The sequence below is a fragment of the Magnolia sinica genome, chromosome 9 (genome assembly GCF_029962835.1).
Source record: "Magnolia sinica isolate HGM2019 chromosome 9, MsV1, whole genome shotgun sequence".
NCBI classification, from domain to species: domain Eukaryota; kingdom Viridiplantae; phylum Streptophyta; class Magnoliopsida; order Magnoliales; family Magnoliaceae; genus Magnolia; species Magnolia sinica.
The window spans coordinates 88,649,148-88,721,236 of NC_080581.1; the positions used below are offsets into that span (position 1 = coordinate 88,649,148).

Genomic DNA, 72,089 nt, shown 5'->3' on the forward strand with positions numbered 1-72,089 from the left:
ATCTTCACATAGTTTTAGATGGTATGGCCCACTTGAGTTTTGTGTACAGATGATTTTTGACATATCTCATAACCTAAAGGGGACACATCAAATCCACGGTGTTGATGTTCGACACACATCATGATGGGGCCCACAAAACTTACTAACATCAATTCTTAGATTCTCACGAGGTCAGTAAGTTGGGTCACAATTTTGACCAGAATATTTGGCCCATTTTATATATCTGGTCCATTCACTCTATTTTACTAGTCAATACCCCGAATTTGACTAGTTACTCGCCTCAATCAGACTACATATGAGAAAAGATATTGGGTATACCAAGATTGATCAACAATTTCAGTGAAATTTGATTTAAACATCTGAAGTTATTTACTCTTCAATTTAAACTGATTAAATTGTCCAAAAACAGTTAAATGTTGCTCATAATATCAAAAATATATGAATGAATAGAAAACACAAACATCAGCTTGATCCAAAACTTCTATGGCCTCCAAGAAATTTGAAATGGTAGAGGTTCAATCACACTATTTCCTGTGGTGTGGTCCACGTGAGCTTTGCATATGCTTCCTTTTTGTTCTTTAGACCTCAAATTATCTGTTAACATGGATGAATGGAGTGGATAAAATAAATAAATAACAGTGGACCCCACAGAGTTTACTCTGGTAAGGGTAACAAGTAACTCACCTAAATGTTGTAGAGAAGGGTTTCCTTAAAACATTCATAATCATATATTGGGCATACCTAAATGTGATTCACATATCCAACCCACTCATTGTGTGTCCCGCTTGGATGAGGGGTCAGACCAAGTTTCAACCGCATCCAAAACTCATGTGGGCCCCACCAAGTGCTTTTATATTTTTAGGATGTCTTCACATAGTTTTAGATGGTTGGCCCACTTGAGTTTCACATACAGATGATTTTTGAGATATCTCATAACCTAAACGGGACACATCAAATCCACAGTGTTGATGTTCGATACACTTCATGATGGGGCCCACAAAACTAACTAACATCAATTCTTAGGTTCTCACGAGGTCAGTAAGTTGGATCACAATTTTGACCAGAATATTTGACCCATTTTACATGTCTGGTCCATTTACTCTATTTTACTGATCAATACTCTCAATTTGACTAGTTACTCGCCTCAATCAGGCTACATATGAGAAAGATATTGAGCATACAAGATTGATCAACAATTTCAGTGAAATTTGATCTGAACATCTGAAATTATTTACTCTTCAATTTGAACTGATTAAATTGTCCAAAAACAATTAAAGTTTCAATTAGTGAATGTGCCTAATAATTTAGTAATTTTATTTTTCACAAATAAATTTAACATTTTTTTTTTCAAAATGTATACTTTTTTTACTCTTTTAAATAAATATCATTTTTATTATAAATAAATTTAACATTTTTTTTTACAAAATTTAGTTCTCTTTTTTAAAAAATATATATTTTTTACAATTTGTCAATTTTTTCACAATCTTGTTTAATTTTTTAAATTTTTTTTTCAAAATATCATTTTTTAATCTCACTTTTGTTATATAACTTTTTAATTTTTCTTGTCAAAAAACAAAATCTAGTTTTCTTTTTTAAAAAATATATTTTTTTACAATTTGTCAATTTTTTTCACAATTTTGTTTAATTTTTTAAATTTTCTTTTTCAAAATATCATTTTTTAAATCTCACTTTTGTTATAGAACTTTTTAATTTTTCTTGTCAAAAAACAAAATCTAGTTTTCTTTTTTAAAAAATATATATTTTTACAATTTGTCAATTTTTTCACAATTTTGTTTAATTTTTAAAATTTTCTTTTTCAAAAAATCATTTTTTATCGAATTTTTTTTTCAAAATTATCAACATTATTCAAAGTTCTAATTTTTTTTTTTTCAAAATCTAGATTTTTATAAAATTACAGGGTTTTTTTACCAAATTTAAATTTTTCATAAACATTGTTAATTCTTTTTCTAAGCTTTTCAACTATTTTTTTTCATAATTCTTAAATTTTTAGTGTCTCCGTGGCAGGGATATAAGACGGTTTAGGGCCGTCTCTAATAGAGACAGCCTTCAATGGTCTCCAATAGAGACGGTCATTAACGGTCTATAATAGAGACGGTCATAAACCGTCTCTAATAGAGAGTCATTAGCATTCTTTTATAAAGACGGTCTTTAACAGAGCTATGAGACGGCTAAGGACCGTCTCTAATAAAGACGGTCTTTGACAGTCTCAGATTATAAGTACAGGACGGCCAATGACCGTCTCTAATTCAGATGGCTAATGACCGTCTCAGATGATCGCATATAAGACGGTCAAATACCGTCTCTAATACGGACGGCCAATGACCGTGTCAAATGACCGCATATAAGACAGTCAATGACCGTCCTAAATGATTTGTGGATGTTTAAATTTTTAAGACAATATTTAGGACGGTCAGTAGCCGTCTAAAATTTTAGAGACGGTTTGTGGCCGTCCCTAAAGCGTCTTTAAACCAAGTAATTTTAGAGACGGTCCAAAACCGTCTCGAAATCCATCTTTTTTTTCTATTTTTCACGTAGGGATGCACACTGTTTTATTCCAATTGGGATTACCAAATGCGTGTAGAGCATTTGTGAGAAGAATTTCAATGGGTTCCAAACTTCTCAACCCTCTAAGCTAGCATACATACAACATAAGCTTCCATTCTCATCCTAGTACTTCTCTAAGGATATAAGGTGCCGAAGATTACGGAATCAAGCCTATAGCAATGGCGTCCCAATCAGGTTCAATCAAGCGTACGACGATGACATCCCAATGAAGTAGGTGATGTATTCAGTTTATTCATCTCCATACTCGGTGCATATTACGGTTCCTTGCAATTCCACATTAAGTTTTACATTTCAATCCTTGGAGGATCATGTTATGATTTCAATTTAGCCTTATTTTAGAAACATTTTAGTATTGCAATGTTCCTCTGTTTTATTTCGGGAAACATGTTATGATCACGTTCTTACCGTCTGTAAATGGTAGAAATGGCATTTATCATTGACCCTGCTCAGTTGCGTTAGAGTCCATTTCAAAGGCACTGGAATATGTGTGTACAGAGAGACGATTGGATGATCCAATTGATCTTTGATTTTGGGTCTTATTTTCTACGATGGGATGATTACAATTACTTAACAGAAGTGATTTTTTAGAATAATGAGAATCCACGAAATGGCCTAAAAAATAGATGGGTCAAATTGTTAATTGGACCTATTTCATTTAGAGTATCTCAACCGTCCATATTAAGAAACACTGATCAAATAGTTCATATTTGTCAGATCAGTCTGATGTTTGCAAGATGTCACGTGAATTATGCCTCGAGTGCATTTCACTTGAGCCTTGAATCTGTTTCATTTTTGGTAGACCTACCAAGGCCTGTGGTCCATTTCCGTGGCTAGATCAGGTGGGCCACCTGGATAACACACCTACATCATGGTAGGATTCCACAGTGAGCCCAACCTATCTAAGTTGAGTGGCAAACAAACATTATGGTGGGCCCACAAATGGTTTCAACAGCGGACGTCAATCCCACACTGTTTCTTGAAATGCTGTCCATCTGAGATTAGGATTTGGCCCATCCACTGGGCTGGCAAAATGGATGGATGAGTAGTATCATGCACACGTTGTGTGGGCCCCACTGATCCATGGATACACACCTATAATAAGCTGGAAAAATGGATGAACCGCAAGGTTATACACCATATGTAGGATGGGGGACCCTGTTGGACAGTAGGTCACACCTAAGAAGGTTTGAACGGTGATCAACCCCGTCCAGGGTGGTGGGGGCTCACGTCAGTTTTGGATCAGGCGGTGAATAGGTGAGCCCCTCATGTAGGAAAGTATGTATATGAAACAAATACCACTTTTTCATGATTTTGATGTTGCTTATAAGGTGTTTGATGAAATACTTATAAACAACTACTGATGTTTTACATATAATAAGAAATTGAAAGTACGGTTCATGTGTTTGTGAAAATATCACATAAGCTCAATCTTAGGTCGAACTCAATCAACTCAAATTGCCCCGAGCTGCTGGCTGAACCAATCCAAACTAGCCAGTCAGGCTCGAGAACCAAGTTGAGCTGAGTTCAAGCTGGGGTTAGCTAGTGGCCGAGCCAAGTCGAGCTATGCCAAGCTCGACTCAGTTCGACTCGTGTACACCTCTATATGCGACCTTGATCAACAAATCATATTACTCCATTACCTCTTCAAGGATTCCATCAGCGTTGAAACCTTCATGGAAGGCTACAACATGAGATAGATCTTTCAAAGAACGAGCCGTTTTTTAGATAAGGCCATTAGTTGGGGACCTTGTGAACTGGTTGGATAAAAAATAAACATTATAGTCAGCCCTAACAAGACAAACATGCCTGCCACTGTACTCATTGCTTTACGCGGTGCAGTCAATTTAAGTTTTGGATTTGCCTCATTTTTTAACCCATGGCTTAAAATGATTTCAACAGTACACCATGCAATATGTAATATTTGTGTTTTATCCATGCTGTTCATCCATTTTAACAGCTCATTGTAAAAAATGAGCCCAAAAATAAGTTATATCTAAATCTCAAGTGGGAGTGATGAGCATTCCATCACTACTGTTTTCGAGGTACGGTCCACATGAGATTTGAATATCTTTTTTTGTTTTTTGCTCATGACCTTAAAAGTACCTGAAGCAGTGAATGGATAAAATACATGCACCACGTGGGGCCACAATGGGACGAATCATGCACTCTGCGTCGACTACCCCTAGCCAGGAACGGGGATCCGTCACCAGCTGGGAACGGACAGGAGCTTTGAGTGGCCACCATGGTGTATGGATCTTATCCACGCCGTCCATCCATTTTTTCGTATCATTTTAGCATATAATCACAGAAAATAGGGAGATCAAACGCTCAAGTGGACCACACCACAGGAAGCAGCAGTGATAATGATTCTCACCATTGAAACTTTTCTAAGGCCCACCGTGATGTTTATTTTCCATCCAACCTATTCATAAAGCTACATAGACCTAGATTAAGAGAAAACACAAATATCATCTCCATTCAAAACTTCTGTGACCCCCAGGAAGTTTTCAATAGTAAGAGTTTAATCCCCATCGTGTAATTCACTTGAGCCTTGGGTCTGCCTTATTTTTAGGCCTAAAACCTAAAATAATACAAAAAAAATGAATAGACGGTGTGGATAAGATCCATACATCAAGGTGGCTGCCCAAAGCTCCTGCCCGTTCATATCTGGAGACGCACGGGGTTGGACGCAATCTCCGTTCCCCACGCGCTCCAATAATTCGCATGATTCCAAATCTCATCCATTCATGGAATCCAATGCATGTCCATTTCGCATTATTTGGTCCGAAATTATTAAAGTTGCTCTGGCAATTATTAGAATGGTTTGAAGTGTAAACTTTATACCGCTTACTCACGCTGCACTGTAAACACGTTGGAAGAAATAAATGAATCTAAACCATTGAAACAATTACTCATGTTTACTTATTTTCTTAATACCATTTTGATTGATGTCTTTGGTGGGCCACTCAACATGTTTTAAGAACGTGTAGATAATATTTTATAAGTCATTATTTTTGCTTTGTACGGCGTGTCTAGTTTATGTTAAGGGTGAGTTTTGAGGATCCAAGGATAAATGAAAAGTCCCACTTCATGGATGGTTTTGATACACCGGATACATTGCTTTGACCCCCACATGGCAAAGGAGGCATGGGAGTGGTAAAAGAGCCGATTGCTGGGGACTTACAGAGATGACGATCACAAATCTACTCCCTCCCTCGGTTTTGCAAGAGAATAATAGGACAGGAATGTAAAACTCAAGCAGATCCAAGACTCATGTGGGTCCCACCACGTGAAACAGCAGGGATTGAACGTCCACCATTGGAAACTGTGGGGCCACCGAAGTTTTGTATAAGGATGATATTTGTGACCTGTAGTTTTGCGTCAAGGACTGCCTAATTTTTATATTCATATCCTATTGTCTTCTTACAAAACTGATGGACGGACTGGATTTGTTATGGGTATTTTTCACGTGTACCTAAAGATGGACGGTGCGGTTGAGCGCTCTGTGAGGCCCACATTTGATGTATATGTTTTATCCACGCCATCCATTCATTTTGATAGATTAGTTTAGGCCATAAACTCAAAAAATATGTAAATTAAAGGCTCCAGTGAACCACACCACAGAAAGTAACGGGGATCGAAAGCCTAGCATTGAAAACTTTGAATGAGCTACCAAAGGTTTGAAATCAAGCTAATATTCATGTTTTCTGTAGGAGTTCAATCCCACTACTTCCTATAGCGTAGTCTACTTAATATTTAATTAATTTACTTTCTTTTTAGGTTGTCCTAAAATGATTTATCTTTTTTAAAATCCTAAAATGATTTATCTTTTTTTTTTTCTGCTTCCTTTTTAATTTTAAGATTATTTTAAGACATGACCCTAAAACAAGATAGATTCAAAGCTCAAGTTGACAATAACATTGGAAATGGTAGAAATTGGACACCTACTGTTGAAAACTTACCAAAGCCATAAAAGGCTAAGCTGATATTTGTGTTTTTCATTGATTCTAGTCTACATTGCCTTATAAAAGTTAGATGGCAAATGAACGTGAAGTTAGTCATGAGACTTCAATAATGGCCGTTGAATCCCCACTACTTACCGTACAGTGTCCTCTTCAGGTTCGGAGCCACCTTGTTTTTGGACTCATATTAGAATAGTGGACATCATAGATACAGCACATACATCAGGGTTGCTTGTTGTGCAGTACCCAATTCTAGAAGTGAGAGAGAAAATATAGTGTGTTTTTTTCACCGGCGTACCGCAAATAGGTATGTATTTTTAGGGGTTGTTTGGCATCGGAGGGGATGTGAGGGGGTTTCAAATCCCTTGGTTGTTTGGCAGCATAAAGTAACCAGGATTTTAAATCCAGGGGGTTTCAAATCTTTTTTTAAGGGGGTTTGCAATCCACGGTGAGAGCTTGGATTACACTTATAGTCATTCAGTAGTTGCAGGTGTAACATGTGTGTTCCTATATGATCATTATATTAGGCACATGGCCAACTAATGATCATCAGCACTTGCCAAACATTGTCCATGTAAATCAGCATCATCCAAACATTGTCCATGTTAATCAACGATTAAAAATTATTGGTTAGTCACTCAAACATGATCTTGTGCTTGCAGCCCATTCGAGACTTGGAATTTCATGATTTTCAGGCAAAACATATATTTCAACGGGCTTATCACAACCATTGTATCAAAAATTACATATCTCACTAATTAGATATATTAAAGTTGATTTAGTAATTAAATTTAAACCCCTATAAATATACCATGTACAGGTACTTTTGGATTAAAGTTGATTCACACTCCAGGGTGCCAAACACACTGGAAGGATTGCAAATCCAGGGGGTTTAAAATCCTGAGGATTCCGAATCTAGGGGTTCCAAATCTACGCTCCCAAACAGGCACTTATGTTTTAGCTGAACTCAGCTGATGTCATCGGCGATCACGTGGACCAATGAGAAGCGTCGGCACCAGAATCCCACCTGCCTTCTGTTGTATTTTAAATTATTTTAAAATAATTTAGTGTTTCAAAATATCCGTTGGGACGGACCATGACTGTGGCCATAGGTGCGCATGTGCCCTACGGATGTATCTTTCCACTGAAAGATTATATCCTTTCAATTTTTGTTTTGAAAAGTTGTGTCTTTTGAAGCTTAAGGGTCGCACCACTTGGGTTTAAACCTAATAGTCACAATCCTTTGTGAAAGGGTGTCTTTACAAAGTTTATAAATAGACTTTCTCTCATCTATTTTAAAAAAGAAAAAAAAAAGAAAAAGTTTGTTTTAATTTAAAAGTACGGTTTAAGTGTTTTCTAATTCGGGTTAAGACTATAAAGTGGTTCGAGCTCGTGTACAGTGCACCGCTGGGATCGGGTTATAGTCGCTGTATCCTGGAGGTCAATTGCTCTGGAAACTTCTTGCACTTGGGACGCTGTCCAAGGGGAGCAAATTCGATTTCAAGCTGAGTAACTCACGTCACGCCTCGACTTCTATAAATCGATAAGTTTTTTCTTTTTCTCAATTTAAATTTATTTTATTTAAATAGTTTTTCAAACTCCATATCCCAGCACCTTCAACATAGGCGGTCGGGCACTCAACCACACAACATATGCCGTCAATTCGAGTTTTCTATTTTTATATCTTTTCATTTGAAGGAGAGAGAGATAGAGAGAGAATGGCTGAGATTGCAGTTCAGTTCGTAAAGACTGAATGATTTTCTAACTCAAGAAGTAGAATTGCTACTCGGAGTAGATGGATGGATCAGATCGCTTCGAGACAAACTTGAATGGATACATGCCTTACTCAAAGACCTCCATGGTAATCGCAGGGAGAATGACAGAGTAAAGGTTTGGGTAGCTCAAATAAGAGAAGCAGCTTATGATGCTGAGGACATCATCGACTCCTTCATCTTCAACATTGAAAAACAACGAAGAGAAACAAGTGCTGGATTCAAGAGATCCATACGAAGTTTTGCTTCTTGCATCAAAAACATACCAACCATCCACAATGTTGGAAAGAAGATCAGCGACATAGAAAAAGGCTCAATGAGATCTCATCTAACAGATCAGATCCCATCCATCCATTTTTCCATATCATTTTAAATTTTAATCCCAAAAATATATAAGATCCAAACCTAAAATGGACCACACAGTGGGGTCTCCGCCTGTACCGAGCTACGAACAGACAGGATAGTAACTAATCCGCGCCAATCTCATGGATTACGTGGAACTTCTCTGGCCCACAATAATTTATGTTTTTTATTCACACAGAAAATTAATTTTTACAGTTCACTCCAGAGCATGAGCCCAAAATGAGGAATATCTAAAACCTAAGTGAACCACACCAAAGAAATTAGTGGGGATTGAGCCACTAGGGCTGAAAACTTCATGCGGTCCACTGTTAGACTTATTTGCCATCTAACCTTTTAGAAAGGTCACGCAGACCTGAGAAAGGGAAAACATAAGTATAAGCTTAATCAGAGCTTTCTATGGCTCTCAGAAAATTTCAACATTAGCCGTTCAATTCCCACTATTTCTGTAGTGTGGCCCATTTGAGCCTTGGCTATACCTCGGTTTCTATATCTCATTCCTTAAAATGGTATGGAAAAATGTATGGACGGTGTGGATGTGATACATAGGTCATAACAAGACTGATGAAAGTTTCCCGTGTCAACACTTGTCTTCTTCTCTTACCTGGTATGTGTAGGGCTGTACACGAGCAGAGTTAGCTCCATGACTCACTCAATTCGACTCGGTTCGAAATTGAGTTCGAGCTGAGTCGAGCTCGTTTTTTGAGCTTGAAAAAATTTTGAACCAAGTTCAAGTTTTTTTTTTTTGGGTTAGCTTGTTAGTACACACCCATGTCGGTACACACACTCCATGTTAGCCACCCCCTCTAGGGATCGATACCAAGACCTCAAGTGTTGAAACGAGGTATCTCCACTCAGTTTGCCAGTCGAGCTATGGATTTGGGTGTAATCGAGTTCGAGCTTGCTTGAGCTCGACTCAACTCGGATCGAACCCAACTCGAACCGAACTCGGATTGATTCAATTCGGTGACTTGATTACTTGATATTGTTGTTGCTCACCAAGTGTTTGATGAAATGACTCAACGAAGTGTGGCTGGTGGCAAGGAAGGTACGTATATGAAACAAATACCATTTTTTTCTTGATTTTTATGTTGTTTACAAGGTGTTTGATGAAATACCTATAAATCCATTGCTGCGGTTTTACATACAACAAGATTTTGAAAATGCAGTACATTTGTTTGTGAAAATACTGCGCAGACGAACTCGACTCTATCTTGGCTCGAACTCAACTCAAACTGGCCGGAGCTGCTGACCGAACCGAGCTAAGCTGGTGAGTCAGGCTCGAGAACCGAGCCAAGCCGAGTCCGAGCTGCAGTCAGCAAGTGGCCGAGCTGTGCCAAGCTCAACTCGTGAACACCTCTAGGTAGCATTTACCATGGTGCCCACCTTGACGAGTGTATTCTGTATCCACCCTGTTCATCCGTTTTTCAAATTTATTTTAAGACATTATATAAAAAATAAGCAGATCCAGTTATCAGGTGGACCATCCCATAAGAAATAGTGATTATTAACCATTAATAGACGAAAAATGTTTTGTATCAAGCCACATTGGTTTTCCCTCTTCATCCAGGCTTATGTGAGCGTGTTGACAGATTGGATGGAAACTAAAACTTCCATAAATATTAAGGTGAGCCCTCGAAAGTTTTTAATGGTAGGGTGTTCAATCGCCACTATTTCCTGAAATATGGTCCACCTGATAATTGGTTCTTAAATTTTTGTATCATGCTCTTAAATACTCTGAAAAAAATGGATGAACGGATTGGATACAGACTACACAAATTAAGGTGGCGGTAAGTGCTGCTGCACTTTCTTGGGTGAGGCCCGGTCTCACCTAAACCGATTCTAAGCTCAAGAGGCTAAGCAACGGAATTTTCTGAGTGTGAAATTTACGTGCCCCAAGATGACGTATTTCTTAAATCTATACCGTACATTCATTTTTTAAGATTATTTTAGGATATCAACCCAAAAATAATACAGATTCAAAGAAAAAGTGGACCACGCCACTGAAGACAGTATGAATTGATGCTACTGTGGAAAACTTTTTGGAATCACACAACTCTCGAACTGATATTTGTATTTTAACTTCATCTAGGCACGTGTGACAGGTGATATGAAAAATAAGCCTCACCCCTGACCTTAGAAAAGTTTTAATGTAGTTTATTCAATCCCCACTACTGTGAGGCGTGATCTACCTGAGCTTTGGACGTATCTAATTTTTAGTATCGTGCTCTAAAATTGTAGAATTATCGGGAAAAATTGAAAGACTGTAGATCTAACACAAAAATCATGGTGGGACCGGAAAAAGGTTACACACGTTCAAAGTTGAAAGTTGTGTAGTTAGCAATCTATTTGAGAGATAGAAATCCGGCTCACCTTGTTGGCTGAGTCCCGGAAATAGCGTACGTGGTCGAATGAGAAGCGACGACACTGGAATTGCCTCTGCCTTCATCCCTGACGATCAGCACTCATTATTTATTAGCAAGAGAAGGCAAGCTACTTTTCCCTCCAGTGCCTGTGTAAATTAAATTAAAAAACCTTGTCATTTTAGATAATCATCCATCTACCGTTACACGAACAAGTTTGACGATTTGGATCATGCATCCAAGTGAGACCCATCTAGGCATGCATGCAATGCTAAATCAAAATCAATACTTTGGCTGCACTCCAAAATGAATTACTCAAATTCATGTGGTTAGTCGCCTTTTTTAAACAAATCAACAATCTACTAGCAAGTAGATGGTTTTTTCAAATCTAGGTCAGTCAACGAATGTCTATCTATAATGCGACTTGTGGACCGCAATCTCTTTACCATGATCATGCCACTTGCGCAGAACGTCAGCAACATGAAAACAGTAGGCCCACCATCAAAGATTATCTGGCCACAAGATCAAGGCCAGATCCATTAACAGATGGGCCATCATTTGAATCTTTACACAATCAATGGTCATGTCGCAAGAGGATGTTAGGTGGGGCCCACCGTGATGCTGGACCATCCATCTGCTTTTCTTGGTCATTTTGAGACATGAGACCAAAAATCAGGTTGAAACCTTCCTAAGATAGATATCTTGATTTTTGTATGCCATCCAATCCGTTTATAAGGTCATTAATTTCCACTGGATGAAGTGAAAACACTAAAAACTTAGCCTGATATGAAACTTTGTGGCTATAGGAATGTTTTAAATGGTGATCACTGAATCGCCGTTGTTTCCTCTTGTGCAGACCACTTGAGTTTTTGGATCCACCTCCATTGTGGTGTGTGTGGGTTAAAAATAAAATAAAAATAAAAATAAAATATTCAATGTTTTAAATTCAACACCACATGGATGAAATAATCGAGTGCCAGCAAAATAATTGAGAGCCTTTGCTTTTGGTTTTTTTAGAATATATCTTACTTCTTCCTTTCAAAGAAGTTGATGAAAGGCTTGCTTTAAACATAGAGACTTCTGAAGGAGAGAGAGAGAGAGAGAGAGAGAGAGAGAGAGAGAGAGAATGGCTGAGATTGCTGTTCAGTTCGTCATACAAAAATTGCTCGATTTTCTAACAAAGGAAGCGTAATTCCTTGAACGAGTACATGACCGGGTCACATCTCTTGAAGAAAAATAAAATACGTGACTTACTCAAGGACATCCATGGGAAGCACAGAAACAATAGTGTGGTTAAGCGTTGGGTGGGCCAAGTAAGAGAAGTAGCCTATGATGCTGAGGACATCATCGACTCCTACATCTTTAACATTGCACAACAGCGAGGAGAGACAAGTGCTGGATTCATGAGAATCCTAAGAAGTGTTTCTCGTTGCATCACAGACATCCCAGCCATCCACCAGGTTGGAAAAAAGATCAGTGACATAGAAAGAAGGCTCAATGAGATCTTGTCCAACAGACCAGAGCTCGGCATCGACAATATATCAGCATCCGGAGAAGCTTCATCATCTTCAGATCAAACCTACACATGGAGGGAGAAGAGGGCTCCCATCGCCGAGGAAGCCGATGTGATTGGTGTCGAAGATGAGACAAAGACACTGGTGGGGTGGCTGATTGAAGGAGATGCGCAGCGTGCTGTCATTTCGATCACACGTATGGGACGAATAGTAAGACTACTCTCACTAAGAAAGTTTACAACAACGTAGATATAAAGAAGAATTTCCATTTTCATGCCTGGGTGTCTGTGTCTCAAGAACATTGACCATGAGAGATTTTCCTGAGCATTCTAAAATCTCTGGGAAGAAATGAAAGGGAGACGGCGGCTGTGGAAGACCTGTGTAAGCAGCTCTATGATCACTTGGAAGGGAAGAAATATCTGGTGGTAATTGATGATATATGGACTAGAGACGCTTGGAACGGTTTCGTCTCTGCATTTCCAGATAGGCAAAAGGGCAGCAGGGTGGTGCTCACTACTCGCAATGAAGAAATAGCCAAGTATGCAGATGCACAGAGCACGCCCCATAAGATGCATTTTCTTGCCTTCAAAACCTGGAGTTGGGGGGAAAGATTGTTGCGAAATGTCGAGGTTTACCTCTAGCTATTGCCGTAATAGGGGGCGTGCTATCAAGGAAAGATAAATCAGTGAATGAGTGGTACAAAGTGCTTACAAGTCTCGAATGACATCTACATGAAAGTGAAGATGCCATTTCGGGCATATTGGCCCTGAGCCACCGTCACTTGCCCTATTACTTGAAGCCCTGCTTTCTTTATTTTGGAACTTTTCCTGAAGACTCTGAAATTAAAGCGGATGACTTGATTAAGTTGTGGATAGCAGAAGGGTTCGTGCAGCAAAGAGGAGAAGAAGAACTAGAGTATGTTGCAGAAGACTACCTTGATGAGCTCGTATGTAGAAGCATGATTCAGGTGGCAAGAAGGAAGAGCAATGGAACAGTTGAAAATTGCCGTATTCATTATCTTCTACGTGACCTCTCAATATCAGGAGGCAAGGAGGAGAGATTTCTGGATGTGCATGGGAACATAGCGCCTACATAACCCATTAAGGCATGCCGACTTGCAATTACTTGTGATTGCTTCAGCAAGTCCATCTCTCTTAACTCCTTTGCTCTTCGTTGTACTTCGGTGGAATCAGAGAAATGCTGGAGAAACCGCTGTTGAATATCCTAGTAGTCGGTTTCAAATTGCTTAGGGTGATGGATCTCCAAAATGTAGAACTCTCCAGTCTCCCAGATGAAATTGGGTCTATAATCCACTTGAGGTACCTACGTCTCATTGTACTTCAAATGCTACCATCCACTATAACCCGCTTGTCCAATCTACAAACATTTTATCTACACTGTCCGGAGTTCAACATGCAGCTGGATGATATTTGTAAGATGGAAAAGATACGACACCTACTGCTACCATGGGGATGTTCAATCAGCAAACACACGCCACTCCATCGCTTAAGCAATCTCCAGACTCTAAAGGTAGTAAAGGCAGACAGCTGGATAGAAGCTGGGTTAGAGAAACTGACCAATTTGAGAGATTTGGAAATGCATGATCTGAAAATGGCATCATCCCATTCCATTTGTAAATTGGTTCGCCTCAGATCATTATCACTAATTACAAGATATGGATGTTCGATTCCAGCTTTTGAATCCTTCTCAAATCATCAGCATCTATATAAGATGAAATTGTCGGGACGCTTAGAGAAATTTCTCGACCTGCATGAATTCCCACTTAACCTCACCGAGCTACACTTGATTGGGTCCAAAATACAGCAAGATCCAATGGGAACGCTGGAGAAGCTGCCGAACCTACGGATTCTCGCATTACGCCAACGTCACTGGACAAGGAAAGAAGAATCTTATATGGGAAAGGAAATGGTTTGTTCCGCCGGAGGGTTTCTGCAGCTCCAAAGATTGAGTATTGAGGAAGGTGAATTAGTGGAGTGGAGAGTGGAGGAAGGAGCGATGCCGAATCTTAGATGCTTAGAGATTAATTCTTGCTATGAATTGAAGATGCTTCCTGATGGATTGCAACACGTAACCACCCTCAAAGAATTGAAGCTGAGGATGATGGCAAAAGAACTGGAAGAAAGGGTGAGAGAGAATGAGGGAGAGGCCTGGTATAAGATCCGACATATACCCTCTATTATCTACCCTGCCGGGTTTTGATGTGGCTGATAGAGATTGGCTCGTTGCTTGCGTGACAGAGGGCCCACAGAAGTCGAATTCTTGCTCCGTTACAGAACCGTCTGCCCAAACAGATCGGCCCTGCAGCACATTTGTTCGTTGGTGGAAGATGTTTGTTATCATGGTTTTAATTGAGTGGTTACTTTATTGATTTCTTGCTATCGATTTTGTGAAATGTTAGATGGTAGTATATGTAATCTTTTGTTTCATCTTCATGGGTAATCTCAGTGCTACTAGATTGTCGTTCTGTGGCTTGAACTGGCATCGATAGATGCCACAACCACACTCTCCGTTGGCGAAAAGAGCGCGGATCGTCTGTGTTGAAGGCAGGAAATTTCAGCCCCGTAGGCCGTAGCTTATGTAGCGTTGGTCCACGTCATTGCCAATGACTCTTGCTAGCTAGGGATTTCTCTCCAAAGTAGATTGCGTGCTACGAAACATTGACTTTCAACGTGTGGAACTTCTCGATTTATGATTTACATTCACACTTACTATCAATTTTTAAATATTAATCTAAAGCATGAGCCCAAAACTAAGTCACATTAAAGTTCATACCAAAGAAAATAGTGTGGATTGAACCACTACTGTTGAAACCTTTCCAGAGTCTACTGTTAGGTTTATTTGTCATCTAATCTCTTCATAAAGTCACACATACTTGATGAAAGGGAAAACATAAATATGAGCTTAATCAATAGCCTTACGTGGCTTCAAGAAATTTTCAACAACAGGCGTCTGATTTCCACTATTTCCGTAGAGTGGCCCACTTGAGCCTTGGATTTACCTCGGTTTCCATCGCATTTCATAAAATGGTATGGAAAAATAGATGACGGTGTGGATCTTATACATACGTCCTAACAGGTCCAATGAAGTTCCACATGTCATCACTTTGGTTTTCTACGCCACGGGCCAATTAGGTGAGGCCTCGGCCTAACCCCAAAACGGTGTGGCCCTTACCATGGTGCCCACCTTGATGTGTGTATTATGTATCCACCCCGTTCATCTGTTTTTCCAGATTATTTTAGGTCATGATCCAAAAAATTAAGAAGATCCAATTATCAGGTGGACCATACTTTAGGAAACAGTGGTGATTGAACAATCTACTATTAAAAACTTTTTAGATATAACCTTAATGTTTCCATAGTTTTTATTTGCCATCTAATCTGCTACAACTTCACATAATCCTAAATAAAGGGAAGAAACAAATATAAGCTTGATCCAAAACTTGCATAGCTAATTAATAGTCAATCACCACCTGTTCCTATGGTATATATGGTCTACCTGGTAATTGGAACTACTTTGTTTTTGAATAATACGGATGGACTGGGTGGATATAAGGTGAGCCCCACAGCAATGGCTGCACGCCTGCACCGTCTTTGGTGAGGCGGGTTTCTCACATAATCGGCTCCTCTGCCGCACACAAGTAACCGAATTTCTTTACTGTTAAATTTAGGTGGGCCCTATGATGATGTATTTCTTAAATCCACATTGTCCATTTATTTTTTAAAGATAATTTTAGAATACGGTCCGAAACTAACGAAGATACAAAGCTAAAATAGACCACACCATTGAAAACAATTGGAATTGATGCTACCATCGAACACTTCTCCAAGCCACAGAAGTCTCTGATCAAACTGATATTTATATTTTAACTTCATCCACTTGTGATCTATTGATCAAGTCTGATGGAAAAGTTTCAATGGTAGTTTGTTCAATCCCTAATATTTTTTCTGTGGTGTGATCCATTTAAGCTTTGGATGTACCTCATTTTTAAATTCAAGCTCTAAAATTATCTGGAAAAATTGATGAACGGTGTAGATCTAACACAAAAGTTACAGTGGGACCAAGAAAAGTTCTGCACATTAAAAGTTGTGTTGTGTAACCAGCATTGTATTGGAGAGAGAAATGAGAAAACCAGCTGATTTTTTTTTTTTTTTGTTTTTTTTTGTTTTTTGTTTTTCAAGGACAAATTGTATTGAATGAAGGAGATGCGGTGGAGGGCTTACAACTCATGGATTTGGGGTGGGCTGATAGCAAAAAGAAAAGGCTCTCCCACCGTGTGACTATACAAATAAACACCACGCAGTATGTTAGCGAGTCCTTAGGTTACCCAGGCCTACTTTGTCAAGAAAGAGGAGTCCTCTGATGGTGGGAGGGAGGGCTTCCCATGAACGGAAGTTGTGGTCTTGCTAGCATTCACTTCCCAGTCTAGCCAAGCCGTCTGCCACCGAATTAGTCTCTCTAAGAGTATGAGATACTTCAGCATGTACATCTTGTGAGCTTGACCTGATTCTCGCTTTCCAATGTCAGATTGACCAGGCACTCTTGCTATGGATAGAGCTTGCACCACAACTCTAGAATAACTAGCAACTTGGACTCTATGGAATCCCAATAAAGCATATAACATTAGGCCATCAAGGATCGCCTTGATTTCTACCTTGGTGTTAGTGCCAACGCCATATCCTCGGTAGAAGCTGAAGAGAAAGTTCCCACTGCTGTCTCTTCTGACACCACTCCTGACGGAGTGTCCCGAGTTCCCTCTGGCTGATCCGTCTACATTGAGTTTGATGTTGAGGGTCAAACATTGCATATTAGATCCTATTTATTACCTAATTTTACGAGCATGGTAACGTTTAACGCCCTTTTTGTAATCGTGTTTGTGATGCAGGGTGTATTTAGGAGCCTAGACTGAAAAATTGTATTTTTTTTCAAAACTGAACTGCTTTTCATTTCATCTGTAACAGCACCTGTACATTCGGGCACCCCTTTTCAAAAAAAAAAAAAAAGGGCCTATAATAGAAAAGAAGAAAGGAAAACTGCACAATTAACCAAAGGACCTCACATCATCTTAATCGCACCTATATCAACCTTATCAAGAAAGACAGAACCTCTTACCTGGTGAGGAAGTACTGATTGGTTGTCGAACCAAGAGTCAGACTGCGAACCACTTTCTTGCATGGCCATTAGATCTGCTGGTGAGTTCTCTTCCCTCAGAATATGCACAAAAGTAATACGACCCCACATCTTCAGCTGGTTTATCCTGAAAATCCATTCTCTCTATTTCCAACCTACCTTTGTCTCTCCATTGGTATTAAAAGCATAGATTTGACACTCATAAATCACCAAGGTAAGGGACGGACTCCAGGGGACCAAGATCGAAGAATTTACACACCCGGGATTCGAGAAAATACAGTATTTCATGATAAAAAAGCCTAAAATTCATCCAAAATTCAAGATCACAGGGTTCCCACCATCTTTTCGACTAAAAAAAATTCATACATGGCCTAAGGACCATAAATTAACCATACACATCAAATTTCAGCTGCTGGACCGTTGTGAACATGCCCCAACAGACAGATCAGCTCACAAATCGTCAAACTGGGGCCCACCTGAAATCTGTATATGCTTCAATTTTGGCCTTAACCCATTAAATGAGCTGGAAAGCAGATTTCTCAAAAATCGATGTGGAACCCACTTTACATGATGAAAGTGTGCACAACATACGTGCATAGGAGGTGCACCAGACTAACGGAAACGGTCAGCGGTCGCTGACCCGATCCGAATTTTCGCAACAGAGAGTTACAGTCGATTTCTGGTGAGCCACCATCATCACGCCTGTTGATGATCCGCACCGTTTAGTGAAATCAGGAGGTCAAACCAACCGTACCTTGATCCGTTTTCTGCTTTTCTAAGATGATGAAGGAACATGAAGGTGTAGACGCAAGATTGGATGGCGCTAAGAAAAATGACGTGAGTCTCGACGAAGCTGATCCAAAACCGATCATGTCAGACCGATTTTTCATGGGATATCTAATGGATGGTCTGGATTTCACAGATAGCTTCACACATGGGTCCCACCAATCAACAGCGCAGAGGCTGTGCGAACTCTGTTTTGCAACAGAGCCTACGGACGGTCCTTGTGGGCCACTCACAAGATCTTTCAAGACAATCCATTCCATCCATCTTGATCAGAATGAAAAACCAACTGGACGGTGCCTCTTTTTACCATTTGTATCAATAGGGATGGAAATTAATCTGCGGCGCAATTCCTGTACACGCCGTTTGCATGACTCACGTTTCGATGATTGCGGATTGCTGTGGGCTCATGTCTTGAAGGTGATTGAAAATCTGCACCGTTCATCTTGTAGGAATGAAAAATTCAATCAAGAACTGGAAGTTGTTTCGCTGATGGGCAAGGAAAGAAGGGAGTTGGGTGCGCCAGCTTCTTAACTGCGTAAACTGACTTACGCAGGGAGTGCATAAAACTTTTGCACCGACTTCAGATGTGTTGTGCGTAAACAGCCACTACAAGAAATTTCACTTTTAGCGACGAAAATTTTCGTTGCTATAAATCAAATTTTCGTAGCTAAAAAGTTTTAGCGACGAAAGTTTTCGTCACTAAATTCGTCGCTATAAGACCGATGTCGAAGCGTTTTCTCAGCGAAAATTTTGAATCGTCGCTAAATGCAAGCTTTTTAGCGACGACAATTTTCGTCGCTAAAAAACACTGCACAAGACTTTTAGCAACGAAAATTTTCGTTGCCAAAAATAAATTACAAAACTTTTAGCTACAAAAATTTTCGCTGCCAAAAAAAATTACAAAACTTTTAGCGATGAAAATTGTCGTCGCTAAAAATAAATTAGAAAAATTTTAGCGACGAAAAGTTTCGTCGCTAAAAAAACTATACAAGACTTTTATCAGCGAAAATTTTCGCTACTAAAAAAATCGTTCTATTTTTAGCGACGAAAATTTTCGTCGCGAAAAAACTGTGCAAACATAAAAAATCGTTCCACTTTTATCAACGACAATTTTCGTCGCTAAAAAAACTGTACAAGACTTTTAGCAGCGAAAATTTTCGCAGCTAAAAGTAAATTATAAAACTTTTAGCTACAAAAATTTTCGTTGCTAAAAGTCTCTTTTTAAAAAATTATTCTAGCTCAAAATTCCGCACAAAATTCCTGATATACACCTGTTAACAATATATTTCATCATATTCATCCTGATATACACCTGTTATATAATATATTTCATCATATTCACATTCACATCCATCTAAACCCAAACAAGAAAATCCATCCAAACATAAAAGTACATTCATCCAAACACAAACAATCTTATCCGCATCACACTTATTCACACATAAATACATATAAGTTTAACATAATAAACAAATATACAAAAAATCGTCGTCTTCTTCCTATTTCGACAACTTCCTTACCACCTACTTTCTAGTCAAGTTCCATAGCCATGCACACTTGTTTCCTTGTCCTTGCATCTTAACATCATCGCCATCTTTCTCTTTTATCTACACCACCCAACATTTGGAAGGATCATACATGTATTCACTAAAGAAGATATGCTCAAAGATTGCAGGGTCATCCAGAGATGGAAGATCATGCTTCTTTCTAGCTTCACACTTCCCTACACTGTAATACACCTGCCAATTGAACTGAAAATCATGTGACAACATTTCTACTAGTCACTGGAAACAGCCATATGATTTGTGACTCCATAACATGTCCGTGGGTTCTCTATGAACTCTAATCACAGAGTGATACCCAAAAACCTGACACACTTGGTGGTCAAACTACAACTCAATGCCAACATGGACTGGCACATCAGCCACTTTTGTTGTAACAGGAATTGTTTGATAACCATGATGAAGAAGAATACTTTCCAACAAAGAGCTACCAGTTAACAGCCAAGAAACTCACCTCCATCGTGACATGGCAAGCCAAAAGTTGATAAGGCATGTACTTATAGCCACTGCAAAAAGAAAAAATGAAAAACTGAGTTGTGGCTTTTGGGTTTTCTCAATGACATCATATCTTTTATTCAAGTCACAATACAGAATAAAATTTAAATCTTTCAAGGCCTGATTGAGTTTCATCGACTTAATGCAAAGATAATCTACAAGCTCAAAACAGAGCTAATCACAGGTTCACCAGGCTAGAAATAATCCATTGATCTAAATGCATCTTTTACGCTGCATTTTGAAACACACCTGAGTTGGATTGCAATTGTTCAGTTCAATTAGGTGGCAACGATTGAACTGTATTGACGGTTAGTGTTATTCATAATGGAGTACAAATTGCAATTACATTCCTTTCTAGTTGAACTTGGAGTAATGATCACACAATACAAATACTATGATAGTTTCAAATTGGTCATTTCAGCTTCACTGAAATGATTATTGCATTTCTAGATGATAGCTTCACTGAAAAATGGTCTTTGTGAAAGCTCAGGAGCATTGGACTATTAGATCTCCTTCAGCCTTCTGTGTCCAATGCACCTCACAACTTTCTGTAACCAGCTGTGGTCCTTCATTATGGTGTAGAGAACACACAAAATAGTCACTTAAATACATCCAGACAAATCACAGTAGCACTTCTCTAACATTCAAAATTTTCAAAACTGAATTGGAAAAAAGAGAATCAAAGTAAACTAAATCAGATTTGAAAGTTGGTCAAATCATAAATAGGCAGATTATGGACGGAGACATTGTTTTCATTAATAGGCCACCTAGTACTCATAAACATTCATTACAAGCATTTTCTGTCTATGTGCATGACGACCATACTGTTAAGATCAATCCCCTTATTTGTGCTCCCCTAGGTGCAGATTTTGATGGGGATTGTGTTCATATATTTTATCCCGTCTCTAGCAGCAAGGAAGAAGTTTTAGAGCTGTTTAGTGTTGAAAAGCAAATCCGTAGTTCTCATAGTGGTAGTCTGAATTTACAACTGGTGCATGATTCTTTATTGTCACTTAAACTCATGTTTAGGACTTTTTTCTTGAACAAAGCGACTGCGCAACAATTGGCTATGTGTGTTTCACCAGTTTACTGGAACCTGCTTTGCTTAAGGCTCACCATACAGGTCCTCTGTGGACTGTTTTGCAAATGGTACAGAGTGCTTTACCTGCATTTTTTTACTACTTTGGGGAGAGGCATTTGATCAGTAAAAGTGAAATGGTGAGGATTGATTTCAATAGAGATTTACCGCAGTCATCATTCACAGAGATTGTTACTTCTGTTCTTGACAAGAAGGGAACAGAAGAGGCTGTTAAGTTCTTTAATATGTTGCAGCCATTGCTGAAGGACATTCTCTTTTTAGAAGGATATAATGTTGGCCTGAATGATTTTGACATTCCCAAGACTGTTACTGAAGATATAAAGAAGAAAATTCAGGACATATCACCTTTGCTGCTTCACTTGAGATCAAATTACAATGAACTTGTAGAGTTGTTAGTGGAAAGCTACCTGAAAACTATAAAACTGCCAATCGTGACTCGTATTCTAAAGTTATCTGCTTTGGGTAATTTGATAGATTCTAAAAATGATTCAGCTATCAGTAAGGTTGTTCAACAACTTGGCTTTTTGGGGCTTCAACTTTATGACCAAGGGAAGTTTTATTCAAGGCGTTTGGTTGAGGATATGAGTTTCCACTTCCAAAATAAGTATTCTGTTAATGGTGATATGAGTTTCCACTTCCAAAATAAGTATTCTGTTAATGGTGATATGAGTTTCCACTTCCAAAATAAGTATTCTGTTAATGGTGTTGACTATCCTTCTAAGGCATTTGGGTTAGTTAAGAGCTCCTTTTTTCAAGGTCTGACCCCCTATGAAGAGTTGGTCCATTCCATATCATCCAGGGAAGTGTTGATCCGTTCTTCCAGAGGACTTACTGAACCAGGAACTTTGTTTAAAAATCTAATGGCCACACTTAGAGATGTCGTTATCTGTTATGATGGGACAGTGAGAAACCTCTGCAATAATTCTATAATTCAATTTGAGTATGGACAGTGGACAAAAATAGTCCTGGCAGGTCTCTTGCTGGTGAACCAGTTGGTGTATTAGCTGCTACTACAGTATTAAATCCTGCATATAAAACAGTTCATGATTCTTCTCAGAGCAACAACTCTTCATGGGAATCGATGAAGGAAATACTTTAGTGCAAAGTTAACTTCAAGAATGATATTATAGATCGGAGAGTTATTCTATATTTGAATGAGTGCTTCTATGGGAAAATGCATTGCAAGGAGAATGCAGCATATTTAGTTCAGAATCGTTTGAAAAAAGTCGCTTTAAAGGCATCGACAAATACCTGAAAGTTCAGAAGCGGATACAGGCCTTGTTGGCCACATTCACCTTGATAAGATGCGCTTGAAAGTACTCGAGCGGAGCATGGATGAGATCATGCACTCTTGTCAAGAGGTTATAAATTGCTTTGGGAGAAAGAAGCACGCTCTTTCACCTTTTTTTAAGAAGATTTATTTGTCTTCCTGCGAATGTTGCACACTTCAGCAATAATGTGATGAGAAGTGGTCTCAGCTGCCATGCTTGCACTTCTTCTACAAACAGCAGGAACATTCATGTCAAACAACAATGAGTAGATTGTCTCTTTCAGTTGTCTTCTAGATGCCTTAGCAGATTCAGTATATGAAGAAAATGAAAAATAATAATAATAATAATAAGGTATCAGTTTAACTGAAAATGCACCCAAATGAATGGAACGTACCCTATATGGTTGACTTTGTTTCTCCTTTCAATCATCTATCCATTACTATTGCCCCTATCAAGGAGAGATGATACCATTACCAGTTAAACTTCTGATTCCCACTGGGACACTATGCTAACTACACTTTGGACATAACTTCCTTAATTGGGCCGGGACCACATTCTCTTCCTTTTTTTTTCTTTTTTTCTTTTTTTTTTGCACATAAATAACTAACTTTGCATATGCATTCCATGTTAGCACTAATGCCATTAAGATCTTTTTCAATCAAGTGCAGATTTGAGAACTTGATTATGCTCTCGTACCAATAGAAGACTTTATTTATGTCAGATCTCTCCAAATTAGTAGCACTCCACGCTTGCTTTGAAACAGCATTTATAATTATAGAGACGATATCCTGTCAGCTGAACGAAGTAAATGGAGCACAACAACAGTAGCAGCAAAAACAAAAAAAACAAAAGTCCATGTACCCTGAGAGTATCCAATTCAGGCCCTCCTAAGGCATCATAGTAGTGATCTATTGGTAAAACATCAATTTCAGCAGTCTGTGTACTGTTAACCTCTGGTTCTCATTTTTTTGGAATTGTATAATCATAAAGCAATGGAAATAATGTGAAATTAGATGATATTTTTTTTGGAATTGTACCTTCTGATCACGCATAGGCTGCAGATGAAACACATTCCAGAACTTCTTACCTGCATCAGTTCAAACAACTTAGAAGCACTTTACAGAAGAAATGGTAAAGAAAAAAAATAAAAAGAAGACCATTGATTACAATTTCCATCTTATGCATTTGAACCAAAATCCCATTCTTTCAAGCATAGAGAGGAAGAGAAGAAATCTAAAATTGACATCTTATTATATTAGAGCAAACACAAAACGTAAGTTCATAATATAATGGATATAGACTAGAAACAAAAGAAGTAACGAACAATGATATATTTATGCCATCAGGGGTATATCCATTCAACTCACAATTTCTGCATTTTGGTCATATCCCCCAATGCAGGGAAAGGCATGCTCGATCCATTCAAATCAGATATCCTCCTGAAAATCAAAATATATTGGATTCAATAAAGTAATTCATTTCATACCACTTCCAAGGCTGGGTATGAATCCAAGAAAATTCTAAGTAATAAAGCAGCAAGAAAAGAACATGGAATGTGCCCTCAGAGTTGATTTAGATTCACCAAGAAAGATATGTTGGAATGTATAGGTCCAGTCATAGATTTTCCTTGCATATGCTTGCAGTGGTTTAGAATCATGGTTCATATAGATGTTCTCATATAGAAGCAAGAAGCAATTTACATTGAAAACATATCAAATAAAGTTCTTACAGCCTCTTGAGTCGTGTCCAGTTCCCGATGAAATCAGGGATCTTACAGAAATAATATGAATGGAGTTTAATAAGTTATAATTTCTAAATGGAAAAGACAACCCCAGTGACTAGTGAAGAATTGATATACAAGTCCGTCAAGTTTCTCAAGTTGCCGAAGGTAATAGGTATTTCTCTGTCAAGTTATTCGAACAAGCAAGGCTGCACCTGTAATATATTGGATGATGTTAGGAAAAAAGTTTTTTTTTTTTTTTTAAAATAACCCCTATTGTTTATTATCACGATAGGCTGTATGCCAATCACTACCAACTGATCATGATCAGATGGTGGTGATAAGTGAGGCCCACACCTGCTACGCGGTGTGGACCCAGCAGGGCATTCCACTCCTTAAAATGGTCGTGGAGTCCTCTCAACACCACATATTGACCGTCAACTGATAGTGTTGAATAGCATAAACACTTCGCAATTGGTTGACCCTCAGCCATTCTGTTCACCAATGTAACCTAACAATGGCCAGCATATATTTACACATTAATCACATTTTCTGTTTAATTAGGACATAGGAGGCAACCAGAACTAATAAATAAATAAATAACATTTAAATTTTAGAGATTCTCAATTCAGGTCACAAATCTTAGCAGCTGCTCAAATGTAATAAAGATAAGGGTGACACTATTTGCACCTGCCCTGATTGATAATGGCAACCTTCTTTCAACATTGGTGATACAACAGTACAAATTTGTACTCCTGAATTACCAAAAGTAGAAAGAAAAGATGCTAATGGAAAATATCAATCAAGATGAGTAAAGATATGAATTCCCTGAAAGATAACTATGAAATGAGAATTAGGTCACTATTTGAAAAATAAAAAAATAAAAATTGCAATGGCAAAACAGAGAATCTTACAATCTCTCCAAGCTGCGCAAATTACCAAGCTCTGGAGGAAGAGGTCCTTCGACCTCGTTAACTTCAATGACTCTGCAAACTCACGAATTGCATGAATAATAGTAGCTAAACGCAATTTCATCTGCCTAATCAAATGAAAGTTGTGAATCACATACAGTGACTTGAGTGTCATGATGTTTCCTAGCTCCTTTGGAATTGTTCTAGAAATGTGATTTCCCAAAAGCGACCTACAATGTTCAAACAATTTTTCGGGTATGTCCCTCAGACAGTGAGAGAGGAAGAGAGGGTTTTGTAGATTAGTTATAGAAGATTCCAGATGCAATTATGGAAGAGGACTTACAAATCGGTGAGAGGAAGGGAAGCCCATGCTGCAGGGATCGATCCATTGAGATAGTTGCGAGAAAGATCGCTGTTGGACAAGAGCAGAAATTACGATCTAAGACCCCGATATTTGCTACGAGGCAAAATAAAAGCGAGAGAGAGAGAGAGAGAGAGAGAGAGAGTGAAATACCTCTCTTTGGGCGCGGCTCTGTTTTGAGCGCGCGCCCAAATTTGGGAGACGGATTGGCTACTGGTGGAGGGTGCTCTGTGGGCCCCACCATGATGTATGTGTGTCATCCATTCTGTTCATCTATTTTTAGAGATCATTTTAGGGCTTCATAGAAAAATTGATAGGTATATAAGTCACAGGTGGACCACACCACAGGAAATCAATAATGATTGGATATCCACTATTAAAATCCTCCTAAGGCCCACTGTATTGTTTATTTGAAATCTAATATGTTGATTAGGTCATAAAGACCCGGATGAAGGGAAACTATAAATATCAGCTTGATCTAAAACTTTTACGGCCCCCATAACGTTTTTAATGGTCAACGTTCATCCAACACTTTTTCTTGTAATGTGGTCCACTTGAGATTTAGATATACCTCATTTTTTCTCTTATATCATAAAATGATCTATAAAAATAGATGGACGGCATGGATTAAATACATACATCATGGTGTGGCCCACAGAGTACTAACCACAAGCCAGTGGATGGTGTCAGGGGGAGTGGCCAATTTGTTCTCTTTTATGTGGTGTTGTTCATTTAATTAATATTTGGATATGAATCATTTTTTAAATAGTTCTCTAAAACGATCTTAAAAAATGGAGGAACAGTGTGGGTTAATTCCAAATTTTTGATAAATATAAAACTCAAGTGGACCATGCGACACAAAATAGTGTGGAATAATGATTTCCACCGTTGGTACCTTCCTTGGGCGCATAATAATGTTTATTTGACATCCCTCATGTTTATAATATCAAAAAGATATGAATGAAGAGAAAACACAATATGATATGAATTGTTGTGCGCTAACTACGATAACAGTGTAAAATCTACTTCGTCCATCATTTTCTCTGAACCATGATAGAATGAGATTTAAAAAATGAGATAGATCCATTGTCTAAGTGGGCCATACTATGGGGAAACAGTGAGAACAAATACATTAACCATTGCAATCTTCCCGGGGATCACCATGATGTTTTATTATAAAATATTTTAAAAATTTTTTATATATAGATGAGCATGTTAGAGAAAGTATGTTTTTTTAGGATTTCCTAAAAAAATTTTCAATCATTGGCTGTAGATGAGCATGTTAAGAGATAAAAAGCTTTTCACCAATAGGTTTTATGCCAAATCTCTACTATGTAAAACCAGAGAAAAGACCTGATCTTGTCAGGTCCAAATCCTTTTAGATCCAGATCCTATTTTTGAAGACCTGGACCTAAATCCAATTGGCTTTGTGCACTTATCGAATCATTGGATCTAAGCTTTTAAGTCGGGTTTGAGATAGATAAGATTATTTACATGGTCGAGCTCACCCCAATTAGTTGGGATATGGCTTAAATGATGATTTGTATTTCATTTGTATCAACGAGTTTGTGCAATAGATGTTTGTAGGAGCATAAGAGAGCATGATAAAGTTGTGTTTGTGTTTCTATAAGGTTACACTAATCCTTGTTTAAATCATAAGGAAATTTTCTTGACAAATGTATTTGGACATTTCTTATTTTTTAGTAGTATTTTATATGGTTTCAAATAAGGTCGGGATCACTGCATACATATATATATATATATATTATTTGAAAAGGTTCCATACGGTCAAGCTGTGTGGGCCCCACCGTGATGGGTGTCGAACATGTACCCCATCAGTCAGATGCACCATTCCATGGTGGGCCTGCGGCTTAAAAATCAAGTCAATCCATGGCATGGGGCCCAAAACAGTTGCAAGGTTAGTTACGGTGGTACCAGCGCCATGGGTGCGCGCCTCATATACACGCACATGGCTTGGGAGTCACATTTATATAAATATCCTGCAGACTACTGGATTATTTCCGTCGCCAAAATGCCCTAATCCCTCCAAAATGCCCAAAATGCCCAAACGCGAGCTCCATCTCCCTCTCTTTCGATCTCCCTCTCCCGATCTCCCTCTCCCTCTCTCAATCTCCCTCTCCTTCAATCTCAACCCTCTCCCTCGATCTCCCTCTCCCGATCTCAACCCTCTCTCTCGATCTCCCTCTCACTCTCCCTCCCTCTCTCGATCTCCCTCTCCCTGCAACATCAACCATCCCATGACAGTCCCCACACATGGGGTATTTAATATTGTAGAAGCAACAACAGCAGCTCCATATGGGGTATGTGATTTGTCGTCCACGGTTGAATAGGGAAGACTGAAGGGAGGGAGTGAGTGCAGTAGCAGCAGTAGAAGCATGCAGACAAGTACATCAACGTTTTCACCATTATTTGCATCTGCTCTGTATAACAAGATAGGCTTTTGTAACCTACCCTGCTCGGACTTGGGTTGAGCTTTGTGTATATGTCCTGGGCTGTACTCGGTCTAGAATATTTTGGCTTATCACGAGCATGGCTTAGGTTCAAAATTACAGGCCGGGCTTAAGCTTGGACAGAGCTCGACCCAGCCCTAACTCGGCCCATTGACAGCCCTAAACCTGCCTCCTCCGGTAGAGGATCAAATGTTTTACGTGATAGTATTGTCCTCGGCCCGAGGATTAGGTTTATCGCCCTCCATCCAATAAGAAGCGGGTTGCGTACTGAGTAACTCAGTACGCCAAGCTTACTAAGTAAACTCTGTGCGCCCCACTGTCATTTATGCATTGTATCCACTCCATCCATCTATTTTAACACATTATTTTAGGGCTTTCTACCAAAAATAGAGTATATAAAAATCTCAATTGGATCACACCATCGAAAACAGTGTGAATTGAACATCTACAGTTGAAAATTCTTGGGGGCAACCGAAGTTTTAGATCAAGCTAATGTTTGTTTTTTCCCTTCATCCATGTCTGTCTGATATCATGAATAGGTTGGATGTCAAATAAACATCACTGGGGGCCTTAGAAAGTTTTCAATGGTGGAAATCAATACTTTCACTTTTTCCTGTGGTATGATCCACTTGAGCTTTGTATATGTATCAATTTTGGGTTGAACCCCTAAAATGATCTGAAAAAACGAATAGACGGCATGGATAAACCACATGCATTCTCGGTGAGCCCAACCGAGTTTACTCTGTACGATAAGAGCGTACTGAGTAACTTAGTACGCAATCCAATTTCCATCCAATATTAGCGCTGCCTGAGTCAATGCGACTCCTGGCCAAACCCTAGGCTATACGGTCTCTCTCTCTCTCTCTCTTTCACAGAGATTTCCAGATGGTGGAAGCTGTGAAAATGCCGCAGCCACTACCAGCTCCGCAGCCGCTTCCGGCTCCTTCAAAACCTCGTAAGCTTCTCTTCGAAAATCTCTATCTCTCTATCTCTCTCTCTCTCTCTCTCTCTCTCTCTCTCTCTCTCTCCCCTTGATTTCTTGAATTTTAATCCATGTAGTTCGTTTTTCTCTTGCGGTAGTTGAATCATGTCAAAATATAGAAATTTCATTTCGTAAATGCCGATGCGATCTTGTCACGTGTGCCATCTTGGCACACTTGTTGCCTGATATGGGCCACTCATCTAGTGGGGTTGGGGTGCCACCGGGGGGTTTGCGGCTCCGTGACCACAAAATCGAGATTTCCACTCATTTGGCGGGTCGTTGTCATTTTTCTCATACGTATGTGGCCCACCTGATCTTTTGGGCAAGGGTATGTTTACAGTTGACTCCACCTGATGAATTGATGGGGTCTTTGAGACGTGTTCTATGGTGGCATGTGTGGTGGAATGGCTTGCATTTCTCCATGCATTTTGTGCTCAATGTGTTAATTTTCATTGAGGCAGCTTGTTTTATTTGATTTCAAGACCTGAATTCCTGATCAAGCTCATTTTCAAATCTCTACGCTTTTTCTTGGTGGATTACATAGTCATTTTGGGCAGGACTGCAACTGGTACATCAGTGTGACTTGAACCCTGGTCTTTGCCAGTCTGGGGTGTTCACTGCCGGCTCAATCAACATGTTAGGATCTACTCTTTAAGTGTTGTATGGTGTGGATTTTCACTAATTGTATGATCCCTGTACAAGGATATGCACAATATGGGTTTTTGGTTTGTAATGGTGAACCCATTACCACAGTTTAGCCATCTAGGCTGTTGGGTTGTTGCGCATGCTCGTGTATGGACTATACCCCAAAATTTGCCTTGATGGAGCAATCCTACCCTTTGAATATGTTGACTAAGAATTAATTGTCAGTAAATGAAATACGTCAATGGTTTGCGTTCAACTAAAAAAAGGGATCAAGCTTGGCGACCTAGATATTCCAATTGATGCTGGCACAATTACCCATAGGCAAGATTGCGTGAGTAGCTTAGTAGATTGAAAGAAGCTGCACCAACCCAACAAGCTTCTTCTCTAATGACACCGCCAACTACCAAGCCACCAAGATTCCCCCTTGAACTTCCATATTCAATTTTCACAAGCCTAGGCACCAAAAGGTCAATCTTCTCCCAATGCTTGACATAATTAAAAACTGACCAAGTTCCAACCACCACCCCATATTGAGGCATTGGTGCCTTAAAAGCTTCAGTACCAGTCTTAACTTATGATGAAGTGTTCAATTCTTTCCTTCACTACAAATATCAATGACAAGATATTACAAGAAAGCTCACCTACTTTCTTCTTTCCATATTCCCCACATACAAGCTAAAGGGAGCAACCTCCATACAACTCACCGACTCAATTGGAAGGACCCTACAATCCACCATTTAAAAGATCCACAATCTACTTTGTAATGACCATGAACGTTGAGTAACTTAAAGAAGAAACCCCCAGACTTTCCTCACCATTTATAAGTCAAAGGCTTAAGAGAGGTCAACTTTCTATAGTCAGAAGAAAGGTCTACTTACTTTTCTATAACCAGAAAAAAAGGTCTGGTTATAGAAAAGTAAAAATATCAATGCAAGAAGTTTTTAATGGTGAGATTTCAATCAACACTGTGTGACCAACTTGAGAATTTGATCTACCTCAGTTTTGGGTTCATAGTATAAAATTATCTGAAAAAATGTATGGAAAGCATGGATGGGACATATACTTCATGTTGGGGTCCACAGAGCACCAACCTCTAGCCATTCCTTAAAATAGAGGTTTTATATGAACCTTTAGCAGATGGTTAGTTGTCATGCAACCTATTCATAAGATCATACGGGCATGGGCAAAGGGGAAACATTAAAATAAGCTTGATCCAAAACTTCTATGGCCCTTAAGAAATTCTATATAGTAGATGTTCATGGGTGACATTGGTTCCATTTCTTTATAGGCCTGAGCATTTTATGAAGAAGTCAACATCTTTTAATATTCATATATTTCTTTTGTTAATGATTTAAATAATCCCTTCCCTTCTCTAATACAATATATATATATATATATATATATATATATATATATATGGACACACACACCTGCACATGCACACAGACATATATGTTGAGGTGCATATGAAATAGACACACACAACATCCATGTTGTAATTACAATTATCTATAATGGCATTTATATTTCTAAGGTCGATTATAATCTTTATATGCCATTCTACCCATTCATAAGTGACTCCAACATCCATGTTGTAATTACAGATATCTATAATAATAATAATAATTTGTTCATTATAGTGCATAGACAATAGTTATCATTGTGGTTACAGTGATTCATTATGTGACAGGTTTTTAGGTGAGATGAACGAGTTTCAAAACAAAACCAGTCTGCGGTTTTGAGAAGCAATTCCCAAAATGTATGTGTGTTTCAATGGCCATCTGCACCTTGAAAGCATCCAATGGAAGGTAAAGAAAGCCTAAACTATTGGAGTGGCCTGACCATTTGGACAGGCCGTGTTTATGTATTTGCTCAAAATTAATGGAGCAGACCCGGATATGCGTCGGAGCTATCCGGATGAGCGGGGGTCCCTGGAAGGTGGGAACAGCTGTTATGACCATGATGAAGCTGTCCATTTCCTATGGACAACATTGGAGGGGCCTGGCCATTTGGACAGACCGTGTTTATATATTTGATCGAAATTAATGGAGTAGACCCGGATGTGCGTCGGAGCTATTCGGAAGAGCGGGTTCCCTGGAAAGAGGGAACCGCTATTATGATCATGATGAAGCTGTCCATTTTTTATGGACAGCATTGGAAGGGGCCTGGCATTTACGTCGGATGGCCTTGTTTATATCTGTATTTGCTTTGCAGGGACCATACCCTTAACCTAAACCAAAACCTATGACCTAAAACCTTAACCTATAACCTAAACCTCAATCTTAACCTAAACCTAAACCTTAACTTAAAACCTAAAACCTAAACCTAAATCCAAAACTTAAATCTAAACCTTAACTTATTCTCAGTTCCCTAAACCTATATCTTATAACTTAAACCTAAACCTTAACCTATACCTATAACCTTAACCTAAACCAAAACCTATGACCCAAAACCTTAACCTATAACCTATAACCCAAACCTATTCTCAAATCCGATTTCCTAAACCTAAACCTTGACCTATTCTCAATTCCCTAAAGCTATAACCTATAACCTAACCTAAACCTATCCTCAAATCCCAAAACCTATAACTATAACCTAAACCTTAACCAAAAACCTATAACTTAACCTAGCCTAAACCAATAACCTTCACCTAAACCTAAACCTAAACATATAACCTAAAACTATTCTCAAATCCCTAAACTTAAACCTAAACTTATAACCCAAACCTATTCTCAAATCCCTAAACCTAAACCTAAACCTTAAAAGCTTCTCAAATGCCTAAACCTAAACCTATAACCTAAACCTATTCTCAAGTCCCTATCCCTAAACCTAAACCTATAACTTAAACCTATTATCAAATAACCTAAACCTTTTCCTTTAATGTATTCTCAAATGCCTAAACCTAAACCTACACCTAATCCTAATCTCAACTCCCTAGCCTAAACCTAAACCTAAACTTGAAAACCCAAACCTAAACCCGGTTCCGAACCCGAACCCAATTTCCTAAACCTAAACCTTGACCAATCCTCATTTCCCTAAAGCTGTAACCTATAACTTAACCTAAACCCATAACTATAACCCAAACCTATTCTCAAATCCCTAAACCTAAACCTAAACCTACACCTAATCCTAATATCAAGTCCCTAGCCTAAACTTAAACCTAAACTTGAAAACCCAAACCTAAACCCGGTCCCGAACCCGAACCCGATTTCCTAAATCTAAACCTTGACCTATTCTCAATTCCCTAAAGCTATAACCTATAACCTAACCTAAACCTATCCTCAAATCCCAAAACCTATAACTATAGCCTAAACCTTAACCAAAAACCTATAACCTAACCTAACCTAAACCTATAATCTTCACCTAAACATAAACCTATAAGCTTAACCTAAACCTAAACCTATAACCTAAACCTATTCTCAAGTCCCTATCCCTAAACCTAAACTTATAACCTAAACCTATTATCAAATACCAAAACCTAAACCTTTTCCTTTAATGTATTCTCAAATGCCTAAACCTAAACCTACACGTAATCCTAATCACAACTCCCTATTCTAAACCTAAACCTAAACTTGAAAGCCCAAACCTAAACCCGGTCCCGAACCGGAACCTGATTTCCTAAACCTAAACCTTGACCTATTCTCAATTCCTTAAAGCTATAACCTATAACCTAACCTAAACCTATACTTATAACCTAAACCTATCCTCAAATCCCAAAACCTATACCTATAACCTAAACCTTAACCAAAAACCTATAACCTAACCTAACCTAAACCTATAAACTTCACCTAAACCTAAACCTATAACCTTAACCTAAACCTAAACCTAAACCTATAACCTAAACCTATACCCAAATCCCTATCCCTAAACCTAAACCTATAACCTAAACCTATTCTCAAATCCCAAAACCTAAACCTAAACCTTAATGTATTCTCAAATACCTAAACCTAAACCTACACCTAATCCTAATCTCAACTCCCTAACCTAAACTTAAACCTAAACTTGAAAACCCAACCTAAACCCGATCCCGAACTTGGACCCGATTTCCTACTAAACCTTGACATATTCTCAATTCCCTAAAGCTATAACCTATAACCTAACCTAAACCTATTCTCAAATCCCATAACCTATAACTATAACCTAAACCTTAACCAAAAACCTATAACCTAACCTAACCTAAACCTATAAACTTCACCTAAACCTATACCTATAACCTTAACCTAAACCTAAACCCATTCTCAAGTCCCTATCCCTAAACCTAAACCTAAACCTATTCTCAAATCCGAAAACCTAAACCTAAACATTAATGTATTCTCAAATGCCTAAACCTAAACCTACACCTAATCCTAATCTCAACTCCCTAGCCTAAACCCGAACCCGAACCCGATTTTCTAAACCTAAACCTTGACCTATTCTCAATTCCCCAAAGCTATAACCTATAAGCTAACCTAAACCTATCCTCAAATCCTAAAACCTATAACTATAACCTAAACCTTAACCAAAAACCTATAACCTAACCTAACCTAAACCTATAACCTTCACCTAAACATAAACGTATAAGCTTAACCTAAACCTAAACCTATAACCTAAACCTATTCTCAAGTCCCTATCCCTAAACCTAAACCTATAACCTGAACCTATTATCAAATACCAAAACCTAAACCTTTTCCTTTAATGTATTCTCAAATGCCTAAACCTAAACCTACACCTAATCCTAATCACAACTCCCTATCCTAAACCTAAACCTAAACTTGAAAACCCAAACCTAAACCCGATCCCGAACCCGAAACCGATTTCCTAAACCTAAACCTTGACCTATTCTCAATTCCTTAAAGCTATAACCTATAACCTAACCTAAACCTAGACTTATAACCTAAACCTATCCTCAAATCCCAAAACCTATACCTATAACCTAACCTAACCTAAACCTATAACCTAACCTAGCCTAAACCAATAACCTTCACCTAAACCTAAACCTATAACCTAAAACTATTCTCAAATCCCTAAACTTAAACCTAAACTTATAACCCAAACCTATTCTCAAATCCCTCAACCTAAACCTAAACCTAAACCTTAAAAGCTTCTCAAATGCCTAAACCTAAACCTACACCTAATCATAATCTCAACTCCCTAGCCTAAACCTAAACCTAAACTTGAAAACCCAAACCTAAACCCGGTCCCGAACCCGAACCCAATTTCCTAAACCTAAACCTTGACATATTCTCAATTCCCTAAAGCTATAACCTATAACCTAACCTAAACCTATTCTCAAATCCCAAAACCTATAACTATAACCTAAACCTTGGATTTCGCAGATAGCTTCACACATGGGTCCCACCAATCAATAGCGCAGAGGCTGTGCAAACTCTGTTTTGCAACAAAGCCTACGGACGGTCCTTGTGGGCCACTCACAAGATCTTTCAAGATGATCCATTCCATCCATCTTGATCAGAATGAAAAACCAACTGGACGGTGCCTCTTTTTGCCATTTGTATCAACAGGGATGGAAATTAATCTGCGGCGCAATTCCTGTACACGCTGTTTGCATGATTCACGTTTCGATGAATGCGGATTGCTGTGGGCCCATGTCTTGAAGGTGATTGAAAATCTGCACTGTTCATCTTGTAGGAATGAAAAATTCAATCAAGAATTGGAAGTTGTTTCGCTGATGGGCAAGGAAAGAAGGGAGTTGGGTGCGCCAGCTTCTTAACTGCGTAAACTGACTTACGCAGGGAGTGCGTAAAACTTTTGCACTGACTTTAGATGTGTTGTGCGTAAACAGCCACTACAAGAAATTTCACTTTTAGCGACGAAAATTTTCGTTGCTATAAATCAAATTTTCGTAGCTAAAAAGTTTTAGCGACGAAAGTTTTCGTCGCTAAATTCGTCGCTATAAGACCGATGTCGAAGCGTTTTCTCAGTGAAAATTTTGAATCGTCGCTAAATGCAAGCTTTTTAGCGACGAAAATTTTTGTCGCTAAAAAACACTGTACAAGACTTTTAGCAACGAAAATTTTCGTTGCCAAAAATAAATTACAAAACTTTTAGCTACAAAAATTTTCGCTGCCAAAAAAAATTACAAAACTTTTAGCGATGAAAATTGTCGTCGCTAAAAATAAATTACAAAACTTTTAGCGACGAAAAGTTTCGTCGCTAAAAAAACTGTACAAGACTTTTATCAGCGAAAATTTTCGCTACTAAAAAAATCGTTCTATTTTTAGCGACGAAAATTTTCGTCGCGAAAAAACTGTGCAAACCTAAAAAATCGTTCCACTTTTATCAACGACAATTTTCGTCGCTAAAAAAACTGTACAAGACTTTTAGCAGCGAAAATTTTCGCAGCTAAAAGTAAATTACAAAACTTTTAGCTACAAAAATTTTCGTTGCTAAAAGTCTCTTTTTAAAAAATTATTCTAGCTCAAAATTCCGCACAAAATTCCTGATATACACCTGTTAACAATATATTTCATCATATTCATCCTGATATACACCTGTTATATAATATATTTCATCATATTCACATTCACATCCATCTAAACCCAAACAAGAAAATCCATCCAAACATAAAAGTACATTCATCCAAACACAAACAATCTTATCCGCATCACACTTATTCACACATAAATACATATAAGTTTAACATAATAAACAAATATACAAAAAATCGTCGTCTTCTTCCTATTTCGACAACTTCCTTACCACCTACTTTCTAGTCAAGTTCCATAGCCATGCACACTTGTTTCCTTGTCCTTGCATCTTAACATCATCGCCATCTTTCTCTTTTATCTACACCACCCAACATTTGGAAGGATCATACATGTATTCACTAAAGAAGATATGCTCAAAGATTGCAGGGTCATCCAGAGATGGAAGATCATGCTTCTTTCTAGCTTCACACTTCCCTACACTGTAATACACCTGCCAATTGAACTGAAAATCATGTGACATCATTTCTACTAGTCACTGGAAACAGCCATATGATTTGTGACTCCATAACATGTCCGTGGGTTCTCTATGAACTCTAATCACAGAGTGATACCCAAAACCTGACACACTTGGTGGTCAAACTACAACTCAATGCCAACATGGACTGGCACATCAGCCACTTTTGTTGTAACAGGAATTGTTTGATAACCATGATGAAGAAGAATACTTTCCAACAAAGAGCTACCAGTTAACAGCCAAGAAACTCACCTCCATCGTGACATGGCAAGCCAAAAGTTGATAAGGCATGTACTTATAGCCACTGCAAAAAGAAAAAATGAAAAACTGAGTTGTGGCTTTTGGGTTTTCTCAATGACATCATATCTTTTATTCAAGTCACAATACAGAATAAAATTTAAATCTTTCAAGGCCTGATTGAGTTTCATCGACTTAATGCAAAGATAATCTACAAGCTCAAAACAGAGCTAATCACAGGTTCACCAGGCTAGAAATAATCCATTGATCTAAATGCATCTTTTACGCTGCATTTTGAAACACACCTGAGTTGGATTGCAATTGTTCAGTTCAATTAGGTGGCAACGATTGAACTGTATTGACGGTTAGTGTTATTCATAATGGAGTACAAATTGCAATTACATTCCTTTCTAGTTGAACTTGGAGTAATGATCACACAATACAAATACTATGATAGTTTCAAATTGGTCATTTCAGCTTCACTGAAATGATTATTGCATTTCTAGATGATAGCTTCACTGAAAAATGGTCTTTGTGAAAGCTCAGGAGCATTGGACTATTAGATCTCCTTCAGCCTTCTGTGTCCAATGCACCTCACAACTTTCTGTAACCAGCTGTGGTCCTTCATTATGGTGTAGAGAACACACAAAATAGTCACTTAAATACATCCAGACAAATCACAGTAGCACTTCTCTAACATTCAAAATTTTCAAAACCGAATTGGAAAAAAGAGAATCAAAGTAAACTAAATCAGATTTGAAAGTTGGTCAAATCATAAATAGGCAGATTATGGACGGAGACATTGTTTTCATTAATAGGCCACCTAGTACTCATAAACATTCATTACAAGCATTTTCTGTCTATGTGCATGACGACCATACTGTTAAGATCAATCCCCTTATTTGTGCTCCCCTAGGTGCAGATTTTGATGGGGATTGTGTTCATATATTTTATCCAGTCTCTAGCAGCAAAGGCAGAAGTTTTGGAGCTGTTTAGTGTTGAAAAGCAAATCCGTAGTTCTCATAGTGGTAGTCTGAATTAACGGTGCATGATTCTTTATTGTCACTTAAACTCATGTTTAGGACTTTTTTCTTGAACAAAGCGACTGCGCAACAATTGGCTATGTGTGTTTCACCAGTTTACTGGAACCTGCTTTGCTTAAGGCTCACCATACAGGTCCTCTGTGGACTGTTTTGCAAATGGTACAGAGTGCTTTACCTGCATTTTTTTACTACTTTGGGGAGAGGCATTTGATCAGTAAAAGTGAAATGGTGAGGATTGATTTCAATAGAGATTTACTGCAGTCATCATTCACAGAGATTGTTACTTCTGTTCTTGACAAGAAGGGAACAGAAGAGGCTATTAAGTTCTTTAATATGTTGCAGCCATTGCTGAAGGACATTCTCTTTTTAGAAGGATATAATGTTGGCCTGAATGATTTTGACATTCCCAAGACTGTTACTGAAGATATAAAGAAGAAAATTCAGGACATATCACCTTTGCTGCTTCACTTGAGATCAAATTACAATGAACTTGTAGAGTTGTTAGTGGAAAGCTACCTGAAAACTATAAAACTGCCAATCGTGACTCGTATTCTAAAGTTATCTGCTTTGGGTAATTTGATAGATTCTAAAAATGATTCAGCTATCAGTAAGGTTGTTCAACAACTTGGCTTTTTGGGGCTTCAACTTTATGACCAAGGGAAGTTTTATTCAAGGCGTTTGGTTGAGGATATGAGTTTCCACTTCCAAAATAAGTATTCTGTTAATGGTGATATGAGTTTCCACTTCCAAAATAAGTATTCTGTTAATGGTGATATGAGTTTCCACTTCCAAAATAAGTATTCTATTAATGGTGTTGACTATCCTTCTAAGGCATTTGGGTTAGTTAAGAGCTCCTTTTTTCAAGGTCTGACCCCCTATGAAGAGTTGGTCCATTCCATATCATCCAGGGAAGTGTTGATCCGTTCTTCTAGAGGACTTACTGAACCAGGAACTTTGTTTAAAAATCTAATGGCCACACTTAGAGATGTCGTTATCTGTTATGATGGGACAGTGAGAAACCTCTGCAACAATTCTATAATTCAATTTGAGTATGGACAGGTGGACAAAAATAGTCCTGGCAGGTCTCTTGCTGGTGAACCAGTTGGTGTATTAGCTGCTACTGCAGTATCAAATCCTGCATATAAAGCAGTTCTTGATTCTTCTCAGAGCAACAACTCTTCATGGGAGTCAATGAAGGAAATACTTTTGTGCAAAGTTAACTTCAAGAATGATATTATAGATCGGAGAGTTATTCTATATTTGAATGAGTGCTTCTATGGGAAAATGCATTGCAAGGAGAATGCAGCATATTTAGTTCAGAATCGTTTGAAAAAAGTCGCTTTAAAGGCATCGACAAATACCTGAAAGTTCAGAAGCGGATACAGGCCTTGTTGGCCACATTCACCTTGATAAGATGCGCTTGAAAGTACTCGAGCGGAGCATGGATGAGATCATGCACTCTTGTCAAGAGGTTATAAATTGCTTTGGGAGAAAGAAGCACGCTCTTTCACCTTTTTTTAAGAAGATTTATTTGTCTTCCTGCGAATGTTGCACACTTCAGCAATAATGTGATGAGAAGTGGTCTCAGCTGCCATGCTTGCACTTCTTCTACAAACAGCAGGAACATTCATGTCAAACAACAATGAGTAGATTGTCTCTTTCAGTTGTCTTCTAGATGCCTTAGCAGATTCAGTATCTGAAGAAAATGAAAAATAATAATAATAAAAAGGTATCAGTTTAACTGAAAATGCACCCAAATAAATTGAACGTACCCTATATGGTTGACTTCATTTCTCCTTTCAATCATCTATCCATTACTATTGCCCTTATCAAGGAGAGATGATACCATTACCAGTTAAACTTCTGATTCCCATTGGGACACTATGCTAACTACACTTTGGGCATAACTTCCTCAATTGGGTCAGGACCACATTCTCCTTTTTTTTTTTCTTTTTTTTTTTCTTTTTTTGCACATAAATAACTAACTTTGCATATGCATTCCATGTTAGCACTAATGCCATTAAGATCTTTTTCAATCAAGTGCAGATTTGAGAACTTGATTATGCTCTCGTATCAATAGAAGACTTTATTTATGTCAGATCTCTCCAAATTAGTAGCACTCCACGCTTGCTTTGAAACAACATTTATAATTATAGAGACGATATCCTGTCAGCTGAACGAAGTAAATGGAGCACAACAACAGTAGCAGCAAAAACAAAAAAAACAAAAGTCCATGTACCCTGAGAGTATCCAATTCAGGCCCTCCTAAGGCATCATAGTAGTGATCTATTGGTAAAACATCAATTTCAGCAGTCTGTGTACTGTTAACCTCTGGTTCTCATTTTTTTGGAATTGTATAATCATAAAGCAATGGAAATAATGTGAAATTAGATGATATTTTTTTTGGAATTGTACCTTCTGATCACGCATAGGCTGCAGATGAAACACATTCCAGAACTTCTTACCTGCATCAGTTCAAACAACTTAGAAGCACTTTACAGAAGAAATGGTAAAGAAAAAAAAATCAAAGAAGACCAATGATTTCAATGTCCATCTTATGCATTTGAACCAAAATCCCATTCTTTCAAGCATAGAGAGGAAGAGAAGAAATCTAAAATTGACATCTTATTATATTAGAGCAAACACAAAACGTAAGTTCATAATATAATGGATATAGACTAGAAACAAAAGAAGTAACGAACAATGATATATTTATGCCATCAGGGGTATATCCATTCAACTCACAATTTCTGCATTTTGGTCATATCCCCCAATGCAGGGAAAGGCATGCTCGATCCATTCAAATCAGATATCCTCCTGAAAATCAAAATATATTGGATTCAATAAAGTAATTCATTTCATACCACTTCCAAGGCTGGGTATGAATCCAAGAAAATTCTAAGTAATAAAGCAGCAAGAAAAGAACATGGAATGTGCCCTCACAGTTCAGTTAGATTCACCAAGAAAGAGATGTTGGAAGGAATAGGTCCCGTCATAGATGTGCCTTGCATATGCCTGCAGTGGTTTAGAATCATGGTTCATATAGATGTTCTCATATAGAAGCAAGAAGCAATTTACATTGAAAACATATCAAATAAAGTTCTTACAGCCTCTTGAGTCGTGTCCAGTTCCCGATGAAATCAGGGATCTTACAGAAATAATATGAATGGAGTTTAATAAGTTATAATTTCTAAATGGAAAAGACAACCCCAGTGACTAGTGAAGAATTGATATACAAGTCCGTCAAGTTTCTCAAGTTGCCGAAGGTAATAGGTATTTCTCCTGTCAAGTTATTCGAACAAGCAAGGCTGCACCAGTAATATATTGGATTATGTTAGGAAAAAAGTTTTTTTTTTTTTTTAAAAAAAAAACACCTATTGTTTATTATCACGATAGGCTGTATGCCAATCACTACCAACTGATCATGATCAGATGGTGGTGATAAGTGAGGCCCACACCTGCTACACGGTGTGGACCCAGCGGGGCATTCCACTCCTTAAAATGGTCGTGGAGTCCTCTCAACACCACATATTGACCGTCAACTGATAGTGTTGAATAGCATAAACACTTCGCAATTGGTTGACCCTCAGCCATTCTGTTCACCAATGTAACCTAACAATGGCCAGCATATATTTACACATTAATCACATTTTCTGTTTAATTAGGACATAGGAGGCAAAGCTTGTGGCACGATGGGACTAATTCTACGGCTTGGATTCATACTTTTGAATTAATATTGATTCTAGTTTGATTTTAAGGAATGCTTTCAGTTTTTAATAATGTGTTGTGACTTAAATTACAATAGATTTGCGATGGCTTTGAGTATGTCCTTTCTCCTATTGTAATTATGCAGTTAGGAAGCCCTGTTGTTCACCATCGCCCCTTGGACATGGTTAGATGATGAAATCCTTCCTAACATTCATACATCTCTTGGATTGGCTTTGGATTGGTTTAATTCTGTTGTTTACTTTGTCTCATGGGCATGGTTTGGTGATGGAATCCATTCTAATTTACATCCGTCTTATCTATTGAAAACTAGATCAAAAGAAGTTCAGATTGTGCTTTAGTAATATATCTTCCAACTGGATGAAGATGGGACTCGATGTCCAGTTGAGTTCATAAATCAAGCGCAGATTTCCCTGATCTCTACAAGTGGATCCTCTGAATCCCTAGTTTCCTACCTCTGAATTCTACATATTTTAGTTTACTATTTCACCATTATTCCCTCATATTCACCTGATTAGATTTCATCTTATTCTGGTTCTAGTTCTAGTTATTTTCAGACTACGTACAGGTTTCAGTTCCTGTGGATTCGACCTCAATCTTACCGAGTTTATTACTACATGACAACCCTATACTTGGGGTGTGAACATTTGACCCATCCCGTGAGAGGTTTGGCCCATTTAACTACCAAAATGTTTTGAGGTTTTGGAGTCAGGATTAAGATGCGCATAGAATTCAGCATAGCAATCGTGGATGTTTTGAGCTAGTTGGGAATTGGAAGGAGATTACTCACCTAGTTTATCCAGTAGAAGATGCCAGAGATGACATCCTTGGGGTTGGGGATCTTGTTTTCAAATTTGTTGCTATTTCTCTCCTTACAGAGTTCCCAAAAAAAATGAAGATTGGAATCAACCCTTTGAGGGGAGAGATGTTACTGGGACATTGGGCCACACCCCACCAATGAGAGGCCCAGTCTATTGTGGAATCCAAACTAGGATCCATCATGCCGCAGTGATGGTAGAAGAATTCCCAAATTTTGTTAGCCACACAACTAGTAGCAAAAATATGATCAATGGAATTCACAACATGCTTGCGGTGTGAAGGACAACAGCTGCAACGAGATGACAAGTTCACTCCCTTGGATTGAAGCCTATCGTCCATCGAGATCGCCCTATGAAAGATTTTCCAAGTTAATAGCGATAATTTCGGTGGTAGTTTGGGGTGCCACACCTGGTTACTCCATCTTTGTTTTATGCCGATAGGTCTGATAAATTGCCAAGCCAGGGTCACGGTTAGCTCACCATCAGGTGCTTTCATCCAAATCCGTTTGTCTTCTGCCACAGAAGTGCAGATACCCTCCGCAAAGATGTGATCGATGGCAGCATAGGCCAGGAAATTCGAGACATTCGCCTTCTCGATCCATCCATGAGGGCCGATGTAGTCACTAACCTTGGAAGGGAAAGAAATGGCTGAAGGTTGGGTTAGTCTCCAATGGCGCAAGGGACCTAGGCCTGACCAATCGTCCTCCTAGAAGCGAATGTCCCCTTTGCCAATCTGCCAGCTGGATTCGGCATACACCCGGTGGAAGAGGTTTTTGATGTTCTTCCAGATGGGAGAGACGGAGGAAGAGGCAGCGTTCCTATTGGGGGCAACAGCCCATTGAGGAGGCTGGTGGGTGAAGTCAGCAGCGTATCTGGCACTGATGAATTTACTCTAGCTACTCCCTTCCCCTCTTAAAAGGGTTGTCCAAGCAAGCTTCGTCCTGTAGGCTTTCATGATGGATTTCAGGTTTCTCAGTCATAAGCCTCCTTCCGATTTTGGGAGGGCTATGCTTTCCCATTTCCTCCAATGACATTTATTTTTCGGGCCATCCCACCCCCAGAAGAAATCCGCAAAAGACTTCTCGAGCTCCGCCAGAATATAGCTGGGTACTTCCATGGCCACCAAAGTGTGAATAGGGATGCTGCCTAATACATGGTTTATGAGAGTTAGTGACGCAGGGAAGGACATGAGGTCGAGCACCATCTTCCTCAAGAGGATAACTATTCCGAATACACGGAACTTCTCTGGACTCTTCACAGAGACTTCTCGAATCCACGAGGAAAGAAAGCAGAAAATAGAAATAAATTCTAATAAATTCGAAATTGATTAATGAATGAATAAAAACGAGTTAACAACCCTATAAAGAAGGGTACCAAGCAATGGGAAAGAAATTAGAATCAAACTACAACTAAAACTCCTAGAATTCGTGACTTGCTACTATAAATAGTAAACTTACTATTTATAGATGGTCATGATGTCTACTAGTGCACAATGTTTTCAGCCATAAATAGTGTCTTATTTGGCTTCACCAAACCGTTCTCCTAATTTTTTAAAGCTATTTTCACGTTGGACGCAACTCCTAAAGCCCAATGGATGAAGAGTTATAATCAAACTAAAACGTAGTATTTATAGTAAAAATGAATTTAAAAATAGGGAAATGACCGTCGATCGGGCAGCATTTCGCAAATCCGGCTTGGGCAACCCGGCGTACCGGGGTTGGTAGCTACCCCAAAATCATATATTTTACGTCAGATAACTCATTCCGGATTGCGAGATACGCCCGATTTAAGGTCCGATGGTCTGGATCACTTCTGTCGTCGACCCGGCCTTTTGGATCCATCTTGGCCATGTAACTGCCCACAACCCGCTCTACATCAGTTAGATGTTGAGGGTCAAATATTGCATATCAGACCCATTTATTGCATGAATTTACAAGCATGACACCGTTTAATAGCCTAATTTAATTGAATTTGTGATGCAGGGCGTCTTCATGAGCTTGGACTGGGAAAGGACACTAAAAAGCATGGATTTAACGTTCGGAATGCACCAAGGCAAGGGACGGACCCTAGGAGACCAAGATCGATGGATGTACATGCTAGGGATCCAAGAAAATTGAGGAACTGAAGCTCAAGTGGCCTGAAAAGTGTCCAGAATGCAAGATCATAGGGTTCCCACCATCCGATCAGTTCGAAACTCCATATATGGCTTAAAGACCACAAATTAACCGTACATGATGGATTTCAACCCTCAGATCCCTCCGGAAGTGGCCCAATGGACAGATCAGCCCCTTTAATCATTATGTGGGGCCCGCCTGATATCTGGATATACTTAAAAATTGGTATGGACGGTTTATAGGATATGACAGAATGGATGGACGGAACGGATTTCATAAATATATCAAAATGGACCCTATGCCGCAGTGCGTGTACACCGTATACTTGAAGACGCGCGGTGCACTGAACCAACACAAGCGGTCAAACAGCGTTTGACCGCAAGCTCCCGCACGCAACAGAGAAGGCTCTGTTTCGTGAACCGATCGCTCTGAGCTTGTAGTGGGCCACCATCCGAGGTTTTCAGGTCAATCTGGACCGTTCAGTAGACCCTAACAGTGCAGCTAACGTGGACCTAGGAGAGAAAATTTCAGAAGGCAGTATAGATTAGAAATCAACCGTTCAAACAGAGGACGAACGGTGAAAGGAGAAATCCAGTGGGCCGCGCGGAATCTAATCTACAATCCGTTTTTTCTAACCTGTTTTTCGCCAGGAATCAAATGGACGGAGTGGATTTCTCATCTGAGGCTGATCGAGGACCCTGCTATGATCCAGCGGAACTCATAGGCGGTCCCTGTTTCGCGGACGTCCGGGAAACCCGGCCGCTGTGGGCCCTTCTGATCAACATCAGGTCGATGATCCAGACCATCCAGACTTATGCTGACAAGGTGTTGATCCTGTCCAAGAAGTTCGAATGGATCAGATAGCCGAAACAGATCGGCTATTGCGCCAAACGCGGGTTGATAGCCGGTCTTCCGCCTGTTGCTGCGAAACTTGTTTTATTCCGACTCCAACACAGCCTCTGGTGCGAAAGGCTTTCGCATGGAGGACGGAAAGTGGGCTCGGACGAGAGTACTATAAAAAAGAGTAGGGAGGCATGAAGGAAAGGAGGAAAAAAAAAAGAAGGAGAGAGAAGCAGTTACGGTTTGGTCGACGGCTGGAGAGAGAAGGAGGGAAGCAGGGACTGCTGCTGCTGCTGCTCGCTCCTGTTTTTGGCTTTTGACGAAGAAAGAGAAACGGAGGAAGGTTTTGGGTCGTCTGGCAGCGTGAGGATTAAAGGAAGAAAAGAAAAAAAAAACGAGAAGAGAGGGAGATCAAAGCGAAGTCGGCTGCATGTCATCTTTGGACGGGAGCAGAGGCTTGGACGGTTGAGTTCTTCCTTTTTCTCTTCTTCTTCTTTTTTTTTCCGTTTTCTTTTCCTTTCTATTTGTTTTGGGTTTAGGCCAATCATGAGTGGCTAAACCTCTTAGCTGGTGAAGCCTGGAGCGAGATGGGAGAGTTTATTCTATGCATTTAATTTAAAATTTCGAACTTAATGTGATTTTTAAGTTGATAATTCAAGGAATATTTTCTCAGTCTTTAATGTTGTGATTGAAATTACAATGGATTTGCAATGGCTTTGAATATTTCTCTTTCTCTTTTAATGTTTATGACGTCAGGAGGCCCTGTTGTTCACCATCGTCTCCTGGGCATGGTAGGATGACAGTACCCTTCCTGATCTTCATACATTGTTGATTGGTTGGTAATTAGTTTAATCCTGTTGTTTACTTTGTCTCCTGGGCATGGTTAGATGATGGAATCCATTCTAATTCATATACCTTTCATCTCTTGAAACCTATATCAATGGCAGTTCAGTGAATTTTCATAATTTGTGATACTGGCACAGATCTCCCTGATCTCTACAAGTGGATCCTCTGAATCCCTAGTTTCCTTTCTCTGAATTCCTTAAAGTCTTAGATAATTCTTCCACAATTATTTCTTAAAGTCTATTTGGTTTAGATCACATCTTAGTCTAGTTCTAGTTCTACTTGGTTTCAGATAACGTACAGGTATCAGTCCCTGTGGATTCGACCTCGGTCTTACCGAGTTTATTACTACATCACAACCCTATACTTGGGGAGTGAACAAGTTTTTGGCGCCGTTGCCGGGGACTGACGGTTACGATTTTCTGAAATTAATTGGTTTTAGGATTAGTTTAAGATTAGGATTTTACTGACCTTAGTTTTATTTATTTATTTATTTATTTCTATTTGAGTTCAAAACTAACTTGTTTCCTATTTTGTAGGATCTGGACATAAGTTTCTCAATTGGTAATTCCTTCCTAATCTCTCTACTTTTTCTGTTTTTAGAATTAAGGTGTAAATTTTAGAATTTTTCTAATTCTAGGAAATAGTTTATTTTTAGAATTTAAGTTATTTCTTTCCCTTTTTAGAAATTAACTTTCTATTTTTGTTTCATCTTAGTAACTTTCTAATTCTAACACTTTTAGAATCTAATTTTGTTTCCTAATTTATTTTTAGAATATTTGTTTAGAAACTAACCTTCCTATTTTATAGGCCTTTAAGATAGAAATTTCTAATTTGGTAAGCTCTTTCCCTACTTCTTATCTTTCAGTTCTCTTTTAATTATCTACTTTCTAGTTTAGATCTTTCCTAATTTATTTTAGAAATCTCCACTTTCTTTTAAAAATTTCTTCTTTTAGAAATTGATTTACTGCTATTTTTCTTTTTAGAATCTAACTTATTTTTGTGTTATTTTGCAGGTCCTTAACTTAGGGGCATCAATTTGGTAATTTCTTTCCAACTCCCTCTCTCTTTTTCTTTTTAGATTTCCTTTTCCTTTCTTAGGATTAGACTTTGAATTTGATTGAGGGCTGCGAGTGTTTCATGCCCAAGTGGGCCCGTGACAACACTCGACGTCTCTTGACTGAAGGAGGATTAGTTGAGGGGTTGACTATCCATCGCAGGATTAGACACCGCTCGAAATCCCCTGAGTTGACTGAGGTTATGGCTGAAGACCAACCTCCTCTACTTCCACCCAGGGTGGAGGATACCCAGGATGAAAATGAGGTGCAACAGGCACCCCCGCCTCGTACTTTACGAGATTTTCTACAACCGGCGGGAGTGAGTACGCCCTCATGCATGATTTTTCCTGAAAACACAGGACAAATGGACATCAAGCCAGCAGTTATTCAACTCCTTCCCAAATTCCATGGACTTGAATCTGAAAGTCCATATTTACATTGAAAGAGTTCGATGAGATAATAGCTACATTATGTTTTCCTAATGTATCCGAGGATACAATTAGTGAAACTCTTTCCTTTTTCCTTAAAAGAGAAAGCTAAGACGTGGTTACATTCATTGCGCCCTAGATCCATTGGCACATGGAACGATATGCGAGGGAATTCATAAAAAATTCTTCCCACATCATAAAACGATTACCCTCGAAAGCAATCATGAACTTTGCCCAAAAGGAAGATGAAACATTCTTCCAATGTTGGGAAAGGTTCAAAGATTTGGTCGTTCATGCCCACAACACGGATTTGAAACGTGGCGCATTACAAATTTTTTCTATGATGGATCGACATCCTCCATCCGCCAAACGGACGGGACAATGTGTAATGGAGAGTTCATTAATAAAGATATCGACGAGGTATGGGACTACCTCGATAGTTTGGCTGAAAAAACACAATCTTGGGACTATTACCCAAAGTCGAACACCACGTCTAGGCCGACTCAATTAAAGGAGAAAGGTGGATTATATCTCTTAAAAGAAGAGGATGATCTCAAGTGTAAAGTGACTACGCTCATAAGGAAAGTTGAGGCCATGGAAGGAAAGAAGGATAAGGTCAATGAAATTGTTTGCGGCATCTGTGATTGCAACATTCACACAACTGAAAACTGTCCTACAATACCTGCCTTTCGAGGAGTGTTGAATGAACAAGCCAATGCCGTAAATAACTATCAAAGACCTTTTACTGGACCTAACTCCAACACATACAATCCTGGCTGGAAAAATCATCTAAACTTTAGTTGGAGGAATGGACAAACGGCGACTCCTCCAGGTTTCTTCAATCAAAATCCAAATCAAGTGAAACCTCAAGAGAAACCGGTTCAAAATCCCATACAAGAGCTGGCTCAGGCAATGCGGGGAATTATAGATTTTATGCAAAAGATAGATTCTCGTATGACGGTTATAGAAAAGGGGATGCTTCCTGCACAACCTCTCCCCAATCCTAAACCGCAGTACGAGAATAATGATCCCAGCCCTTCAAATCAAATGGGGCATGCTAAATCCATCACCACTCTTAGGAGTGGGAAGATCATTGATAAAACTCTTCCGGTTAGGCCCGAAAAGCCTCAAGAACCAGAAGAGGACAACAATGATGGATCCAGTGATGCCCCACAAAAAGTAGAACCGGAACTTCTAGAGAAGCCAGTTGCTCCATTCCCCCAACGGTTGGTTTCACCAAAACCTCTCTCTAACTCTCAGGATATCCTAGAGGTGTTGAAACAGGTGAAAGTCAACATTCCTCTACTTGATGTCGTTAAACAGATACCTTCATATGCCAAATTCCTAAAAGACTTATGCACGACCAAGCGAAGGAAAATTATTCAAAAGAAAATCTTCTTGACTGAGAAAGTGAGTGCCATCCTGAAGCAAGACGTGCCGCAGAAATTCAAGGATCCCGGTAGCCCAACCATATCATGTGTAATCGGGAACCATCGAATTGATCACGCACTTCTTGACTTAGGAGCGAGCGTCAATCTGATTCCCTACTCAGTATACAAACAGTTAGGTTTGGGTGAATTAAAACCCACCCTAACCACACTACAACTTGCTGATCGCTCTGTTCGTGTACCAAGAGGGATAATTGAGGATGTGTTGGTCCAAGTTGATAGATTTTACTACCCTGTAGACTTTATCATCCTGGACACCGAACCTATCAATAACATGAGCACTCAGATTCCCGTCATTCTTGGTCGCCCATTCCTTGCCACGTCAAATGCAATTATCAATTGCAGAAATGGTATCATGACTATGTCTTTTGGAAATTTGACATTAGAGTCAAACATTTTTTTCAATAACGGCAGCAACTCGGAGGATGATGACGATTTCCACGATATTAACATGATTGACTCTTTCGTGGAAGATACGACACCTCTAACCTTATCCTCCGACTATCTAGAGACATGCCTGGCCCACTCCCATGATTTTGATGATGACATGATTAGGGAGACGTGCGCCTTGCTTGATACTGCACCGGTACTTGAAGTTAACCAGTGGAGGCCACAATTTGAAGAATTACCACAAACCGATGTAGTGCCTCTACCGTCTAACCTCAAGCCGCCGAAGCTTGACCTAAAACCTTTGCCCTCTGATTTGAAATATGCCTATTTAGGTCAAGATGAGATGTACCCGGTGGTGATCTCTGCCCACCTGGAGAAAGAACAGGAGAGTATGCTTATATCTACTCTCATTGAGCATAAAGGAGCCCTGGGATGGACGATAGCGGACCTCAAGGGAATCGATCCTCGATTTGTACTCACCACATATATCTTGAGGATAATGCAAAACCGCTCCAACCACAACGTAGACTAAATCCAAATATGAAGGAAGTGGTTAAGGCCGAGGTTCTTATTTGGATGTGGGTATTATATACCCTATATCCGATAGTCAATGGGTGAGTCCAACTCAAGTGGTCCCTAAGAAGTCCGGAATCACCATCGTAGCCAATGCTAATAATGAACTCGTGCCAACTAGAGTCACTACTGGTTGGAGAATGTGCATTGACTACAGGAAGTTGAATACCGTCACGAGGAAAGACCACTTTCCTTTACCATTCATTGATCAGATCCTGGAAAGGTTAGCTGGTCATTCCTATTACAGTTTCCTTGACGGGTATTCAGGCTACAACCAGATAGAGATAGCCCCTGAAGACCAGGAAAAGACCACATTTACATGTCCCTACGGCACCTTTGCCTATCGAAGGATGCCATTCGGACTATGTAATGCCCCTGCCACCTTTCAGCGATGTATGCTTAGTATCTTTTCTGATATGGTGGGGCAATATCTAGAGGTCTTCATGGACGATTTCTCTGTTTACGGTCCATCTTTCAGCAAGTGCTTGGAAAGTCTTAAATGTGTGCTGAAAAGATGTGAAGAAAAGAACTTGGTACTTAATTGGGAGAAGTGCCATTTCATGGTTCCTAAAGGGAATTGTCCTCGGGCATATCATCTCGTCCAAAGGAATCGAGGTAGATAAGGCAAAAATCGATCTTATCTCTAACCTACCTCCACCCAAGAACATCAGAGACGTGCGATCCTTCTTAGGACACGCGGGATTTTACAGGCGATTTATAAAGGACTTTAGTCTTCTTTCTCGTCCTTTATGTAATCTTCTTCAAAAGGATGTTCCGTACGAGTGGACTGAGCAGTGCTAGGAAGCTTTCACCAAGCTTAAAGGCACGTTAACCACTGCACCTATCATGCAGCCACCCGACTGGAACCTTCCTTTTGAGCTTATGTGCGACGCTTCTGATTATGCTCTTGGGGCGGTCCTAGGCCAGAGAAAAGATAAGAAGCCCTACGTCATTCATTATGCGAGTAGGACTCTAAATCCTGCCCAGGTGAACTACTCGACTACGGAAAAGGAACTCTTAGCCGTAGTGTTCGCCTTGGACAAATTTAGGTCCTACTTGATCGGATCCAAGATCATTATCTATACAGATCATGCAGCAGAAGTATCTTCTTTCTAAGAATGATTCTAAGCCCCGCTTGATACGATGGATCCTTCTACTCCAAGAATTTGATTTGAAAATTAAAGATAAAAAGGAGTAGAGAATGTAGTGGCCGATCACCTTTCTCGCCTTAATACCTCGATTCCCTTGAGGCGACCCATATCAATGATATGTTCCCGGATGAACAACTGTTTCGAGTCTCCCATTCACCTTGGTTTGCGATATTGCTAATTATCTTGCTACGGGTGCTATACCGGCAATGGACGTCACAAGATAAGAAGAAATTTTTCACCGAGGTGCGCAACTTTTTCTGGGATGATCCTTATTTATTTAAATATTGCCCAGACCAAATTCTAAGGAGATGTGTACCAGACGATGAGCATCAGAGCGTCATCTCCTTCTGTCACCCAGAGGCCTGTGGTGGTCACTTTTCTGCTAAAAAGACCACGGCCAAGATTCTGCAGTGTGGCTTTTACTGGCCCACTATGTTTAGGGACACTCATGAGTTTTGCAAAGCTTGTGAGCGTTGTCAGAAATTGGGAGCATTGTCCCATCGAAATATGATGCCTTTGAATCCCATCCTAATCATTGAAGCATTTGATTTGGGGCATCGATTTCATGGGACCATTCCCCCAATCGTTTGGGAAATCTGTATATTTTGCTCGCCGTGGATTATGTCACTAAATGGGTAAGCGATTCCGTGTCGAAAGAATGACCATCGCACGGTCATTAAATTCCTAAAAGAGAACATCCTTTCTCGATTCGAATGCCCCGAGCCATCATTAGTGGTGGGGGCTCACACTTTTGTAATAGACCATTCGAGAGCTTAATGAAGAAATACGGTATCTCTCATAAGGTGAGCACCCCATACCATCCACAGACAAGTGGACAAGCTGAGATTTCCAATAGGGAGATCAAACACATTTTGGAGAAAACGGTTAACCCAGATCGTAAGGATTGGTCAATCCGATTGACCGATGCCTTATGGGCATACCGTACTGCCTTTAAAACCCCTATTGGAATGTCTCCCTTTAGACTTGTCTATGGGAAAGCTTGTCACTTGCCTGTGGAGTTGGAACATAAAGCGTACTGGGCGATCAAAAATCTTAATTTCAATCTGGACAACGCTGTCTCGCTATGCAAACTTCAGTTGAATGAACTTGAGGACGATAATTCGAGAATTTATAAGGACAAGATGAAAGCATTTCATGACCAACACATTTTGCGAAAATCATTCACGGCTGGTCAGAAGGTCCTTTTGTACAATTCTCGATTACATCTCTTTCCGGGTAAGCTTTGATCTCGTTGGACCGGCCCTTACATTGTTGTTACTATTTTTCCTCAAGGGGCCGTTGAGATAAGAGATCCCGACAATGGCAAGGAGTTTAAAGTCAATGGCCATCGATTGAAACCATTTGTCGAGAAATTTGATTCAGAGGACATGTCCATGCCTCGACGATCCTGTTTACCAGGATGATCTCCTTGGCGGACCCAGGTTATCAAGATTGATTAATTCATGGTCCATTCTTGTCTAGTTGAAGACGTTAAACTTAGCGCTCCTAGGACGCAACCCAAATTTTCATTCCATTTCACTTTTCTCATTCATTAGTTCAATGTTTGTGGGTAGCATTGCCGCAAACCCTCACGAGACTACAACTCGTCCACTAGGGGTAACCTAGGGGTTTAAAGGCTTGTTGCATGCGCTAAATGCAATCGAGAGCACCTGCGAAAGTGGTATAGGTAGAATTTTATTTTTGTGCTGACTGGATTCCATGCCGCGATCTCTTTGAAAGTCTCTCATGATTCATCATCCAGGTACTATCTTCCCTTCACTTTTTCTTTACTTTTGTTGTCCTATGCGCATTCCATACTCATACCCTTTACATTGAGGACAATGTAGCTTTTAAGTTGGGGGTGGGAGATTAGGTTACCTAATCAGTATTTTCTTGAGCAAAAATTGTGAAATTTTTAAAAAATTTCTCTGGACTTTCTGGTGAATTCAAAGTGATTAGACGACCATCTTTGATTTAGAATTATAGGATATGGAATGTTGGTGATTTACTGCTCTTGGATTCAGTTGCTCGTTGGATTTCACAGTTAAGTTTAATTATTAATCCATGATTAGAAGTTGTAAACATTGATTGAGTTATGATTTCACATGTCACATCTCGCTTACACATTAAGATTTCAGTTTGAAACTGAAAGGTTAATTTGGTGATCAGTAAGCATAGAAGGAACCAACTTGAACAATTGCCCGTCAAGATCAATTAAAAGGAAGAAATACCGTTGAGAAAGGTTAGGCAAAGAATCTTCACTATAGGTTTGCTCCCTATAAGTGTGGACTTCATTCCCCTTCTTTGTTTTTAGTGTTTAAAAAAAAAAAAAAAAACAAAAAAAAAAAAAGGAATGAAAAGATGATCTTTGAGGCAAGCTTTGGTTATTATGAATTCTCTTGTTGATTACCAACGATATCCTGAAATAAAGAATTGAATATTAATGTTGAAAGTTGGGATTACACTTTACATCTGTGGAACTCAATGTTTAAGATTATTTCTAATTAAGGGACTAATACTTTGAATGACGTTTACCGTGTGTTTGAGTCTAGGAGAGAGTAAGGCCCAACATTCATGAATTGTTGAATTCTGAATATCTAGAGTGTTTTCCAAAATCACTCGAGTTCATAGAAATTCTCCTGTAATTCTCAACTTATTTTTCGCATACTTTGCTCGGGACTAGCAAAATGCTGGTTGGGGGTTGTGTTGAGGGTCAAATATTGCATATCAGACCCATTTATTGCATGAATTTACAAGCATGACACCGTTTAATAGCCTAATTTAATTGAATTTGTGATGCAGGGCGTCTTCATGAGCTTGGACTGGGAAAGGACACTAAAAAGCATGGATTTAACGTTCGGAATGCACCAAGGCAAGGGACGGACCCTAGGAGACCAAGATCGATGGATGTACATGCTAGGGATCCAAGAAAATTGAGGAACTGAAGCTCAAGTGGCCTGAAAAGTGTCCAGAATGCAAGATCATAGGGTTCCCACCATCCGATCAGTTCGAAACTCCATATATGGCTTAAAGACCACAAATTAACCGTACATGATGGATTTCAACCCTCAGATCCCTCCGGAAGTGGCCCAATGGACAGATCAGCCCCTTTAATCATTATGTGGGGCCCGCCTGATATCTGGATATACTTAAAAATTGGTATGGACGGTTTATAGGATATGACAGAATGGATGGACGGAACGGATTTCATAAATATATCAAAATGGACCCTATGCTGCAGTGCGTGTACACCGTATACTTGAAGACGCGCGGTACACTGAACCAACACAAGCGGTCAAGCAGCGTTTGACCGCAAGCTCCCGCACGCAACAGAGAAGGCTCTGTTTCGTGAACCGATCGCTCTGAGCTTGTAGTGGGCCACCATCAGGGTTTTAAGTCGGAACTGGGAAACGTTATGAAATAACCGGTTAAACGGGGTGGGAAAGGAGAAAATTTGGCGAATTAATTAAAATCCCGTTCAAACGCGGCAAAGAAATCAATGGGCAGGGAATTTCTACAATCCGTTTTTCAAACTTTGTTTCGCCAGGAAACCCCAATGGGCCCTTTGGTTTCCATCCGAGATCCAGACCTGCTTATCGAACCAAAGGGGTCCCGTTTCGGGACGTAGGAAAACCGGCATTTGGGCCAACGCGATCAAACGGTCTTCCGACCTCGGAAACTTTTTACAATGTTGACCTGGTCGAAAGGTTCCGAATGGACGGAATGGGCTCAAAGAAACTATAAAAGAGGGGTTGAAAAAGGGGGAAAAAAGGAAACGATTAACCTTGGTCCGAGTGGAAAGGAGAGGAGGAAAGTGGGCTCGGCGACTAAAAAAAAGAAGGTTTGGGGGCATGAAGGAAAAGGAAGGAAAAAAAAAAGAAGGGAGAAAGGAAGCGATTCACTTTGGGCGGGAGGAGGGGGGGGAGCCCTCCTTCTCCTTTTTGCTCCTTTTTTTGTTTGGAGAGGAAAGGGGATTTGGTGGTTGGAATGAGAGAAAGGAAAAGGAAGAAAAGAAAAAAAACGAAAAGGAAAGGAAATTCAAGGAATATTTCTGGTATTTTGGGCGGGAAACAAGGTTTGGGCTTTGAATTTTCCTTTTTCTCTTTTTTTTTTTTTTTTTCCGGGTTTTTTTCCTTTCTTATTTGTTTTGGGGTTTAGGAATCTGATTGGTTTAAACCTTTGCTCGGATGGTTAGGAGATGGGAAATTTAATTCTATCCTTTAATTTTAAAATTTACAACTTAATTTTATTTTTAAGTTGATTTCAAGGGAATAATTTTTCCTTTTAATTCCTTGTTTTGAAATTTTACAATTATTTCTGCAATTTGGTTTGAAATTTTCTTTCTCTTTTAATTGGTTTATAACGTCGGACGTCCTGTGGTTCACCTGGTCTTACCGGAGGTTTATTACCCTCACAACTTCATAACATTGGGGAGGTTTGGTTTAGTTTAAACTGTTGTTTACTTTGTCTCCTGGGCATGGTTAGATGATGGAATCCATTCTAATTCATATACCTTTCATCTCTTGAAACCTATATCAATGGCAGTTCAGTGAATTTTCATAATTTGTGATACTGGCACAGATCTCCCTGATCTCTACAAGTGGATCCTCTGAATCCCTAGTTTCCTTTCTCTGAATTCCTTAAAGTCTTAGATAATTCTTCCACAATTATTTCTTAAAGTCTATTTGGTTTAGATCACATCTTAGTCTAGTTCTAGTTCTACTTGGTTTCAGATAACGTACAGGTATCAGTCCCTGTGGATTCGACCTCGGTCTTACCGAGTTTATTACTACATCACAACCCTATACTTGGGGAGTGAACATTAGACGCCCCGCCTGAGAGAGGATTCTGTTCTTCTAGTTGAGGCAACGGATGTTGTTAGCAAAAGTTATGTGAAATCACATGGACTAATGAGAAGCAAGACTGGAATTACCTGTGGCTTCAACCCAGATAATCCGCAATCTTTATTTATTGCCAAGAGAAGGCAAGCTACTTTTTCCTCCGGTGCCTATGTAAAATTAACAAACCTTTTGATTTTTAGATAGTCATCCATCTACGGTTAAATCAACAAGGTGGACGGTTTGGATCATGCATCGAAAGTGAAACCCATCTAGGCCTTGATGCAGTGCCAAATAAAAATCAATACTTTGGCTGCACACCGAAATGAATTACTCAAATTCATGTGGTTAGTAGCCTTTCTTAATCAAATGAATAATCTATTGCAAGTTGATGGTTTTTTCAAATCAAGGTCAGTCAACGAATGTCTATCAATAATGCCGCTTGTGGACCGCAACATCTTTACCACGATCATGCCACTTGTGTAGGACGTCAGCAACATGAAAACAGCAGCCCCACCGTCAAAGATTATCTGCCACAAGATTAAGGCCAGATCCATCAACAGATGGGCCACCATTTGAATCATTAGTTAGAGAACCAATGGTCATGTCGCAAGAGGATGCTAGTTGGGGCCCACCGTGATGTTGGACCGTCCGTCCGTTTTTCCTAATCATTTTAGGACATGAGATCAAAAATCAGGTTGAAACCTTCTTAAGATAGATATCTTGATGTTTGTATGCCATCTAATCCATTTATAAGGTGATTTCCACTATGATGAAGTGAAAACACTAAAAACTTAGCCTGATAAGAAACTTTGCGGCTACGGATGTTTTAAACGGTGATCACTGAATCCCCACTGTTTCTTCTCGTGCAGCCCACATGAGTTTTGGATTCACCTCCATTGTGGTGTATGTGGGTGTAGGTTAAAAATAAAAATAATAATAAAAAAATAAAAATTCAATGTTTTAAATTCAACATCACAAAATGATGGCAAGATCATCCTTTAATGATAACAATAGACCTTAGAGATGAACAATTCAGATCAATGTCTCCACGTGGGCCCCGCATGTTATTGATGGGAGTAATGACAGATGCAAAACGAATTCTACTGCTTGGCTTTGACTCTCTAATCCGAACCCCCCCCAAAAAAAAAAAAAAAAAAAAAAAAAAAAAAAGAAAAAAAAAGAAAATGAAAAAAGAACGTGATCCCCACCTCGAGGACCAAGCCAAAGAAAGGGACCTAGCTCTGTAACTTTACTGAAGCTGGAGCAAGAAGATTTTTTCATAACCTGCTAGCACTTCTACTGAGTGAGAGAGAGAGAGAGAGTGGCGTGCTGTCATTTCGATCACTGGAATGGGAGGATCGAATAGGTAAGACTACTCTTGGAAGAAAAGTTTATAATAACATCTATGTAAAGAAGACTTTTGATTTTCATGCTTGGGTGTATGTGTGATGTAGAGCGGGTTGCGGACAGTTTCATGGGCAAGATGGATCAGAAAAGGCCCGGTCGATGACAGAAGTGATTCGGACCATCGGACCTTAGATCGGGCGTATTTCGCAATCCGGAATGAGTTATCTGACGTAAAATATATGATTTTGGGGTAGAATGAGCTACTTTAGCCAACCAACCCCGCTACGCCGGGTTGCGCAACCCGGAATTTGCGAAAAACCCCTTGATCGACGGTCGTTTCCCTGTTTTAATTTCATTTTTTTACTATAAATAGTAGGTTTTGGTTTGATTATAACTCTTCATCCGTTGGGCTTTAGGAGTTGCGCCCAACGTGAAAAGAGCTAAGAATAATTAGGAGAACGGTTTGGTGAAGCCAAATAGGACACTTACTATTTTTGGCCGAAAACCTTGCGGACTAGTAGACATCACGGCCGTCTATAAATAGTAAGTTTACTATTTATAGCAAGTCGTGGATTCTAGGAGTTTGAGTTGTAGTTTGATTCTGGTTTCTTTCCTATTGCTTGGTACCCTTATTTAAAGGGTTGTGAACTCGTTCTTAATTATTCATCAATCAATTTCGAATTTATTAGAATTTATTTCTATTTTCTGCTTTCTTTCCTCGTGGATTCGAGAAGTCTCTGTGAGGACTCCAGAGAAGTTCCGTGGATTCGGAATAGTTATCCTCTTGAGGAAGACGGTGCTCGACCTCACGTCCTCCCCTGAGTCAATGTGTCTTAAGAATATCGAGCAGGAGAGCTTTTACTAAGAATCATAAATTGCTTTACAAGGCTCTCATGAGATGAAATGGAGATGATGGCTGAGGATGACTCGAGGGGAAAACTCTCTAGGTACATAGACGGGAAGAGATATCTTGCGGTAATGGATGATATATGGACCAGGGTTGCTTGACACGATTTTGATTTCTGCATTTCCTATAGGAAAAAGGGCAGCAGAGTGCTGCTCTAATTATGCAGATGCACAAAGCACACCTCATCAAATATGTTTTCTTGATGAAAGGAAGAGCTGAGCATTGTTTTGTGAGAAAGCACTTCTTGGACATCTTGTCTCGTGTGCCCTCCAAACCTGGAGTTGGGGAGAAAGATTGTTGTAGAGCAGGTCGCGTACAATTTCATGGCCAAGATGGATAAGAAAAGGTCCGATCGAACGCAGAAGTGATCTGGACTGTCAGGACCTTGAAATGGGCGTATCTCGCAAATCGGAATGAGTTATCCTACCATATATTTTAGGGTAGGAGAAGCTACTTTAGCCACCCAACCCCGCCGAGATTCTATCATATCGACTGTAGAAATCTCATTTTATTTTCATTTTTACTATTTATAATAAATTTTAGTTTGATTGTAACTCTTCATTCGTTTGACTTTAGGAGTTGTGTCCAACATGAAAAGTGCTTAGAAAAATTAGGAGAATATAATGCTTAAGCCTATAAGACCTATTTTTGGCCAAAAACCATGATGTCTAGTAGAAATCATGACCATTTATAAATAGTAAGTTTACTATTTATAATAAGTCATGATTTATATGACTTTTAGTTATAGTTTGATTCTGAAACTTCTTCCTAGGGTTCATGTCAATATTTAAGAGCTGTGAGGTGTCCAGAGAAGTTCTGTGGATTCAGAATAGTTATCCCCTGAGGAAGACAGTGATTGACCTCATCACATCCATCCCTGCATCAGGCAGGCAGTTGGATAGAAGATGGGTTGGAGAAACTGACCAATTTGCATCAGGCAGGCAGTTGGATGGAAGATGGGTTGGAGAAACTGACCAATTTGCATCAGGCAGGCAGTTGGATAGAAGATGGGTTGGAGAAACTGACCAATTTGCATCAGGCAGGCAGTTGGATAGAAGATGGGTTGGAGAAACTGACCAATTTGCATCAGGCAGGCAGTTGGATAGAAGATGGGTTCGAGAAACTGACCAATTTGAGAAGAATTGGGAATACAAGATCTCAAAATGGGATTATCCCATTCCCTTTGTAAATTGGTCCACCTCAGATCATTGTAGCTACAGACGAGTTCTCAATGCTCGATTCCAACTTTTGCATCCTTTTCTGATCATTAGCATCTATATAAGATGAATTTGATGGGATGCTTAGAGAAACTACTGCAGTTGCATGAATTCCCACCTAACCTCACCGCGCTATGCTTGCTTGGTTCCAAACTAGAGAAAGACCCAATGGGGACAATGGAGAAGCTGCCCTACCTTCGGATTCTCAGATTACACCCGAAAGCTTACATTGGAAAGGAAATGGTTTGTTTTGTTGGAGGGTTTCCGTTGCTCGAAGTTTGAATATTGAATTGGGTGAAATAGAGTTGTGGAGAGTGGAAGGAGGGATGCCGAATCTTAGATGTTTAGATATTGAAAACTGCGGAAAATTGAAGATGCTTAGAGAAGGAGGGATGCCGAATCTTATTTTAGAAACTTCTGCAATTACTTCAAGTTTTCAATGATATACGTTTTATCTCACAGGCTCTCTGTAGTGTAGTCCAACTGACCTTTGTATCTGCCTAATTTTTTAGCCCATGCCATAGGAGGGTTTCAATGGCGGTTGCCATTGCGTCCACAACTTTATATGGTGTGGTTCAATTGAGTTTTGGATCAGCCTCATTTTCACATAATGTCCTAAGATGACCTGAAAAATTAATTGGATGAACTGTGTAGATATTTGCCACCTAAATAGTGGGCCCACGGGGCTTTGTCACGTAAAAATGAAGTCCACTCCCCATCACAATCATCGTACGGAGAGAAAGGGGTAAAATTGTCATTTTCAGATAAAAAATAACACAAAGCCACTCACCGCAAACTTAACTGTTCAAATCAGAAGCCTGCGATAGATGGGTCATGACTAGAAAATGCACTAAACGTATGATCTTATCGGCTTCATCAGCAGACATCCAGTGGACGCTCAAGATTTAAAAATGGTCAAGGCTGCATTAATCTGAGGTCAGAATCATCGAATCAATCAGATCTTGGGCCACTACAGTTGTTCCCACGTTCTTGCCAGAGAGTACATGATTAGTGGTTTGGGCCAATAAGCACAATTGATGGATGGAGTGCAGGTTGCTGTTGTGGGATTCTGGCTAACAGATTAGGATGATGAAGAATTTCGCCCTCCGATGGGCCTGCAAAACCTAAAGAAGATATAAGCAGAGGAGGAGGGGGTGCTGGTGGCCGGTTGTAGACTGTCTGATGCCTAAATTAGGCTTGTAGATGATGAACTTGACGATGTAGACTAGGGTTTATATCTCACCATTTTTTCTTGTCTCTGGTTTAGAGTCGTTTGTATCTCACCCTTTTTTCTTTCCCCTGGTTTAGAGCCGTATATATACGGTTCTGGAGGAGGTTCCGCACCTCCGAATCTTAATGTGCTACGCTGGGCGAGATTATTCGCCTCCAGCAGTGGTGCCTCCAGTACTGGTCGACTTGGTCAACTCGGGATGCTGAGGTTCTCGAGGCTTGAGCTCCTTCCCCATGAGTTCTTTACCTGTGTATACATATTAGATAATCCTGATGGGGAAGTCCTCTCCTACCAAGCTATGTCTTCTGATGGCTTAGCTCAAGGGCTCGTCTTTAAGCAGGAGGAACTACTCATCGTGTGGTGATGGCCCTTCTTCTTGGACGTTGGTCACCCTAGCTTAAGGGTCTTTATCAGTTTAGAGATCTTAACTGGTCCCACACGCAGGAATTCAAATTTTGAACTAAGCGGGTCCTTACTCTTACTCCAGTGGTAGATTCTCAGGAGTTTCGACACCTGGTTGATGGTTCTAGTACCGATAGGCGGTGAAATCCCACCATGGCGTGAGTGTGTGGTGGTGTGTGTGCGTGTGTAAAAAAAAAAAAATAAAATAAAAAAAAATTGAACTCAGCCTGAATTTTTCACTGACCAGAAGAGGCGGGCGCTGAAAGGTCAATATCAAGCGCGGAAGTTAAAAAGGGCACCATTAATGCACAGAAATCGAAGGCCGTAAGATCCCTCTTGAGCGTTGATGTTCGTTGTGGTATTAATGACCGCCAGTAATCCGACACTTGAGGATGATGATTCAGTTGGTATGAGCCACCTGAGCTATGGATCTACCTCGTCCCTTGGCTAGGGACCTAACTTGAGATGGGAAAACTATTGGCTGGGGTGGATCAAACTTGAAATCCATCTAAATGATGGATTGATGAAAAATACCCTGGTCGTGTAAATAGAAATTTTATGGCCTATCTAAGATTTGGATCTACCTATTCTTTGGTCAGATGACCCATTCAGGTCCATGGAGAATCATGGACGGATTGGATTTCCCAAAGAAAAAAAATTTGGGCCCCACAACCACTTTGTGTGCACACGAGGGTGCACCCGACCGAGATTTCCGGTCAAATCGGGTTTGAGCCAATAGTTTCCGAGACAAGAAGGTTTTCCTCCCACTTTCCCGCCAGCATCCGTTTTATACGGACTGAGTGTGACTCAGGGGATCGGTGGGCCATCATAAGCGATCATCAAGATGATCGGAGCCGTCCATCGTACGTGGCTGAAAAAAAAGTCCAAGCCCACTGTATCCGCGCAAAATCATGCACACGTGTGTACGCACCATCACAAGCACAAACAATCGGGTGCACGAGAGAAATTTCAGAAACGGAAAAGATTCCATTTCTTACACAGCTGGAGTCGATCCAGGAGTACTCCTTTTCAAGAATCCTGGCCGTTCAAATTAGAGCATCCTAACCGTTCACAGACTTCACACGGATTAGGGTTTCGCGTGGAAAACCGACGCCAAAACCATCGTTTTGCATAGCTGTTTCTAGAGACTAGACGCTGGGATCAAATCCTGGCCGATCACTATCCATCTAAAGGGTTTTGAGGGAGCCAGGATTGCTATAAGAAGGAAGAGAAAACGTGTCTTGTCCTGTCCTTTACAGAAACCCTAAAAAAACGACTGAACCCTTCTTCGTTCGAACCCACCACCTAGACTTTCCCCAAGCTTCGAAAGAAACTACCCACAAGCTTCATATAATCCTTCTGAACTGTCGAGAAGAGAGAGTTCGAAGAGATACGCGTCCAATGTGAAAACGCCATTGGAGCTTGGTCGTCTACCACATCGAGCTTGCACCACCGCTGCTGCTTGGGATGTTGCCGATTTGGATCTGAAACTGCAAACGTGTGGCCCATATGATCGCCATCCAAACGACGAGAATCATAGCTAATACAGAAAACAGAGGTGAGGAGAAGCGGTGCGGTTGTGCTGCTGACTGGCCACGGCCGTGTTCAATCGGTGAGTTTCACCGAGTCTGGTTCGAGCCAGGGGCTCTGCTCGGTCTCCAGAGAAGCAGAGGAGAAGAAACGAGAGGGGTCACGCTTCGAGCTGCACTGAGTTGGCTCGTCAGGTCAACGGAATTCTGACCCTTCCAGCACGTTGTTGGACGTCCACAGAGAGAGAGAGAGAGAGAGAGAGAGAGAGAGAGAGAGAGAGAGAGAGAGAGCTCTTACCGATTGGATCCTCCAAGTCGAGACCCAGCCAGTGTTGTTGAGTCTAGAGGCGAGTCCAATCTGGGGTGTGACCGAATCCAATCCAGGGAGAAGATACCATTGGAAGACTTTGAAAGTTCATGTGAGTCGGGGAGCCATTGGTTCGTCTTCGGGTTGCTGCCGAGTCCACTCAGCGAAACCTCTGAGTCTTAGGCTGAGTTGGGCCTGTTTCAGGTCGGGTTCAGTCTAACACACACCAGAAGCCTTGCTGGAAAGCTGTACCTAACCTGAGAACAAAGCCGGTTTGAGTTGACATTACGTGGAGTTGAGCTTGAGTTTGAAACAGAGTTTGATTGGGTTCCACCAAGTCACTGCTGAATTGACACAGTGAAATTCATCAAGTCTAGCATCGAGAGGGACTTGTTTGAGGTCGATTGTAGCCAACAAATACGGGGAGCGTGGTGGGGCAGATCATTTGTTGCATTTGATTTAGGTTTATGCAAAATTGAGGCAGTTTGAGTTGACTCCATTCAAATCCAATATGAGGGGATCCGAGTCTAAGGGCGCTTGTACTTCCTAGAGACATCAATAGACGATTTGACTTATAAGGTGATGATTCTTTCCCTTGAGATTTTCATTTCCATGTTAACTTAAATGATAGTTAAACTTTAATTTCAACTAATAAATGAAAACTTTATTTTATAATTATTTGTACTAGTTATTGAATCAGATCATCAAATTATATGCTCAACATTTATCTTGTATGAACATGTATTTGTTGTACCCGCATATCTTCTTATGCTTATGGATTGTTTATAGTTTGCTTGTGGATTGTTTATGGATTGCTTATGAAACTTAAATTGCTCCATCTATCAATAAAAAATCTCACTTATATATGTACATTCAAACTTGCAATGAAACTTGATTGATTGTGATTATAATGAATACCTAGTGGCTATTCAACTGATAGATTAAATAGAATATTGATGTCATCTTACTATCTATGGATTACTATGCCTACGTAACTTTTGGGGATGATCTTTTTCTTGGTACTTGCCCTCAGGCATCTGGGCACATGCATGGAAAGGCAGTGGCCAAACATATGTGTAGATGCATGCAAAAGTAATTGCAAACATTTAGATATATTACAATACAAGGAAAATCTCATGGATGGTTAGGATTGAAAGAAATTGGGTTTGACACAATGGCTTTCACTCTCGGCCGTCAATTGAATAGTCATGATCCACAATTTTGGAAAACACAATAGCAATCAGTTTGCCCAAATGACTCTAACCAACACATCCATGTTTTATATATATATATATATATATATATATAAAATGTCAGAAAATGAAAGTTCAACTTTTGGACAGGTATGATAATCCAATCAGCGTAATTTTTATGTGGCCCGTGAAGTGTGGCTGAACCTAATGTACAATCCGTATCTATTGATTGGATAATCCATGTCTCTTCATTCAACTAACAGTGATACATGAACAATTAATTTTCTTTAAAATAATTACCTTTGTTTATAAAATTATTTTTCATGTATAATATATCCTACAAGACAATTCATATATAATTTATCACCAAAATAGTACTCCATTTAACTGAGTATGATAAACTGAGTGAGAGGAAGTAACTGCTTAATGTGTATGATAACTATCAATCATTTTTTAGCAATGATCCAGAATAAGAAAGAAAGAACAACCAACATATAGAGGTGAAAGAGAAGGAATAAACATACACAGTTGTAAGACATGCAAAGTTGCAGGGCATCACATTACCTGTATAATATCAAGCTCCCGATCTTGAAGACGTTGGCAGGTCACCTTTAACAGATTAGTTATTTGCCTCTTGTTTAACCGCTTGGAATATCTCTGGCCTTCCACATTCTTACGAACCTGTAACAATTCGTAGTTGAGGCATGTCGAGAAGATACATACATAGAAAACAAGGGCAGAGCCCAACTCATCCAGATGCAAGCATACATGCCAATATGGCACATGGGTGTGAGATCCAAGCTTTCAATAGGTGGCCACACTGTTTAGATCCTCTGCCATAAAAATCAGGCTGTTTTCACTCCTCCAGTTGGACAGTCAGGAATGTCTGATTAGTGGGACTTTGGGTTACGGCCAGCCTGTTGAGATGGGCACTTGATATCCGGTCTTAGTGTTGAAATTAATAGAGTCTGTTTACCACCGAGTCATGGAGCCAGAACCGAAATTACATATAAATTACATGCATGTTAAATAGTCTGAATTATATTTCCAAGTTTAATTGTATTAGGAATAATTACAAAAAAAAAAAGATTATTATTTAGTTATCTAGATATTGGATTAGTGGGCATTATTACATGGTTAAAAATGAAAAAATATATAATCATTGCCTTGTATAGGCCAAACAAAAAGCTCAATCAAGCATATTTAATCACCTGATCCAAAAGCAGTGGTTGTGGGGTCACATGGTATGTATCTCACATTCAATCCATTCAATAGATGCGCGCCATCATTATTATATGACAAAACCGAAAATATGGCAGATCGAATCATAAGGTGGGCAAATCCATAGAAAGTAATGTACACCCTTCAAAATATTGCAATTCAAGTGTAATCCATCTGATGATCTGATTGACCTGATATTTTAACCATGTTATCACCATGGTGTAGTGCATACATTTGACAGATTGAATGTTATATTCATACTAGGTGGACCACTCAAGTCTCAAGTTTCATTACTTAATAAAGGAAAAAAAAATGAGAGCATTTTTGTAAATTCATCCCTCAAAAATACCTCATAGAGGTATTATTTGGTAAAACATAAATTTCTTAGGAATTTTGTAGTAAATATTAAAACAAATTCGTAATTCATTTCAGTAAATGCTCCAATGGATTTGTTATTGGGGTCTCAAGCGATGGACTTGGAATTTACCAAATCCAAATCTATTTCAAATCAATCGATTTATCTAGTTCATGGATATTTTGTACTTTTCTTTTCCCCAAGTACATGTGCCATGCACGTGACTACAATTAAGCCATTGGAATGGTGGACCCCAACTTCAAACTAAACCACCCGTTGGGTTTGGTAGGTTATAACCCCCTAATGAAATTGATTGGACCATCATAACCACTAGTTAGTGGACATTTACAAGTTGAGTTTCAAAAGTAACTTAGTTTTCATTTCAACCGCCCATCAAATACCCACGGATTGCTCAGTTAGAACATTAGTTCAAGCGTAAGTTTTGGTTTATTATTCATCTACAGTAAACCTAGCAATTTGGATAGTTTAGATTGAGTCAGGTGTATGCAAAGAATCCAATGATCGTGTGCATGCAATGGAATCACATTTTCTAGAAACAAGGTATCAACCGTTTAGTCATTTCTTTGGTCAAAGGTGTAGTTGCACGACATTAATTAGATGAATGAATGTAGATGCATAATAAATGTCTCTTGGGCTCCGTTTGATTAATTTGGATTTCTCTCTTCTTCTTGGTCCCCGCGTTTCTCTCTCCTGCACCAATAGTTAAACAGGGTTTGTGCATGTCCACATTGGATTTTTCATTGCCTTACCAATCAAATAGAAGACGTTGAAACATATATAGCAACAAAAACCAAGGATTAGGGAGAGGGAAAGTGAAACCCAAATGTTCCCTCCTTGTACACACGGGGGAATTGTATGGACGATCCTATCATGGGCTTGTGGGGCCCACCGTGATGTATGTGGTCTATCTGATCTATCTATTCATTTTAAATTCCAATTATAAGTCATGATCTAAAACAGGAGGTAGATCGAAGCCCCAAGTGTACCACACTAAAGATAAGTGATAGGGACTTGATATCCATTGTTTCCTATGGTGTGGTCCACTTGAGCCTTCGATCTGCCTCATTTTTTGGGCTCATGCGCTACATTAGCCGTAAAAATGGATGGATAGCTTAGATAAAATACATACATTTCGGTGGGCCCCATGAAGGGTCTTAGGAGACTGTCCAACTCTAGGAGGAATAGACCCTTTAGCTATAGATTAAATCTGTAACAATGTTGCTACGATTTATATCCTTAGCAAAATATTCTTATAGTCCATAACTTTTGCTCAATTTTTTAGTAGTGATTTTTCATTCTTCTTGTGTTCTTCCTCGGAGATCAATCGAGTAGCATTGTCGGGCTTCATGCTGGTTGCCTCTGACTCTACTGACCTCGTTCTCGGTCGAAAACTTTATGGTGAGGTGATAGATGGAGACTATAGCTTGCATGACGTCCATGGATGGTCTATCCAAGATCGCATTGCACACCGAAGGGCAATCCACCACCAGAAAGTGTACCATGGTGGTGACTTGGTTGGAGCCGGCCCTCTCCTGCTATCATTGAAAACAAAATACTGCATTCTGAGGTCACACTCTCTCCTACGAATCCAAGAAGAGTGGTTTGCATGGGCCATAATCTCTACTTCCTTATCCCCATCTTGTCAAATCCTCAGAGATTTGTCGAGTAGCATTGTCAGGCTTCATGCTGGTTGCCTCTGACTCTACTGACCCCATGCTCGGTCGGAAACTTTTAGTGAGGTGATAGATGGAGACTATAGCCCGCATGACGTCCATGGATGGTTTGCCCAAGATCACATTGTACACTAAGGGGCAGTCCGCCACGAGGAAGTGTACCATGGTGGCAATTTAGTTGGAGCCTTCTCTTGCTATCATTGGAAACAGAATACTGCCTTCCGAGGTCACACTCTCTCCTGCGAATCCAAGCAAAGGGGTTTACATAGGCCATAATCTCAACTTACCTATCCCCATCTTGATGAAGCAGTTGCGAATAGAAGATTTGCTGAGCTCCCTATGTTGAATAGCATCCAGTGCACTTTGTGGTTGGCCACAATCATGGTGACCATCAACGTGTCATCATGGGGGTGCTAGATTCCCCTTGTATCCTCCACAACAAAGGCAATCATGCACGATTCTATCCTAGGCTTCTTCTTAGGTCGACTGGTGAGGTTCACCTGATGGACCTTGTCAGTGATCCTTACACTCTGAGTATGAGCTTGGTGTGCTCGGTTCGTGTCGCCTCCACTGACAAGTCCTTAAAAAATGATACCGATTTCCTGAACTGGCTCATTGTCGTTGTTTTCCTCTTGTTGTTCTTGCGAGAAGCTGGTCAGTCTTCCTTGTACCTGACGATGAACTCATGCAGGTAGCCCCTCTGGATAAGGGACTCAATCTCCTTCTTGAGATTGAAGAAATCCACCATGTTATGGCTGTGATGTCAATGAAAGTGACAGTATTTCGACCTATCCATTTTCTCTAGATTGATTGTCATCTTGTTTGGCTACTTCAGGATTCTCTTCTCTCTGACCTCCATAAGCAACTGCTTTGGCATGGTGTTCAATGGAGTATACCAATGAAACTGACTCTCTAGAACTTGGGGAGCCCGCGGAGCGCCACCTTTGTCATCATTTTTTTTTTTGGTTGATGGTGGGTTCCTCCTTGGCCTCCTTTCTCTGTGTCTTTGGTTGAACTATTCTAGCTCTTGGCTTCATTGCGGGCGCCAAATAGTTTCTTGGAATTGGTGTATTTTTGAGCTCAGTTCAATAGTTCAGCAAGGGTCATTGGGGGGTTCGTACTGAGCGAGAAGAGAACCTCCCCCATCTAAGCACAACCATCATGGTCGTGAGTGTTACCTCATCAGAGTAGCCATTTACTTGGACGGCCTCGGCGTTGAACTAGATGACATAATCCTTTAGTGACTTGTCATCCTTCTAAGTTACTATAAGGTGGGTCGCTGGCTCGCGAATAACTTTGCCTCCAATAAATTGGGTGGCAAAGGCCCTACTAAGCTAGGCGAAAGAGCCGATGGACTTCGCTTCAAGTTCCTGTAGCACTTCTAAGCTGGCCCAATTAGTATCAGGGAGAATGCTCTACACATCATGGGTCCAGAAGTGCTGTGAAGCTCCACTCATGCTCTAAATAGCAGCAAGTGCTCGACGGGGTCACCTGAACTCGAATAGGGTTGTATTTGGAGCATTCTAAATATGGGCAACAACTGAGCTTGCAGGCTGTCATCGTTAAATCGCGATTCGGTCTGCTCTAGGAGAGTGTCAACAATACCGGGGCCTTTACTCAGTATGCTTGATGAAAATTACTGAGCTAGTCTCGACTGTGGACCCTTTAATGCCTAAGTTAAGCTTGTAGATGATGACTTTAACTGTGTAGACTAGGGTTTAGAGCTCTCTATTTTTTCTTTCCTCTGGTTTAGAGCAGTCCTATATATAAGGCTCTGGAGGAGGTTTCACACCTCCGTATCTTAACGTGCTACGTTAGAGAGTCCTTGTTTTCATGGGATTCCTATCTCGGATTTCCTAGAGTGATCTTTGGCTGAGATCAAGTGGATCCTCCTCTCCCATGTCAAGGGCGAGATTCTCTCTAGATTATTTGTACTGCCTCTCTAGCACTGGTTGACTTGGTCAACTCGGGATACTGGGGAGCTTAGAGCTCAAGCTCCTTCCCCACGGGTTCCTTACCCATTTAGTAGACATTTCTGGTGGGGCCAGTCTTCTCCTGTAGCTCTGTCATCTGACCTCTTTGCTTGGCGGATCATCTTTGAGCTGGAGGAACTACTCGTCCTATGATGATGAAGACCCTTCTGCTTGGTCCTTGATCAGCCTAGTTCAGAGGTTCTTCCTTGGCTTGGAGGCATATTACTTGTAAACAAAAAAGTCATTCTTTTCGTGTGAGGGACCAGCATATTACTTGTAATCAATAGTCATTCTTTTCGTGTGAGAGACCAACTCAGATTTCCCCACAACACGTCTCATGGACAACACAATGGAGCCGTGGTTTTGGATGTTTTAAGCTCATAAAACAGGTGTTGCAAGATTCTAGTCTATAGTTCACCGGGAGTGGGCCTACACGCATGAGACTTGGGCAGAAAAGATGAAATAATTGAGCCGCCTTTGCCTTTAGCTAAAGAAAAAGATGAAATAATTCAGTGCCTTTGCTTTTGCAGGGAGGTGTCTTCCACGTTGACGGTAGAGTTGCAGAAAGCCTTGTTTTGAACACAGGCTTCTGACGAAAAGAGGACAAGAGAGAATATGGAGAGTGTTGTTCAGCTCGTCATACAAAAGCTGAACGATTTTCTAGCACAGGAAGCATATTTCCTGCTCGGAGTAGATGATCAGGTCAGATCCCTTGGAACCAAACTTGAATGGATGCATGCCTTCCTCAAAGACGTTGATGGGAAGAGCAAAGAGAATGAACTAGTTAAGCTTTGGGTGGCCCAAATAAGAGAAGTAGCCTACGATGCTGAGGACATCATCGACTATTACATCTTTAAAATTCAACAAGAACGAAGAGATAGAAGTGCTGGATCGATTAGATGCCTAAGAATTTTTAAGAGTTGTAAAGCATTGATCTGTTGGATTGATGAGATTGTCCTACAAATGCTGGATTTTATAAAAAACATACCAGCCATCCACGATGTTGGAAAGAAGATCCGCAATCTAGAAAGCAGGCTAGATGAGATCAAGGAGAACAGATCACAGTACGGCGTAGGCAATATATCGGTTGGTGAAGAAGCTTCACCTTCTTTGAATCGAATCCCGATGCAGAGGGAGAAGAGGGCTCCCATCGTCGAGGAAGCCGATGTGGTCGGCATTCAAGACGAGGCAAAGACATTGGTGGGGCGGCTGATTGAAGGAGAAGCACGGCGTTCTGTCATTTCAATCACTGGGATGGGAGGAATAGGTAAGACTACTCTTGCTAAGAAAGTTTACAAGAGCCTCGATATAAAGAACGGATTTGATTTTCATGCTTGGGTGTTTGTGTCTCAAGAACATCGAGTGCGAGAGATTTTACTGAGTATTATAAAATACTTTAGAACGCTGGGACGAGATGAAAGGGAGACAACGCCTGAGGAAGACTTGCGGCAAGAGCTCTCTGAACACTTAGAAGGGAAGAGATATCTGGTGGTAATCGATGATATATGGACAAGACAGGCTTGGGACGATTTGGTCTCAGCATTACCAGATGGGGAAATGGGCAGCAGGGTGCTACTCACCACTCGCAATGAAGAAATAGCTAGGTATGTAGATGCACAAAGCATGCCCCATCAAATACGTTTACTTGATGAAAGTGAGAGCTGGGCATTGTTTTGTAAAAAAGCATTTCCTGGAAAGCTTGCTCCTCCATGCCCTCCAAATCTAGAGGAGTTGGGTAGAAAGATCGCTGGGAGATGTGGAGGTCTACCTCTAGCAATCACAGTATTAGGAGGTGTCCTATCAAGGAAACAAAAGTCAGTGACTGAGTGGGCGAAAGTGCTTCAAAGCGTCGAATGGTGGCTAAATGAAAGTGAAGATCGTATCTCGGGCGTATTGGCCCTGAGCTACCATGACTTGCCCTATTATTTGAAACCCTGCTTTATTTATTTTGGAGCTTTCCCTGAAGACTCTGAAATTGAAGCAGATGAATTGATTTTGATGTGGATAGCAGAAGGATTTGTACAGCGAAGAGGAGGAGAAGAAGTGGAGGATGTTGCTGAGGATTACCTGGAAGAGCTCCTCAACAGAAGCATGATTCAGGTGGTGAAAAGGAAGAGCAATGGAACAGCTGAAAAATGCCGTATTCATGATCTTCTTCGGGACCTCTCAATATCAAAAGCCAAAGAGGAGAGATTTCTGGACGCATATGGGAATATAGCACCTACATCACCGACCATGGCCCGCCGACTTGCA

At 39.9% G+C, this 72,089-nt stretch overlaps 3 protein-coding genes, 1 long non-coding RNA gene and 2 pseudogenes across 4 annotated transcripts in view; 5 read left to right on the top strand and 1 right to left on the bottom strand.

Annotated features, from left to right (window-relative positions):
- Positions 1-12,251: 12,251 nt before the first annotated feature.
- LOC131255340 (disease resistance protein RPP13-like) lies at positions 12,252-13,653 on the top strand. Its single transcript, XM_058256041.1, has 3 exons — positions 12,252-12,767; positions 12,872-13,154; positions 13,391-13,653. Exons 1-3 carry the CDS (start codon positions 12,252-12,254, stop codon positions 13,651-13,653), a joined length of 1,062 nt encoding a protein of 353 aa, XP_058112024.1.
- Positions 13,654-13,754: 101 nt separating this feature from the next.
- Positions 13,755-14,777, top strand: LOC131255341 (probable disease resistance RPP8-like protein 4). The gene has a single exon (XM_058256042.1). It carries the CDS (start codon positions 13,755-13,757, stop codon positions 14,775-14,777), a length of 1,023 nt encoding a protein of 340 aa, XP_058112025.1.
- Positions 14,778-21,017: 6,240 nt separating this feature from the next.
- Positions 21,018-24,063, top strand: LOC131255342 (DNA-directed RNA polymerase V subunit 1-like; annotated as a pseudogene).
- A 759-nt stretch (positions 24,064-24,822) lies between these two features.
- Positions 24,823-26,043, bottom strand: LOC131256536 (uncharacterized). The gene is made up of 4 exons (XR_009176873.1): positions 25,893-26,043; positions 25,708-25,779; positions 25,553-25,624; positions 24,823-24,847 (listed from the first exon to the last, which is right to left on the bottom strand). It is a non-coding gene; the product is annotated as an uncharacterized LOC131256536 (long non-coding RNA).
- Positions 26,044-29,266: 3,223 nt separating this feature from the next.
- Positions 29,267-40,827, top strand: LOC131255343 (DNA-directed RNA polymerase V subunit 1-like; annotated as a pseudogene).
- Positions 40,828-70,451: 29,624 nt separating this feature from the next.
- LOC131255345 (putative disease resistance RPP13-like protein 3) overlaps positions 70,452-72,089 on the top strand; it is a 7,821-nt gene continuing 6,183 nt past the window's right edge. The window contains exon 1 of the mRNA XM_058256043.1: positions 70,452-72,089. This exon is cut by the window's right edge and continues 1,097 nt beyond it. Coding sequence (XP_058112026.1) covers positions 70,452-72,089 — 1,638 coding nt within the window.

Coding starts and splice junctions, on each gene's coding strand:
- LOC131255340 (XM_058256041.1), top strand. CDS start 12,252: ATGACCGGGTCACATCTCTTGAAGAAAAATAAAATACGTGACTTACTC. Junction 12,768..12,871: donor TCACACGTATGGGACGAATA/GTAAGACTACTC, acceptor TGACCATGAGAG/ATTTTCCTGAGCATTCTAAA. Junction 13,155..13,390: donor TCTTGCCTTCAAAACCTGGA/GTTGGGGGGAAA, acceptor CTTTTCCTGAAG/ACTCTGAAATTAAAGCGGAT.
- LOC131255341 (XM_058256042.1), top strand. CDS start 13,755: ATGCTGGAGAAACCGCTGTTGAATATCCTAGTAGTCGGTTTCAAATTG.